This window comes from Thalassophryne amazonica, chromosome 16 (genome assembly GCF_902500255.1).
Source record: "Thalassophryne amazonica chromosome 16, fThaAma1.1, whole genome shotgun sequence".
Taxonomy (NCBI): domain Eukaryota; kingdom Metazoa; phylum Chordata; class Actinopteri; order Batrachoidiformes; family Batrachoididae; genus Thalassophryne; species Thalassophryne amazonica.
Window position 1 is genome coordinate 56,326,514 of NC_047118.1, and position 72,089 is coordinate 56,398,602.

Here is a 72,089-nt window from a genome sequence, read left to right on the forward strand (position 1 = left end):
GATTTACAAATATCCCTTGAATTGTACACATGATTTGTGATCCACAAACACAAATTTCTGATTTGTAACTTGTGTGTTGGGTTTTACAAATAAACATCTATTTGTAAATATATCATTTTTCATTTGTAAAAATAAAAAAGGCATTTGCAAAACTGAATATTATGTTTAAGTGTGGTTCAGCATTTGTAGATCACAGAACACACGCATTCATTGTGTTGCTCACTTACGCAATATTGAGACATTCTCAGCGCAAAACTGCACAAATCCACAAACAGACAGTTGCGATTCACAAAAAGCAACACTGTCATACCCACAAATGCACAGAGGGCAAGTTACAAATATTCCAAATTTACAAATATTCCTTGTACACATGTTTTGTGACTGTTGCCTTAAACTCACATTTAACTGCACAGATACGAGGTCTGTCCAAAAAGTATCGTACCTTTTTATTTTTTGCAAAAACCATATGGATTTGAATCACGTGTGATTGCATCAGCCAAGCTTGAACCTTCATGCGCATGCGTGAGTTTTTTCACGCCTGTCGGTTGCGTCATTCGCCTGTGAGCAGGCTTTGAGTGAGCAGTGGTCCACCCCTCTCGTCGGATTTTTATTGCGAATAAATGTCTGAACGATTTGGAGCTTTGCTGCATCAAATTTTTCCAGAAACTGTGAGAGACCTCCAGGTGGACACCATTTGGAAAATTTAGATGGCTTTCAGCAACGATTTTATGGGGATTACACAGATTAAGGAGTGCTCCAGCCGGTTTAAAGACCGCCCACAGCGTCTGAGAGCGCAGCGCGCTCCGAGCGACGATCGACAGACTCAAACCCCACTCAAACAACCAGATCATTTCCAACATGAAGGCTTTGTTGATCCGGGATGTCATCTAACTTTCACAAAAAAGGCAGAAGGCGTGGACATCAGCACTTTTTCGGCACAGGTTTTTTCATGGAAAGAGAAGCGGAGGATTGCGCCACAGAACCGTTCATGACGCGGGACAAAACCACCTCCGTGTTGGTCTCACAGGACGGCTTTCAGGTGGCTCAGACGGCTTCCGGTTGCTTTTCAGTCGTGTGAGTATCCGAGAAATTGTGCATGAGCTGGACATGCCCCAACATGTCCTGTGAGGCTTCATCACGGCGTTGCTTTGCGCCATGCGGCTCCGCCGCGACACGCAGAGTTTCTCCGCTCCTCTTTCCATGACAAAAACTCCTGTAACAGTGGAATGTGCCGTTCATTTCTAAACTGGACGCTGTCTTGATCCGGTATGTCGTCTGACTAGCACAGGAATTGCAGAAGACGTGGACATCAGCAATTTCTCAGCACATTGAGACAGACGTGCGGAGGAATTCTGCACGTCGCGGCGGTGCCGCATGGCGCAAAGCAACGCCGTGATGAAGCCTCACAGGACATGTTCTGGCATGTCCAGCTCATCCACAATTTCTCGGATAGTCACACGAAAAAAACTCCTGTAACAGTGGAATGTGCCGAAAAAGTACTGATGTCCACGTCTCCTGCCATTTTTGTGTAAGTCAGACGATGTCCCGGATCAACAAAACCTTCACGTTGGAAATGATCTGGTTGATTCAGCCTGTCGATCGGCGCTCGGAGGCGGCGCGCTCTCAGCCGCTGTGGGCGGTCTTTAAACCGGCTGGAGCACTCCTTAATCTGTGTAATCCTCATAAAATCGTCCCTGAAAGCCATCTGAATTTTCCGAATGGTGTCCACCTGGAGGTCTCTCACAGTTTCTGGAAAAAATTGATGCAGCAAAGCTCCAAATCATTCAGACATTTATTTGCAATAAAAATCCGATGAGAGGGGTGGACCACTGCTCACACAAAGCCTGCTCACAGGCGAATGACGCAACCGACAGGCATGAAAAAACTCACGCATGCGCACGAAGGTTCAAGCTTGGCTGATGCAATCACACGTGATTAAAATCCATATGGTTTTTGAAAAAAATTAAAAGGTCTGATACTTTTCTAACACACCTCCTATGTTTTGGAAATTTACCAATTATATTTACATTCTAAATCTTATTTTGGCATCTGATTGTTTTCTAAATAGTTTAGCATTAGCATTTCCTGCACTATATAAATTCTAAATCTTATTGTGAAATCTGACTGTACAAAAAATGACTGAAGCATTTCCTCTATTTATGTAAATAGTTGTACATTTGTACATGTTTTTGAAAGTTACAATTTATATTTACATTTGAAGTTATGAAAAATGATTCATTATACAAGTTTGTGGTTTTCACAGTAAAAAAAATAAACAAGGCTTTTTAAAAGTAAATTATAAAGTTAAAACCAAAAAGAGTCAAAAACAGCAAATTATACCCTGGACTCCAGAGGGTTATAGAACAATTAAATCTTTTACCCAAAAAATGTATAAAAGATTGAGGTTAAGCCCTCTTGAGCCAGTCACGAGCTTCAGTTTGAAGGTTTGGTTAGAGTTTATTCACAGTCTGAAACAGGCTCAAAGGAGAACTCAAAAACTGTGAATGCAAAATTCAGTAATGAGGAACAAAGCAAACATCAACACAGGGGCCACACAAGCAGGGTCCAAGTAGACTGAGAGGTGATAACGTCAGAGGACAGGTGCACCCAAATCAACAAACCAAAATGACAAGAACAATTTAAAACCAAAGGACACCAGAGGGAGCCAGAGGACAAGGAGAGATCATGATATCAAGTTCAGAGTCAAGCTTCATTTATTTTATTGCTAAAAATAAATGGTAAATAAATGGTAAATGGACAGCATTTATATAGCGCATTTCCATCTGCATCAGACGCTCAAAGTTCTTTACAATTATGCCTCACATTCACCCCGATGTCAGGGTGCTGTCATGCAAGGCGCTCGCTACACACTGGGAGCAATAGGGGATTAATGGCCTTGCCCAAGGGCCCTTAGTGATTTTCCCAGTCAGGCGGGGATTTTAACCCATGATCTTCTGGACTCAACCCCAACACCTTAACCACTAGACCATCACCTCCCCCCAAAAATAAAAAAAATAAAGACATTTGTGCAACTATTTACATTACTTTGGTTTAACAAAAACAATATACTGGGAGTTTGTCAAGAGGCTGGGCATCTTTTGGTCAGATGAACCTGATGGGAAAAAAAAACACAGAAGAAGTTAAGAATCACAGAAAGTGAAGTCTGGTCATGTGACTGAAACATGCTGGCTGCCTTCACTTTTACATTGTATTAACCATCTACCTCACAAGACTCTGATGCAGAGACAGGCAATGTGCCGACATCAGTCAAACTGTCTCCTGAGCCAGATGAGACTGCCGGTACTCAAATGCTGCTACGAGACAGACAGCAAATTAAAAAACCACCGCGTTATAGAAGTGAATCGTTTCCTCAAATCCAGGTCCCTAATCCGATCCAGGGGAGGACCGTGAAACCATTATGTATGTTTTCCGACCATGGAATTTAAAAGAGGTGGCAGATGCGGTCTCAGGTGTAGCTGACGTTCAAGAGGAACCAGAGGAGTGGATGGAGGACATAATGGGGATAATACAGTCGTATCGCTTGAATGACCAGGAGGCCGGCGAAGCGATGCAATGTTCATTGGGAAAAAAATTGGGCCAGGGTTAGGGGAAACTACACCGGTAGAAGGGACAACGGTACTGTTTTCCCCTATCCTGCCGATGGCGAATTGGAAGACCGTTATAAAGGGCAATTGAAAGACATTTTCACAAGGGTCCGCGAGACCTTCCAATGACGTGCTGACTACGCACACCTAGCAGGTGTCAAACAAAAGACCGACAAAACACCAGACGACTTTTTGGTTCTTTTCCAAAAGGAGTTCCGTGTCCATAGCGTGATTCCATTTGAGGAAGAAGCAAAAAGTCCGTATCAACAGCAATTAAAACAGGCGTTGATGAATGGGTTCCAACCAGGTTTAAGTGCCTGGATAAGGAAACATATGGTTGAGCTTGATAGGGCGTCTGTTGTCTCAGTTATGCAATGGGCCAGACACGCTACTAAAGTGATTGACTCAAAGAAAAACGTCAAAAACAAATCTGGCACTAACGTGTTCTGGACCGGACCAACGATGCTCCAGTTGCAGGCGGAGAAGCATTTTTCCAGCGAGGGAACCATCCCCAAGGTCACTACCGCGGCCGAGGGCGTGACTGGGGAGGTTTCCATGGTGGAAGAACAGAGGCAGACTGAATCCAGATGCGTGTTGGATTTGCGGCAAAGTAGGACATTATGCTAGAGACTGTCCTTATAATGATGGAGAACAACAATACGGAGGATACCGTGGCCCCAAACCCTCTGCACCACCATGTCACGATGATTACATCAGACCAAAGTGACTAGATGCTAAGTCCAAGGAGCAGGGACATTGTGTGGACCTTTGTGCTGCTTGGACTGTGTTAGCCTTATTGGAGGAAAAGCCAAACATCTTTTTAAAAGTGAACGGGAAAATTGTTGAGTTTCTCTGTGATTCAGGTGCATGTAGAACCGTCCTCAAAACAGCAGTGCCTCATGTCCAAGTGTCAAATGGAACAATTTGGGTTAAATCAGCCAATGGTTCTACTGAACAACGAAGAACATCTAAACCAATATGTGTTGCTGATCCCGAGAGTGGTGATAATGTCCGAGCTTCAGAGGTTCTCTCACCAGACTGTCCTGTTAACTTGCTGGGGAGAGATCTAATGAAGCTCCTCCATATTGCTGTTTTTCCCACATCAAAGGGCATGAGGGCAGTCAGGATTAAACCAGATGACATTCTGCATGCCCATGTAGAAACCGATAACCATAGAGTTTATTATTCACTTGATCTGACACAAAACCCGTTTTCTGAGGTCACCAACAAATTGCTAATAATGGCTCAAGCCACACTGCAACAACTAGAAGACATTATGTTGGCTGAAAGGTTACATGTTACCATGTGCATCACAAAACAACCTGATTGTGCTTGTCAAGAAAAACTGATGTCACATGACCCAGCTGCCCTCCGCATCCCGTATCTATACACAGATAGGAGGTCTACAGCAGGCGATGACGCTGTTTTAGCTTCTGACGTTAACTCGTTGTTTTTCATGTCGGGGAGCCCTCACGTGTCATTGTGTAAGCCTCAGAGTCTGCAGTGGAAAGATGTAGGTCAGTTTGTGACCGAGCTGTGTGTGCTTCTGATTATCAGGCCCAAGATGAGGAAGGCTGGGAGTTTAGCCCTTCAACACAAAGTTACCGTAAACCTTCAGGGCTGCTCACCAGTGCACACCCTGCTGTTCATGACCTTGACCCATCCTGACCAGAGATGGCCGGTGCTCTGCTAACAGAGGAGGAGGCTGATCTTGCAGACCTCCCTGAAATACTTTGGGTCAAAGATCCCACTGATGTGGGTCTTATCAAATCTATAGCTCCAGTGCAGTTGAAACCTAAATCCAACTGGAGACCAAGAGCTCGCCAATATCAGCTTAAAGCAGATGCACAAGAAGGTATTAAACCTGTGATTGACGGATTGTTGAAAGCAGGAATTCTCAGAGAATGTCCTGATTTGCCATGTAACACTCCTATATTTCCTATTAAAAAGGCAAATGGTGTCGACTGGCGCATGGTGCAAGATCTCAGGCTCGTTAATGCAGCTGTTGAAACAAGAGCTCCGTTGATACCAGACCCACACACGCTTTTGAACTCTTTGAGACCAGATAGTGCGTTTTTTACAGTGATCGATCTGAGCAATGCTTTTTTCTCAGTTCCAATACACCCAGATTCCCAATTTTGGTTTGCGTTCACACATGCAGGTAAACAATATACATACACCAGATTGCCAGAGGGTTTCACAGACAGCCCAACCATCTTCACACAGGCCATTCCTAGTTGTTTGTCCATGTTTACACCCCCACAAGGAAGTCAAATTCTCGTGTACGTTGATGACATTTTGATTGCGTCTGACACTGCTGAGAGCTGTAAAGTTGACTCTTTAGTCCTTTTAGCTCACTGGGCAGAAACAGGGAATAAAGTGAACAAGCAGAAGCTGCAATGGGTGCAACCACGTGTTGATTATTTGGGTCACACACTTACGGCCGAAGGGAGACAAATTCAGCAGCAGAGAAAGTTGGCTATCTTAAACACTCCCAAACCTGTGACTAAGAAACAGATGATGGCTTTTTTGGGTCTCTGTAATTATTGCAGAGCTTGGGTCCCATCTTATGCTGCTAAAACACAATTGCTACTAAATTTGATCTATGACACACCCATGGGACTATCAGATAAAATTACATGGACCGCAGAGGCAGAAAAACAGTTTTGTGATTTGAAAGTAGAATTGGTGTCTTCTACTGTGCTATCACTACCTGATTATTCAAAACCATTCACACAGACGGTTGACTGCAGGTCTGGTTTCATGCAATCAGTGCTTCTACAACCTCATGGAGGAAAATTGAAACCGATTGCATTCTATTCGAAAAGACTGGATCCTGTAGCACAGGCACTGCCCCCGTGTGTTCAAGCTGTTTGTGCTGCAGCCATGGCCATTGAATTATCAGCTGATGTTGTATTGTTTCATCCAATTACACTGTTAGTTCCACATGCTGTAGATGTGTTGTTGCTACAGGCTAAAATGAATTTTCTATCGCCAGCCAGACATTTATCCTATACTGCTACACTGTTGTCACAACCCCACGTGGTCATACAACGATGCACCACACTAAATCCAGCTACTCTCTTCCCCACCGAGGAGGATGGAGACCCACACAGCTGTGTTGCTGTTACTGAAAGGCTCCAGCTCCCTAGAGCCAATCTGACAGATTCCCCTCTGCCTGAGGGAGAAGTCTGGTTTGTTGACGGTTCTTGCTCCAAGACTGATAAGGGAGAGACGCGGACAGGATATGCTGTAGTGACATCACAGAATGGTGTTGCTGAAGCAAAACAAATAACACCCACACATTCTGCACAAGCTGCTGAACTTATTGCCCTGACTAGAGCTTGTATCTTGGCCAAAGATAAAAAGGTGACTATTTATACAGACAGCCAGTACGCATTCTCAACAGTTTTTTTCTTCGCTAAACAATGGGAAAGAAGAGGAATGGTGACATCGACTGGCAAAACCCGTAACACATGCTGCTCTTCTAAAAGACCTTTTATCTGCTATTTGTTTACCCACTTCATTGGCTTTGTGCAAATGTGCAGCACACACTAAAGGCACAGATATGGTGTCTAATGGTAATAGATTCGCTGATGAAATTCCTAAAACCACTGCATCAGGTACATTTGGAGTGTCTGATATTTACTCAGCCAAAACCAACACGTCCTTGATTGATGTTGAGGTACTGAGAAGCTGCCAACAGGAGGCTCCACTTACAGAGAAAAGACTCTGGACAGACAAAGGCGCTACACTCGATAATAAACAACTCTATTGTCTACATGACATGCCGATTTTACCTCGAAGGTTATTTAAAGCGGCAGCCATTTTATCGCACGGGCCATGCCACGTGTCCACAGGAGGGATGGTAACCCTCATTAATAAACATTTTGCAACATTTGGATTCAGTTCCTACTCAAAAAATTTCTGCAGAATGTGCCCAACATGCATTCGATACAACCCACAAGGAAATGTGAGACTAAAACGTGGCCAGTTTCCACATCCACAATATCCGTTTCAAAGTCGTCACATGGATTTCATTAAACTCAACCAGAGTGGACCATATAAATACTGCCTGGCCCTTATTGATGCATTTTCCAAATGGGTTGAAATTGTTCCATCCAAAACTGCAGATGCATTATCTGTAGCAAAGGCCATTTGCAAAACCGTCGTACCAAATTACTGCATTCCAGAGATTGTTTACAGTGATAATGGCCCTCATTTTGTGAATAAAGTGGTTTCACGAATGGCAGAAAATTTACAAATGGTTTTAAAAAATCATTGTGCCTACCACCACAAAGTGCAGGGTTGGTGGAAAGAACTAATGGTACAGTTAAAGGCAGGTTTAAGAAATACATGGAAGAGACAAGGAGACCATGGCCAGAATGTTTAGAACTGGTTAAACTCTATATGCGTATCACACCTGCAGGAACAGGCCTCATACCCTTTGAGGTTTTATATGGGAGACCTTATAGGTTGCCAATGTTCCCAAAAGACTTAGAAACTGCTGATGAGGAGATCACATTAGCAGACTATATGAGGAGATTGTTGCAAGAAAGAGATGTGACAAAAGCAAACTTACTGCCATCTGATTCTTTTCCCCTACAGGTCAGTCCACTGGTTCAGCCCGGTGATTGGGTGTTCGTGAAGGTCACCAAAAGGAAGTGCTGGTCCAGTCCACGTTGGGAAGGGCCATACCAAGTGTTGTTAACGACACCCACTGCTGTGAGAATCGCCGAGCGACCCAGTTGGATCCACCTAAGCCACTGTAAGCTACAGCGTGTGCCAGACCCTCCAACGAGAAGTGGGGAAGTCTGACTACAAAGCGGTTTCACCATATAGAGGTGATTCTTCTCAACGTCAGTGAAGTAACCACCAGATCCCTACTCATTTAGTCTGAGGCGTTTTGGTGACACTGTAAGCTGAGCAACAATGCTACCGGAGGATGCTCTGGTGGGGCGCCATGTTCCGGCTGGACATCGGCAGCGGGAACAGCACTGTCACCGGCGTTGCAAAGGTAGCTGTTGTGTTGTGGTCTTAGTGTGTGGGATACTGATTGGACTTCTTATGTGGTGGCTGACCCCAGAATGGGAGAAAAGAAGTGAGCTTCAAGACAGACACCGTCACTCTGAAGCACTTTTCAATGGTACATTAATGCATCATTACCAAGGTAATATGTGTGTTGTGTGGGCCGCCCGAAGAGGAGGTACTGCTGGCCAACGCCAGAGGACGCCCTGCCTGTTGTCGGGTTTCAGGCACCAGAGGGCGCAGTCACCACCCAGGAGCCAGGACTAACAACTGTCAGAAATCATCTCATCACCATCCCATTTCATAAAAGACTGGAGGAGACACCACATCTCTGCCGAGATATCAGTTTACCACTCAGGTAAAACTCTCAGCCGTGTCTGTGCTCTACGCACTTCTCATTGTCTTTCTTTGAACGTTTGAAGAGTGACGGACTTCACTCCTCTTTCCAAAACCAGAGAAGTAACAGTCGGTCTCTGCACGTTTCTGTGTTTTTGTGTCGGAGGTGGAGATTCTCCCACAAAAGGAATTGAACTGAGTTGCTGATTGTTCTGCTGGGTGTGCACACACCCACCATTAACCTGTTTTCTGTTCCTTCCAGCAGTACCGGATCTGACAGCTGAAGTAGAGGCCACCTGAGGACTCGGAACTTGGCGGCTTCAGTATACTGCAGGTCTTCGTTGGCGGCGGAACCTTGTGGGCCCCGGCTCTTCTCTGGTTAGGCGTCTCCTACCCTCGGACCTGCCCACACGTCACCTGTTGTATTTTGTAATTGACTGTTAAAAAGCAGTATTCGACCGGTTGTGCACATTTGCCACAATAAATTGTATTTATTTGACTATCTATTGACCGTTCATTTGCGCCCCCTGTTGTGGGTCCATGTCATTACACTTTCCCAACAATGTGGTGGCGCTTCATCAACTACACTGCCAGCTCCAACAACATCAATCAATCAATCAATCAATTTATTAATTTATATAGCGCCAACTCACGACAAAGTCGTCCCAAGGCACTTCACACAATTCACAACAACACAAATTAATCTAAAATCAAAATTTAAAGCAAGAAAAGCACAATACGTGGGCTGTCCGTAAAGTATCGGTCCTTTTTATTTTTTTTAAAAACTATATGGATTTCATTCATATGAACGTCAGGCAAGTTTGAACCCTCGTGCGCATGCGTGAGTTTTTCCACGCCTGTCGGTGACGTCATTTGCCTGTGAGCATGCCTTGGGAAGGAGTGGTCCCACCCCCTCGTCGGAATTTCATTGTCTGGAAATGGCGGAATGAAAAGGACTTTTTTTCCATCAGATTTTTTTCAGAAGCTGTTAGAAACTGGCACCTGGAAACCATTCGAAAAATTTATCTGGCTTTCGGTGAAAATTTTGCGGGCTTCACAGAGAATAAGGACTGTTAACTGTAGCTTTAAGGACCCCTTTAAGGATGCATGGCGCACCACGCTCCGAGCTGCGACAACGCGGCACAAAACACCGTATCATTTCTAAACGGATAGCTCTGTGGATACGAGACGTCATGTGCTCTTTCTCTGGTAATCACAAGAGCTGGACATCAGCCATTTTCTGGCAGATTTCACTTTTAACAAGAGATTTTGTCATGGAACGCCACGCGGAGGCTTCGCGCATCACGACCGATTCGCTTGATGAGCGAGACAAAGAACACCTCCGTTTCGGCGTGTCAGAGGACAAGTTAGGACATGCCTATCTCGGCTTTCAATGCTTACCAGTCCAGTAAGTATCAGAGAAATTGTGGAGAGCTAGACATGTCCAAACTTGTCCAGTGACACATGCACGGTGTGCATGTGTGTGTGTGTGTATGAGTGCGATCCTCACTTTGTTCCATGGGCCGCGTGCAGTTGTCGTGGTCATGCCTGACAGCTGTGTGCCGCATTTGACAGGTTCTGGCCCTTGCAATCGGAGTTAGAGTTGCCATGGATTCATTGTATTTATGTTCTGGGATTGGTTTTACTGTTGCAATGTTTTCTGTTAGATGTTAGATCGGGCCTGCTTCATGCGGTTCATTTTATTATTCGTATTAGTTCCACGTTTGCATTTAGATCATCTGTTTGCTTTTGTCACCCTCTGGGGATGTGTTTGCTGCTTTATTTTTTCTACTCACCCTTAGATGTCCGTGTTAATCACTTCATAATCATTCAGTCCTCACGTGTTGTGTTCGCTCTGCTCCTGATGTGTTTCACCTGTTGCTCATCAGCTAGTTTGGTATTTAAGTCACACCCATTCTGTTCCTCACTGCCAGTCAATTACTTACTTACATTACTTTTTGTCATGATTATATTACCACTGTCACTTTGGATCATTAAACACTGTTTTTGCACTTAACCTTTTGTGTCCTGCCGCCTGCATCCTGGGGTCCAATCCTCATTCCTCTGTGGTTCCAACCATAACAAGAACAATTTGAATGGGCTTATCAGACGACAAAAACCACACTGAAAGCTTACATCGTGAAGTTTCCTGGTTATTGGGATGTTGCCCTTCCATCTTTGCTCTTTGCTATGACAGACCCTGCATGTGAGTCTGTTGAGACTGTAGGGCTATGAGTACGAAGAATTCTGAGGCTTTGAAGTCGCTTGATGTCCAGTTTATGCATTTACAAGCTGAATGGCAGAGCAAGGTAAAAGCTCTAATCATTGAATTTCCTTCTTTTTCCAAGATGTTCCAAGGTTTACATTGCTTGCTGTCCATGATGTGAATATAGGCACTGCACCTCAAATCAAGCAGCACCTCTATAGGTTGGCACTCTCCAAATTGCAGTGTTTAAAGAAAGATGTTGGATATATGAGTGATAAAACATGAGCATGGTGAATATAGCTCACCAGTGGTTCTTGTCCTAAAACACAATAATATAATCAGACATTGTACTGACTACAAAAAAGACGAATCAGGTGACTAAGGCTGATGCCTTCCCCGTTCCCAGATTGGAAGACTGCATAGACAGGATTTGCAGAGCAGAGGTTCTCTCAAATTTGGATTCACTGGAGGGTTATTGGCAGATTCCCCTGACCACACCGGGCCAAGGAAATTTCTGCTTTTGTGAAGTCTGATGGTCTACATGTGTGTCTAATATTCTTCCATTTGACATAAAAAATGCTTCCGCTACTTTTCAGCAGATGATGAACACTACAACAACTAAGCTGAACTTATTTGATGTAGTGTAGTCACCAACACTGATGATATGGTTGTGCACAATGAATTTTGAGAAGAGTGCATTGAAAATACAGTCTGTGTCATCTCCTTGGGAGGTTACGAAGGACAGGTCTGTTTGTGAATTTGCCAAAGTGTGAAATTTTAAAAGGGCAAGTGACACATCTCAGACATGAGGTTGGGCAAAGAAAGGTGATGCCTTGTCATGCAAATGCCAGTACCAATGAATACACAAGAACATATGACAGTGTTAGGTATGTGCAGATTTTATTGAAGGTTTGTCCCTTTTGTGATGGTTAAACTAACTCTTGAAGAAAGTTAAGTTTGTATGGTTGGAAATGTCCATAGCGTGTGAACTTGTACTATATACCCTTGAGACTGATGTACCTTTCAAGCTTGCTGTGGATACGTGTGACATCGGCATGGGAGCAGTACTCCTGCAGGACGATGAACCTGCACAAGACAGAACAGTGGAATATTTCTAAAAAAAAACTAGATAATCATCACAAAGCTTATTCAACTATTGAGAAGGAAGCTTTGGGACTTGTCTCTGTGATAAAGCATTTCGAGGTGTGTGTGTGTCTCATTCTGGTAGAGAAGTTGTGGTATATAGTCATTGCAATTTTTGATTATTTTTGCCTAAGTTGCAAACATCAAACCAAAGAGTGTTCAGGTGTATACTGGTCCTCCAGATGTACAGTCTGGTTGTGCAGCATGTGGCTGTAAAAAAAAATAAATAAATAAATAAAAATCTTTTCAAATACATTATCTCGTATGCCAGATGGGGAGCCTTCATGAGAATCTTGCTAATCCATTCCCTGTTCAGTTTGCACACTTGTAGTGATTTCATTTAGACTAAGAACAAATATTCTATTTTACTAGCAGGCGCTATCATATTAAATTAAAATACATGAGTATACATGTAAATAGATGGAGTAAAAGAAGGAAAAACTAAAAAGGTGGGATTTCATGTTTTCTTTGTGAAAGAGGGATTTTATGTATGTGTTTAAGAGACTTAATCGGGCATTGAAGGGAAGCAGTAGGCAGGGATTAGCTCAGGACAGCACTGACAGAATACCTAGTGGGGGGTGTGACAGGCTGACCCATCAGAGAGATACAGATTCTTTATTGTCATTCTAACAAGTACAATGACAGATAAGGTGCAAGCCTTTCAGTGCAAATTTAAACCTAAGTAAACCATGCGCACACTTGAAAGGTCTGGAGAAGAAAAGAAAAATAAACATAAAATTTAGGTATGTCCAAAGCACAAATTAAAAAAGAAAAAACTACAAGAACATAGTAGCAAAAAAGAAATTGCATATGAAAAAGAGAAAGGTATGTACAAAACTGTGGACATTTCAGTGGCAGTGGATATTGCACATAAACAAATATTGCAGAGTCATTTCAAGTGGAGCATTGGGCTATTTGCTTCCAGTGGCATTCTAACAGCAGTTGGAAAGAAACTGTTTTTCAGTCTATTTGTATTTGTTTTAATGGCCCTGTATCGTCTGCCTGACGGCAGTAGCTCAAACAGACAATGGTGGGACAAGTCCTTTGGAATGGTGTTGGCTCTCCTGAGACAGTAAGAGCCATGAAGGTCCTCTAGTGTGTGTAGAGGGCACCCATTGATCTTCTCTGCCATTTTGTTAACCCTCTGGAGCTCTTTCCTGTTTGCCATCATGCAGCTGCCAAACCACATAGAGAGGCAATATGTGATGATGCTCTCCATGGTAGAGCGACAAAAAGACACAAGCAATCTTATTTTTCCTGAGGATTCTCAGAAAGTGGAGTATTTGCTGTGCCTTCTTTACCAAGTGTGTGGTGTTCCCGTCCCAGGTCAGTTTCTCCCCTATGTGGACTCCCAGGAAGCTGAAGTCCCTGACTATTTCCAAACAGGTCTCCCCAGTGATAATGGGCTGAATGTTTGTTTTGTTTCTCCTGAAGTCTATGATTAGCTTCTTGGTTATGTGTTCATCCACCCATCCATCCATCCATCCATTTTCTTCTGCTTTATCCGGAGTTGGGTCGCGGGGGCAGCAGCTCAAGCAATGCCGCCCAGACCTCCCTATCCACACACACCTCCCCCAGCTCCTCCAGGGGAACCCCGAGGCGTTCCCGGACCAGCCAAGAGACGTATTCCCTCTAACGTGTCCTGTGTCTTCCCCGGGGCCTCCTCCCAATGGGATGTGCCTGGAACACCTCTCCAGCGAAGTGTCCAGGGGGCATTTGGAAAAGATGCCCGAGCCACCTCAGCTGACTCCTTTCGACATGGAGGAGCAGCGGCTCGACTCCAAGCTCCTCCCGAGTGACCAAGCTCCTCGCCCTCTCTCTAAGGGAGCACCCAGCCACCCTGCGGAGGAAACTCATCTCAGCCGCTTGTACTCGCGATCTTGTTCTTTCGGTCATGAGCCAAATCTCATGAACATAGGTGAGGGTCAGAACGATCGGTAAATCGAGAGCTTTGCCCCCCTGCTCAGCTCTCTCTTCACCACAGCGGTCCGATACAGCGACAGTATCATTGCAGACGCTCCATCTATCCCTCGCTCGTGAACAAGACCACGAGATACTTAAACTCCTCCACTTGAGGCAAGGACACTCCACCGACCTTAAAAGGGCAAGGCACCTTTTTCCGGTCGAGAACTATGGCCTCGGATTTGGAGGTGCTGATTTTCATCCTGGACGCTTCACACTCGGCTGCAAACTGCCCCAGTGCACACTGAAGGTCCTGATTTGACAAAGCCAACAGAACCACATCGTCCGCAAATAGGAGAGATGAGATTCTGTGGTTCCCAAACTGGACCCCTTCTACACCCTGGCTGCACCTAGAAACTCCATAAAGGTAATGAACAGAACCGGTGACAAAGGGCAGCCCTGGCGGAGGCCAACGTTACTACTGGCACTGCGCCAAGCTCCTGCTGCGGTCGTACAGGGACCGGATAGCCCTTAGCAAAGGACCCCGGACCCCGTACTCCCGGAGCACCACCCACAGGGTGCCCCGAGGGACACGGTCGAACGCCTTCTCCAGATCCACAAAGCACATGTGGACTGGTTGGGTGAACTCCCATGAACCCTGGATCACCCGATGGAGGGTGTAGAGCTCTCCTCTCCAATACTCTGGAATAGACCTTACCGGGGAGGCTGGGGAGTGTGATCCCCCTATAGTTGGCACACACCCTCCGGTCCTTCTTCTTAAACAGAGGGACCACCACCCCGGTCTGCCAATGCATAGGCACTGTCCCTGACCCCCACGTAATGTTGCAGAGGCATGTCAACCAAGACAGTCCCACAACATCCAGAGACTTAAGGTACTCAGGACAGATTTCATCCACCCCAGGAGCCTTGCCACTGAGGAGCTTTCTGACCACCTTGGTGACTTCGGCCTGGGTGATGGATGAGTCCTCTCTGAGTCTCCAGTCTCTGCTTCCTCTTCGGAAGACTTGACGATGGCATTAAGGAGATCCTCGAAGTACGTGGTGTGTCCATAAATTAACGGTCCTTTTTATTTTTTTAAAAACTATATGGATTTCATTCATATGTTTTTACGTCAGACATGCTTGAACCCTCGTGCGCATGCGTGAGTTTTTCCACGCCTGTCAGTGACGTCATTCGCCTGTGAGCACGCCTTGGGAAGGAGTGGTCCCGCCCCCTCGTCGGATTTTCATTGTCTGGAAATGGCGGAATGAAAAGGACTTTTTTTCCATCAGAATTTTTTCAGAAGCTGTTAGAGACTGGCACCTGGAAACCATTCGAAAAATTTATCTGGCTTTCAGTGAAAATTTTACGACCTTCACAGAGAATAAGGACTTTAACTACAGCTTTAAGGACAGCTTTAAGGACAGTCGGTGCGCCGTGCTCCAAGCTGCGACGACGAGGCACAAACCACTGGATCATTTCTAAGCTGATGGCTCTGTGGATACGAGACCATCGTGTGCTCTTTCTCTGGTTATCACAAGAGCTGGACATCAGCCATTTTCCGGCAGATTTCACTTTTAACAAGAGATTTTGTCATGGAAAGCCGCACGGAGGCTTCGCGCGTCACAACCGATTTGCTGATGAAGCGAGACAAAGGAACACCTCCGTTTCGGAGTGTCAGAGGACATGTTGGGACATGTCCAACTCCCCACAAGTTCTCTTATACTCACTTGACTGCCGAGATAGGCATGTCCCAATTTGTCCTCTAACACTCCGAAACGGAGGTGTTCCTTTGTCTCGCTTCATCAGCGAATCGGTCGTGACGCGCGAAGCCTCCGCACGGCTTTCCATGACAAAATCTCTTGTTAAAAGTGAAATCTGCCGGAAAATGGCTGATGTCCAGCTCTTGTGATAACCAGGGAAAGAGCACACGACGGTGTCGTATCAACAGAGCCATCAGCTTAGGACGGTCTCGTATCCACAGAGCCATCAGCTTAGAAATGATCCAGTGGTTTGTGCCACATCGTCGCAGCTCGGAGCGCGGCGCACCGACCGTCCTTAAAGGGGTCCTTAAAACTGTAGTTAAATTCCTTATTCTCTGTGAAGCCCGTAAAATTTTCACTGAAAGCCAGATACATTTTTCGAATGCGCACGAGGGTTCAAGCATGTCTGACGTAAAAACATATAAATGAAATCCATATAGTTTTTGAAAAAAATAAAAAGGTATGATACTTTATGGACAGACCTCATATTCCTTCCACCGCCCGATAACATCCCCAGTCAGGGTCAACAGCTCCCCACCCGCACCATAGACAGTGCCGGTGGAGAGCTGATTCCGCCTCCTGAGGCGACGGACGGTTTGCCAGAATTTCTTCAAGGCTGACCAATAGTCCTCCTCCATGGCCTCCCCGAACTCCTCCCAGACCCGACTTTTTGCCTCTGCGATTGCACGGGCTGCAGCACGCTTGGCCTGCCGGTACCTGTCAGCTGCCTCCGGGGTCCCACTTACCAACAAAAACAAGTAGGACTCCTTCAACTTGACGGCATCCCTTACTTCCGGTGTCCACCACCAGGTTCGGGGATTGCCTCCGCGACAGGCACCAGAGACCTTGCGACCATAGCTACGAGCGGCCGCATCACAACATGGTCCACTTGGACTCCATGTCTCCAACCTCCCCTGGGATCTGGGAGAAGCTCTCCCGGAGGTGGGAGTTGAAGACCTCGCTGACACAGGGTTCCGCCAGTCATTCCCAGCAGACCCTCACGATGCATTTGGGCCTGCCAGGTCTGACCGGTTTCCTCCACTCCCAGCGGATCCAACTCATCACCAGGTGGTGATCAGTCAACAGCTCAGCCCCTGTCTTCACCTGAGTGTCTGAGACATGTGGCCGAAGATCAGATGACACAACTACAAAGTCGATCATTGACCTCCGGCTCAGGGTGTCCTGGTGCCATGTGCACTTATGGACACGCTTGTGCTCGAACATGGTGTTCATGATGGACAAACTGTGACTAGCACAGAAGTCCAACAACTGAACACCACTCAGGTTCAAATCGTGGAGACCCTCCAGGTCTCACTGTCGCCACCCACGTGGGTGTTGAAATCCCCCAGGAGAACAATGGAGTCCCCAGTCATAGCAGTATCTAGTACCCCTCCCAGGGACTCCAAGAAAGTCGGGTACTCTGCAGTGCCGCTTGGCCCGTAGGCCGAGACAACAGTGAGAGACCTGTCCCCGACCCGAAGGCATAGGGATGCGACCCTCTCATTCACTGGGGTGAACTCCAACACATGGCAACTGAGCTGTGGAGCAATAAGCAATGCTACCCCAGCTCTCCCCGTGGGCAATGCCAGAAAAGTGGAGCATCCAGACCCTCTCCAGGTGTTGGGTACCAGAGCCCAAGCTGTACATGGAGGTGAGCCCGACTATCTCTAGTCGGTATCTCTCAACCTGCCACACAAGCGCAGGCTCCTTCCCCCCAGCGAGGTGACATTCCATGTCCCAACAGCCAGGGGCTGTGAGCACGGAAGAGGCCACCGGGCCACCCGCCCTCGACTGCCACCCAATCCTCTCTGCACCCAACCCCCATGGCCCCCTCTGCAGTTGATAAACCCACAGGAGGGCGGGCCCATGTCGCTCTTTCGGGCTGAGCCCGGCCAGGCCCTGTGGGTTATGTGTTCAAGAGCAGCTTATTTTGTATGAAGAAAAGTGGCAATAAAACAGATTATTTATAGAAATAATACTAATGTGTTCCATTACTCATGCAACCCATTACCTTGGATTTGAATTTTGTAATTAATTTATATCAAGTTGTAGAGTTTTGTTTTCAGTTTGAGTTTAAGCAACATCATTTTAGATTTTTTTTTTTTTTTTTTTTTGTATTTGAAATCACTCAGTCACTCATCTTAATAATTTAATAATAATAATTTAATTTATGGTGCAAACTCAAGTCACTTTACCTACTATATTTTACACTGTCCATATTGTAAATATCAGAGTAACTTAGCGTACATTTCACGCTGAAGTCACTTTATCTGATCACTTTTACATCCCGACAGTGTATATCATCCCGACATTGCAGCATTGAACTGAACAATGGTAGCCTTAGCTTTACCCGGCACTCAGTGCTTTTTTAGTTCTTGTTTTTTAAGAGATACTTGTTTTATTGCATACCCTTCTGTCTATTCCTACTGTTCTATGCTGCGATGTGACACTGAAATTTCCCCATTGAGGGATGAATAAAGGCTTTTCTTATCTTATCTTCTTATCTTCAACTGCTTATCCTGAATTGGGTCGTGGGGGCAACAGCTTCAGTAGGGAACCCCAGACATCCTTTTCCCGGACCACAATGAAAACCTCCGACAGGGGAATACCGAGGCGTTCCAAGGCCAGTGGGTCTCCTCCCAGATGGACATGCCTAGAACACCTCACTAGGGAGGGAGGGGCTTTCCTTACCAGATGCCACCTCAGCTGCCTCCTTTCAATGAGAAGGAGCAGTGGCTCAACTCTGAGTTCCCCACAGATGACCAATGTTCTCACCTTATCTCTAAGGGAGACACCAGCCACCCTCCTAAGGAAGCCTATTTCAGCTGCTTATACTTGTGAGCTAGTTCTTTCGGTCATGACCCAACCCTCATGACCATAGGTGAGAGTAGGAATGAAGACTGACCAGTAGATCGAGAGTTTCACCTTTTGGCTCAACTCTCTTTTCATCACAAACAGTTGGCAGTTTCCTCGCTTGCGAGAGCAAATACAATACCGCCCCTGCTGCGCTAATTCTCCAGCCAATCTCACACTCCATTGTCCCCTCACTCGTAAACACCACTCCAAGGTACTTGAACTCCTTCACTTGGGGTAAGACCGCATTCCCTACTCAAAGGAGGCAATCCATGGGTTTCCTGCTAAGAACCATGGCCTCAGATTTCAAGGTGCTGATCATCATCCCGACCGCTTCACACTCGGCTGCGAACCGATCCAGTGAGTGTAGAAGGTCACAAGCTGATGAAGCCAATGGGACCACAGCATCTGCAAAAAACAGCGATGAGACGCTGAGCCCACCAAACTGGAAACCCTTCTCCCTCCGAGTATGCCTCCATATCCTGTCCATGAATATCACAAACAGGATTAGTGACAAGGTGCACCCCTGTATTTGAAATGGCATAAACAAATTAAAATGTTTGAAATACCAAGTGTTGCAATACTTTTGAAGGCCACTGCATAATGTAGTTTCACACCACAAATATCAGTTAAATGCTTCTGTTCCTTATCACTGTGTATTTTGATATTGTATGATAAAAAATCCTCTGACATATTTTTAATGAGTTTGATTTGGTGCAGGTGTGATGTCACATTCCTATTTATATTTCTGACGTACTGATCCACCTATAAATAATCAAATACTCCTCCTGGAATCTGTTTGTACCAGCCTGCTCCACTATCAGTCACAGTTCCCAGGTTACAGTCCATGACAGCACGTCACTTATTATGCAAACACCTGACCTTTGACCTCAGAATTTACATTTCAGCTATAAATAAGCAGACAAGGCTTGCAGGTGCATCCTGGGATGGAAGAGAAAAAGATGAGAGGTGATGCTTCACTGATAGAGGATGAACACTCATTTTCAGTTGTGACTGAATTTTCTAACATCTTATTTATTGCAGGCAACTGAAATTCAAAATGTAAAAAAAAAATCAATATGTTATTGTTCTCTGACTTTATTGCTCATGAATCAGTTTTCACATTATGTTCATTTATTCATGATATAAGTTTTGCCTCCATCAAAGTGTCTCATTAAGAAAATTATTATATTTGCAATATCAAGTTTTTGCAAAAACACAACAAATGAAAATACACTTAAAATGACTGATTATTGTATTATTCATTTCAACTACATTTAATAAAATACAAACTTTTTTAATTATGTCTTTTTATTGAAGGATTTTTTTTTCAATGATACACAACTGTAAAAATGATACACGATCGCCACCTATGAGCAAGAACATGTATTACAAACGTGCGACACAAATCTTTCAACATGACTTTCCAATGTTCAACATTCTGATCACCTTCATGTGTAACACGTAAACATTGTAAGCAGTGAAGAAGCAGATTTGAAATGGTCATTGTGTCTCCTGCTGTTCTTCAGTGGGACATTCTGACTTCTGGATGTTTTTCTCTGAAGTCTGGGAGCCCAAAGACACTTTACACGTGTAAACCTGATCTCTGTTCCAGTCTGACGTCTCAATGGTCAGATAGCTGCTGATCTGGAAAGTCTTGTCTGGTTGTTGAACAGCAGTGCTGGTAAAGATCCCACTACTCACTGGACTCCCACCAGACAACCAGGTGACATCAGACAAACCTTTAGACCCAGAGGACAGAACAGCCAGACAGAGCAGAGAGACTTTGTTGGACTGAAGCTCAGCAGTGGACGGAGGGAAGACAGTCAGGACAGGAGGAGGGAGGCTGGAGCCTGAAGACATATAGAGGACACATGTTGCCAAAATATGATAAAGTACAATCAGCTACTGGAGTCTGTAACTGTGGAAGATGATACAATTTTATTTAGGATTTAAAAAAAACATTAATGAAACTGAAGTAATTCAATCTCAATCAGCCAAAATACAAAAAAAAAAAAAAAAAAAAAAACTTGAACAACACTCTGATTCATGATTCAGTTTCTCATTTACATCAGAAAAATCCAGATTATTGCATCATGTTGTCAGTTTATGAACACTGTCATTTAAAAAGAGACATTTGCAAAATGTAATCATATAATTAATTTACTTCTTGGGTGTGAGGTGATGGGGGGCTTATATTGAGATCAATATTTTAATTTTGATCAAGTAGTTGTTCAGTTTTTCAGTCTGAGATTTGTCAAAACACAACATTGGAAACAATGTAAGATTTCAATTAAAAACCTTTTTAATGGCAAAAAAAAATTAGTAATTTGTTGAAGATAAATGTACCCTGCAAAAGTTATAAAAAGAGCATTTTAAATCTCAAGATCATAAACTGATTAATTTGTAAGAGACTGACTTTAAAAAAAAAAAAGATAATATTCCAAGATATTCACATCATGTAAAATTTTGGTAAAAGGGATGCTTCAAGGTCATATGGAATTTTTAATATAAATTCTAATTTAAGTGTTAATAGATTTTGACAAATGATTGAATAAGGAAAATTTTGAGTTTTCAAAACAGGTACTTTGTGAATTTGAAGGACAAATCCAAAAAAAAAAAAGAATTCTCATTAAATGTTAAAGATGAAAAAGATTCAAAAAAGAAAAACTCAAACTCAGCTCTGAAAAGAGCACTGAGGTCCATCTGTTTAACTTCAAATAATGATTCATATAAAAGGTTTTTAAAAAGTGTACTCAATCATATTATAAACAACTTCAGTCACAGGACCATGAACTGATTAATTTCTAAGAGAATTTCTTATAAAAACATAAATTATTCTATGATATGATGAGTAGAAAAGTACTTACTTGTGACAGTCAGCTTGGTTCCTTGTCCGAATACCACAGTGATGGTTACCTTTTGTAGCCATACAAGCCAGTTTGTGTCAACTTGTGTACGTTTTATCAGGCCAAAATCACCAGGGTATGTAAACTTTATCAGGGTCATTTGGTTAGTTTCCAGTGTTATGATTTAAAGAGTAAACAGTTGTTTGACAATGAATGGCTTCACACAACCACTAACCATGAGAGGAAAAAAGATTGTTATTCATATTTTCTGAAAAATTGCCCAAAAAAAATTCTGCCAGGGAACGTAAACGTATGAGCACATCTGTTTGCAGAGACAATGACAGTTATCACAACACATTCTTGCGCTGATGTTACAACTTTAAATAAGACAAGTTAAGATCAACTTTATCCTGAAGGAAACAGCTGAAGCTGAAAAGCTAATCTGCTAACAAAAAAGTTAGTGTTGCTAATTAGCGGAACTGTGCCCACCACTGCCAGTGACGTAGGACCCTTACTGATGAACTAATGTGGCTTTAGTGTTACAGTCGGAAGGGGGTGAAAGCATTAAAGCACAGGTTTATTAGAGAAAACAGGACTAGGTAAAGTCACAATGTGTCAACAATACTCTTCTAAAACCAGGTGAGGGCCATGGGGGAACACTTGTTCCACAACAGGTGGGAGCTCCAGAGGAATACTTGTCAGAACTGGGGACTCCTTCCTTTGCCACAGATGAGGTTCAACAAAGACAGGGTGACAGGTGGAATATCCTTTCTTCCTAGAAGGGGAGTCAAAACACAAAGGGTGGCAGAAAAAAACTGAGGAATATCTTCTTCTTGAATGTGATATCAATAGGAGGACTCCTTCCTCTAAAGGGGAGTGCACTGAAAGCTCTCTTAATAGAAGGTGAGTAACAAACAAAGATTAGGCAGAGCCAAGGAACATCTTTGCTGCTTGGAGTGCATTTCAAAATGAAATACCAAATTCAACCAATAGTCTTTCTTCTTATTCCAAACAGGGTTCAAACAAAAGTCTTTCTTCTTAAAGAGTGAGTCCAACTCCAGAGTGCATAAGCCAACTTATACTCACGATCTAACATGGCCACAGGAAACACAGAAGCCAGTCAAGCTGTAAAGTGCAAACCAACCATGTATAAACAGACACCCAAGCAGAGACAATGGACCTGCACAGAAGATAAACTGAAGTCACTATAAATAACCTTTGTCATCAGATACCGGTGCAGACAAACCAAGGTGGAAGTGATCATGTCTAATATGTAGGGAAAGGGGCGGAGCATTTCGCCGGCCTTTTGGCCGCCATACTATCCACAAATACGCGGATAAAACGCAGCTAAATCCGTCGAATAAAGCGGTGTTTTGACGCCGTAGCATCCGGCACACGTCAGGCAACAGGGGTTAATACCAAGTTCTATCCTTTACAATCGCAGGTTAAGACGCGTGTGAGAACGGCGGTGTTCTGCTGCTGCCGATAATGCCCTGTGTACCGCTGGATTTATCCAGGCAAATCCTGCGTTACTCCAGGAACTTTTGCATATAGGCCCCCAGAGTATAATAGGCTGAAGCAGCAGGAATACATGCCTCTGTCACTGCAGGGGGAGGGAGATCATCCTCAGCCTTTTATTCTCCTTCCTTTTCCACCTCCTCAACGTGTTGCTCCGTCTCCACCTCCCCTCTGCTTCTGAACCAGACCTCTTGGTAAGTCCTTGCCACTGCCAATTTTCTTTTAGGAGGCATACTGGAGCTTCTCTGCAAAAATATCTGGAGCTGGCCGCGAGTGAGAGGCCTGCATGCAGCGCGCTAGCGTTTTTATATTGACCGCCGCCTATCGGCTGTTTGGAATGCCGTTAACCGGGAGGTGGCGCTTAGAACGGCATACTGTCTGCTAGCGCCGCCGTTTTGTCTGCCTCTGTCGCCGGTTAAAACGTCCTTGAGGACACCGATGTGGGTTCTATCACCATTTTACACGATTAGGGATACAACGCCGGCCGCCAATTACGGCGGTGTAAACTGCAGCACTACAGGAAGGGGCAGAATGAAACGGCAATTAAAAAGTATCAAACGCCGTTGTTCGCGTTGTCTCCGTCGTCACGGGAATTATTCGACATGTTGAATAATTTTTTCGACGATTCCCAGGAAAGCCGGAACTAAGTCACACCCCCTAGTGCCGGCGTTAACAACAGCGTGTGATCCTTAAGACGGCCAAAAACTCTTCCGGGACGCTTCCGGAAGCTCTTACCGTCTATGTGTAAATGGGGCTTAAGACCTGTGAGGACATAAAGGATCACCAGAATGAGGCAGAGAGTGTGAAATACTGAAAGGTGAACACAGAGAAAATTTGACAAGAAAAGGGTGACATTGACAAGATGTGATACCAGAGCAGGAAGCTGTAAGTGACTGTGAGAAGGAAATGACGAGGACGACTGAGGCAGATAGAAAATAGAGGAATGAGAGAAAAGAAATGACAAAGAAAAAAGCTGGGATGAAATGTGAAAAATAGGCACAGAAGACAAAACCAGCTAAGACAGGACCCTAACCGGAGAGGACCACAACATTTACAGTTAGAACTGTCTGAGGAAAATCCTGTTTCCAAAGATGGCTGAGCTGTCTGTACTGTAACATGTGAGAATACTGAGGAACTTCTCCAGGAACCTGTTCATACCAGTGGACAGAATTTCCATCATTTCTATGAATGCTGCAGTTCAGAACCAGCTTTTGTCCTGCAGAATCTGTGTGGGCAGCAGGCAACTGGGGCATCAACATCTGTCAACACACAGAGACATTTCCATGAGTGACAGCTTGTGGTTCCAGTGATGGGAATCAAATCAAACACAAATATAACATGTTCGAGCAGTGATATGATTGCAGACACTCCCCAACATGTCACTTTGTGATGTCATCATCCTTTACTGTTAAGCAAAGCGAGAGTGGTGATGAGAATTGAATCTTATGTAGCACCCTTACCACCACTCTATTAATCCTCATTCTTCAGAATGGGAGGGTGCTTTGGGTCCAATCTCCAGTTCAGGGTTTTTGGCCCTTTCCCAACATGCAGTATGGAATTCAGCTGTGGTGAGTGAATTAGGATTCCGTGACGAAGAGTCATCAGGCTTGTTTTCTTTATTCTTTTTTTTTCTTGTTTTCTTTTTTTTTTTCCATTCTCCTGTCTAGCTTCCGCGTAAAATCGACCGAGTACTCTGTCAAGCATCCATCTGTCATAGGTTTCAAAGTAGGGCGCATGTCCCTTTTCAGTGACGACTTGCGAAACAGGTTGGCTGCTGACTGTGTATTTCTGCGGGTGTTCTTTGCATCTTTTTCGTGTAAAATTTGTTTTAAGTCAGCATCGCTAACAGACGCAAACCTGTCTTCTGCCATCTTGTCAACAAACTGACAGCCAAAGTAGGTGTTGTATCGCGTTATCTGATTGGTCATTATCGATAGAAGGCATCGCTCGATTAGCTAGCGCTACGCTGCACGCGAGGTGTACTCGTTTCTCACATGCAGACAACTCAGCATGTGGTACAGCTCAGAAAGTGGCAAATGGGCCAATCAGAAGTTGGCAAAATCCCATACCATACAATAATTCAAATTATTGTTCATTACTTCCCATTTCAATCATATTCACAGGCAGCGGTGGGCACAGCTAACCAAAAAATTTGCTTCGATAACAGATAATGAGCTAACTGAAAAGTTACCTTTTATAAAGCTAAACCGATAAACCACCCAAACATTTATCAGAATCTACAGATAACCAATAACTTCCAGTATTGTCTCCAGTATACTTGCAACAAGCTGATTTTGAGTTTTAACACCACAATCACTTCTGGTAGCAGCAAAGGCCGCTACAAACCCAAACAATGAATCAGCACTCCTGTCTTTGAAGCTCCTGTTTATTACATGGCTTCCATGTAATAAACAGGAGCTTCAAACAGCAAAGCTGTTGAGAGGAGCAGCAAAGCTCAACTCTCTACTCAATAACAGCGTTGCCGTGAGGCAGAGGTCTCAATAAAGCAGTGCTGACTTATGGTTTTGAGTTATAAATAAAATTAATACTGATAGAATAACTCCATTAATGTCAATTCTGTCATTTGTACAAAGTTAAAATATAACCTATATCTTTTAATGTTGAATAATGCACTAATTCTGAAGTTTTGTAACAAACACAGACAGACGGCAAAGGATTATGGGTAAAATGTGCCTCCGCTAACACTGATTGGTTGACTCATTCATGCTATGTAAACCAACACGTTAATGTGAGGTGTGTCGTGTGTTGGTGTTTACAGATAAATGTGCTCTTGTAAAATATGCCATTTTTTTATTTTAAAAAAAGCGAAGTTGTAATTAGATAACCGTCTGATAAAACCGGTGTCAAAATAAACAGAACACTGCCATCTACTGGACGCTCAGTGCTAGGGCAAATACTGCCATGAACACTACTGGCCAATAGATGGCAGTAGAGACTGTGAAAACTTGCCAAAATAAAATTCCAGATAATCCGTCTCTGCTACGTTTAAGATACATGGAATTTAATAAACGCAAACTGAATTTTAGATATCTTATATATATTACTCTGGAACAAAGATGACAGACAGTGTTTGACATAAGTAGGACTCTAATAGCAAACAGGAATTGATTGCAATGATTCCAATTGAAAATAATGGAGCAACCTGAGCTTCTTCTGGCATTTTTACAAAACACAAACACAATAACAACATCTATAAACCCAGAGAATATATTCACAAGAGTTTTAGGCACAATGTACAAAGAGTTTAATGCTGTTGTCCATGTGGAGCCTGATCAGAGCGTCTCAAATGCATTTCTTCTGTTATGAATGTTCTACTGAGGTACCCATAATGCACTGGGCACAGCATGTCCACACTAAAACTTTCAAAATTAGTGCATTACTTTAAAACTAAAATATATATCTGATATTTTCACTTTATAAAACTTCAGATGTGACGTTAATTTAAATAACTTGACCGAAAATAGTTTGGTTAAAATTTTAACCATAAGTTAAAAATGTATGCCTCTGGATGACTTGGGTGATATTGCCAGTGTATCAGTATGGGGTTCAAAGAAATGAACTTTTTGTAACCAGTTCTCCTTTGCTTGCAGAGGGTAAAGCAGTTTTTTCTAGAACCAGCTCTCTTCTGTTTACATGCATCTATTACAAAACATTTAACAGGTAGGTACTTAACCGATTTTAGGGCTCATAGATGTTTGTAACTATTCAGCTTTGTTTGTCATGTATGTTAGCGGTCTAAAAATGATTGGATCAAAACTTATGAGGATAATCAGTCCGATGATGGTTTTCAAAGTTATCTGAAAAGCTTATCCGATAATGAAAACATTTTCTTCGATAATTACCGGTTAGTGGATTAGCAGAACTGTGCCCACCACTGTACATGAGCTATCTTATTAGCACCTATAACAGAATGGGTACCTAACAGTCCCATATTGGTAATGGTACTGACAACATTGTTATCACTATGACACAACTTATCAATAAATTTAATACATTGCTTTGCCAGCAAGAGATCAATGCTCACAGTATATGCAAGATAAGGTAAAATATTACAATGAGTATGGCACACGCCAGACCTTCCAAATAGCTTTCCTCCATGCACAATAAATGGTTTCTAATTAATTTTAGTACAAAGGGAGAATTTGGCTACCATAAAATGAAGTACAATACTTGTAAAATAATAATTTCTAATGAAAGCATTAACATTTTTGAAATCAGCAAAAAAAACATGTTACACTGACAATTGAAATCAGCAACACATTTCTCAGTAGGTAATTTAAAGATATCCTCGTACAAATCATGGCCCAGATAAGTGACTTTATCTTTTCTCGGTATCCTGACATTATTCACAAAAATAACAGGTTCTGAAGGTCTAGCCTTTGTACATTTGTAAATAATGAGCTCACTCTTTTTTCCACTAAACATAATGTCAAATTCTCTGGCATAGTTTTCACATGCAGTAATTATGTCCTGCAAGGCACTTACACTTGGTGCCATAATTTTACATCATCTGCATACCTAAAAGCACCAGCACAAACACTTCCCATGTGACAACCAACTCCTAAATTTTTCAGTTTGTTCAGCAAACCATCAACATAACTACAAAATAATACTGGGGAAATGATCCCACCTTGTTTGACACCATTTGAGATAGAAAAATGGGGAGAGTGTGTATTCTCACATCTTACCGTCAGTTTTTGACTAATGTACATATTTAACAAAAAGCTCTTCTCTTCACACTCCAACTCTGCTCACCTCTCAGTTAAATCATAAAAAATAAAATTCTCATCATCTCATGGGTCAGGGGATTAGATTTTTAATTTTTATATTTTTATTTATTTAGTTATTTTGGTTTGAGTAGATTAAAAAGTCTTGTGAATAAACATGCTAATAAGATTGAGGGAAAAGTTTTGAGTCAAAGTGTAATTCAACAAGAAAAAGCAAAAGTTTCATCCCGTTCCTTTACTTGTTTAATTTGTGTTGTGGGCAAAGATGTATCTATTTTTCACTGCCCTCCAAGTGGTAAAAACCTTTGTGTTTTTCTATGCAGAGCAAAAGACAGATTTTAAAGACACTTTCATGTGGAGGCAGCAGTACATTTCATGAAAACTAGTAGAAAAATATTCATTAATGTGATGCGTGAAAATGGAAAAGAAGCCCAACATCAAAATCCAATTAATTAAATTTGTACTCAGTCCAAGTCACTCAGGGTGTAGGTGCACCCACTTTTTTTTTCTTCAAAGACATCCTGGTTAAGTATGTCCACACAAATGGAGGCCAGGGCTAATGTGGCCTGCAGGGTGCCAGTTAGCGACCTTGCTTCAGGCACATCACACGAGTCATACAACATCATCATGTTTATTCTTCTTTTTTTTTTCTTTTTTAAGGGGGGCAGTATGCTTCATTTTCACTGATTACATTTTTTGCTCACAATGGTCAGATACACCTTAAATAGGCAGGTCCATAACACCTAACACTGTGGGCATCAACAACCTACAACAAAACTGAAAACAAAAGAACAAATAAAGTAGAAACTATTGGAAAAAGTCAAAAATTCTTGAACTAAGGTTTGTACTATAGATTTATGTTTGTATTCTTCTTCTCTGAGTTTGCAAATGTTGAGCACCAAAGCGGCACTGTGCATGGGACGGTGCATTCGGGGTGGCTGTCTGCACCTCAGGGCAGATGCAGGAGATCAGGTGGGTGGAGATGGAGGATGAGGAGGTGCTGCAGGAATGAAACACTCAGTTGTTTGATTTGAGGGAGCTTTCATGGCTGCTAGCACTCATGATCTACTCACACTCTTTGGTGCTTTGCTTGCCAGGAACCCCCCCCCCCCCCCCCCCACCCCCCTACACACACACACACACACACACACACACACACACACACTTGCCAGCCAAGGGCCAAAATCAACCTCAAACAGCTCAAAGGAATTGACAGAGGACAATGTGATTGATTTATTCACGGTGTTCCTGAAACACAGCTACAATTAATTCACTAAATAGAGGCACTTTTCTCGTTCCATCTTATTAGGTGCTCAGGTTTTCTGCCAACGAAATAGCAAAATGAAGTTGGACTCACCCTGAATTTAATTGCAACATGTGGTTGAGAATGTTTGCTGTAGACTGTGAAGAAAGGGTCCCATATCCATAATGTGTTTTGGCCAAACTAACCAAACTTGCCACGTGGTGGAGACATTTTTGTCACAGTGTGAATCACTGTGATACGTGCTCTTTAAGAGGCGCCCCATGTATTACAATAATACGCAGCAGAGTCTGACTGTGCTGCGATACAATGCTGCTGGAACCTTAATTTCCCTGAGGGAGTCTTCCCAAAGGATCAATAAAGATCTATCTAATCTAATCTAATCGAGAGGCTGTGGACGATGACCAGAGGAGGTGCAGGAAGAGTAATTTAATACCACACTCAACGTCACTGTGATTGACAGGAGGAGGAGGAAGCACGTCACTTTGATGATACAAACATGTGACATTTGACTTCATTTTTATTTTAGCTATAAATAAGCAGTGGAGGCCTGTAGGTGCATCCTGGGAAGGAAGAGAAAGAGCCATCATGTGTTGCTTCATTGATGAAGCATGAAAAATTATTTTCTCAAAAACTCATTTTCAGTTATGTCTGAATTTTCTAGCATTTTATATAATGCAGGTGACTCAAATTCACAATGCAATATTTTTTGAGTTTCTTGCTCATGAATCACTTTTTTTATTTCTGGTTAATTGTTCGTTCTGTCATTTTTGTGTCCATCAAAGTGTCTCATTATTAAAATATAAACATATGTTCAGTATGGACAATATAAGCAGATGTAAATATTTTTTTCGACATCAGTTTATAGAAAAAGTAGAAAAAGGAAATACACTTCAAATAACTGATTATATTACTTACTTCAACTCAATTTAAACTCAGTAAAATGCAGAATAATTCTTTTTATTGAAGCATTTTTAATGAAAAAGAACAAAGATGATGCAATAGCGCCACCTAACAGCAACAACTTGTATTACAAGCATGCCGACAAAAAAAAAAACGTTTTTACAATGTTCAACATTCTGATTACCTTCATGTGTAACATGTAAACATTGTAAGCAGTGAAGAAGCAGATTTGAAATGGTCATTGTGTCTCCTGCTATTCTTCAGCGGGACATTCTGACTTCTTGATGTTTTTCTCTGAGGTCTGGGAGCCCAAAGACACTTTACACGTGTAAACCTGATCCCTGTTCCAGTCTGACGTCTCAATGGTCAGATAGCTGCTGATCTGGAAATTCTGGTCTGGTTGTTGGACAGCGGTGCTGGTAAAGATCCCACTGCTCACTGGACTCCCACCAGATAACCAGGTGACATCAGAAAAAGGTCCAGACTGACTGGACAGACAGAGCAGAGAGACTTTGTTGGACTGAAGCTCAGCAGTGGACGGAGGCAAGACAGTCAGGACAGGAAGACACATGGAGGACAATCAGAAGACAATATGAGGACACATGGACAAAATATGAGTGAACAAAATGATAAAATACAATCAGGGACTGGAGTCAGTAACTGGAAAATGATACGATTTAGAATCGTTTTAAAAAAAAATTGATGCAACTGAAGTAATTCAGTTTCAACAGTACAAAGTACAAAAAGAAACTCAATCAGATTCATCATTCAGTTCCTCATTTACATCAGAAAAATTGTAGATTATTGTATAATGTTGGAAATTTATGAACAGTTGTTCAGTAAGAGAGATATATTTGTAAAATCTAATCGCATATAAATTGTGAATTTTCCTGAAGTCAATTTTCCTCAAGAAACATGAAACAATGTCATCATCACAAAAAATATCTCAAAGAACTAAATAATAAAATAAAATTAGAAATTGCAACATATAAGAGATAAATGTCCAATGCTTATTGTTGTTTTGTTTTTACATTGCAAACAGAAACACAGTTTCATTTGGGAGGTGGGGGCATAATATTGGGACTTAATTAAGACCAATATTTTAATCTTGATGAAGCAGTTTTTGGTTGTTGGTCTGAGATTTGTCAAAACAGAACATTCAATAATGAATGTAAGATTATATTTTAAAACATTTTTGTATGACAAAATAGTAATAATTTGCTGAACACAACAAAACTTGACAATGTCTAAAAAAAGAAAATGGGAATTATCATTAAAATTCTAAAAGATGAAAAATGATTTTAAAAAATGAAAAAACTATAACTCAGCAGTGTAAAGAGTACTGAGGTCATTCTGTTAAACCCTAAGCACTACTTCATATGAAAGGTTTAAATATTCTAATCAATCATTTAATAAACCATTTAAATCACAAAGACCATAAACATTAATTTCTCATAGAATTAATCATAAAAACACAAATTATTCTGTGATATTATGAGTAGAAAAGTACTTACTTGTGACAATCAGCTTGGTTCCTTGTCCGAATACCACAGTGATTGAGTTTGTACACACGACCGTACAAAAACCTCCTGACTCTCACTGATGAGGGCAGTGAAGCTGAAACATGTTCAGACCAACTTTCACTGTCAACATCTCATTTTCTTCATCACTGTGATCACAGACAAAAATACTGCAGCACTTTATTCTGTCTACATTTTCTGTTACATTCTCTTTTTTTTTTGTAACGCTGTTACAAGTGATTTTGAGATTTAATTGATGAAACAAGATTAATGTAATCTGATTACTGTCAGGTGTCAGAAAGTGTAACAATCATCACCACTTGAACTGCAGATGATTTCACAACTTTATCACATTCTGTAGGAATAAGAAGAAAAACTGAAAAATAAAAATGTTTCTGAACTTTCAGTTATTTTAAACATTTCAGCTGTGCTTAAAAATTGTGTAAAATCTTTATGGAACTGTTCATGTGGACTTGACGATTTACATTTGTTTATTTTTTCATCATCATAATAATAATAATAAACAACAACAACAACAATCATAATAAAAGCATAGAACTACTCCACAGAGGGAGAAAAAACAGGAACAAGAAGTGTGGACATTCACCGACTTGCAGAATATTGTCCCTGCTGGATTCACTGTCCACTCCTCCATGACTAAATGATCTCCCACTAATACAATCCTTTTGTTCTTGGCTCTGAGGTCTGTGTGCAGCTCTCATCCACATCTCTTCTCCAGGATGCAGCAATGCCCAACAGCGCTTTGGGGCTGTGCATCGTTTGACCTGATTTGATTTGATTTATTCCACAGTAACCTATTAAATCCCTTCAGCTATTCCCTTGTTTTTTCACCACAGCAGATCCGAGGCGGATATTCATGTTGATTTGGCACAAATGATGCACAGCATCCTCCTGCTCCGTCCTCCTGTGTGCACGGTTGGTTGGAGCGGGGAGTTTGTGTATAAGGCTGATAGAGCAAGAGAACTAGTTTGTCAGTCTCCCATAGATTTTTGGGTCTGATAGACAGATGACATCACATTTTCCTGGCAGGACGGAGAGCTGCATTTAGCAGAAGGATTATCCCGGTTTAAAGACACATACCACTGAGCACAAGATATAATTTCAACATTGATTTTTGGTTGAAAACTGCGTGATATTCATCTGAACGTCTTGTCACCCACTTTTAAACCAACAAAACTGCAGCTACGTTATCAACGAGCAAAAACTCAAATTTGTTTCATCAAATGGGTGATTCATTCAAATCAAGCATAAAACAGAGTTGATGTGGATTACTGTGGTCAAATTTCTCTAAATTCAGTTTTCACTGGTCAGTGAGTGAAATCTGTTTAACAAAAAGATGTCTATAAAATGCCATAAATACAGAGCTGTGTCAGCTGTGTGCTGTCAAAAAGAAGCCTCCAGAACACTGTAAATGTGAACAGATTTAGTTATTATTTCCAAATAAGAATTTACGTTAATCATTATAATGTACATGCAGGAACACTTAGAGGTTTTTCTGGAATTTGTGTTTTTGCTGAGTGCTCAGTTGCTGTAGGATCATAGCTTGGAACACCGTAACAAAGAGACCTGAAATGTGAGATTTTATGATAACGACACACTCGGTAAGTACTTTTACCGTAGGAAAAGTACTTACCGAGTGTATCCTGCATGTGTCCTGCATACAAAGCAAAATTCACATACAATAAGGAAAATAAGTATTTGAACACCCTGCGATTTTGCAAGTTCTCCCACTAAGAAATCATGGAGGAGTCTGGAATTTTCATCTTAGGTGCATGTCCACTGTGAGAGACATAATCTAAAAAAATAAATAAATAAATCCGGAAATCACAATGTATGACTTTTTAAATAACTTATTTGTATGTTACTGCTGCAAATAAGTATTTGATCCCCTACCAACCATCAAGAATTCTGGCTCACACAGACCTGTTAATTTTTCTTTAAGAAGCCCTCTTATTCTGCACTCTTTACCTGTATTAACTGCACCTGTTTGAACTTGTTACCTGTATAAAAGACACCTGTTCACACACTCAATCAATCACACTCCAACCTGTCCACCATAGCCAAGACCAAAGAGCTAAGGACACCAGGGACAAAACTGTAGACCTGCACAAGGCTGGGATGGACTACAGGACAACAGGCAAGCAGCTTGGTAGAAGACAACAACTGTTATGATTATTTATTAGACAGTGGAAGAAACACAAGATGACTGTCAGTCTCCCTCGGTCTGGGATTCCATGCAAGATCTCACTTTGTGGGGTAAGCTGGCTCGGACTGGTAATCTGTGATTTTGGGCATTTGCCCGGTGGGCTGCTGCACGTTTAGAAGTGCGTGGGTCGGCCCTCCCAAGTTCACACCGGCCCCGTTCTCTACTTTGTAACTGCAAGTAGGTAGTGACGACTCAAAAAAACCATTATTGAGGTTTAACTTTTACTATTAATTGATAGGGAGGTACATGCAGTTTATATACCCTTTACTTGTAGTAAACGTCTTTGTGATGGTTGGAATATGGTATAATTTTCTTTTTCTTTTTTTAAACTGTAAAATCCTTGCAACAAACTAAATTATAATAAATATTACTTTGTTTAAGCAAAACTATGTTGTTCCTCTTGTATTTGGCGGATTTATGTCTGAAGATTTTGCAAAAAATGTGTTGCGGTACATGGGGGTATGCATCTAAAGGCTGTCGTTTTCCGTCTGATGTGCAGTGTTGCCAGATTGGGCATTTTCCCAATTGGGCTGTTTAGGATGGCCGTCTGCTGGTAAAAAAAAGTTTTTCTGTAGATTTATGGCCATAGAGATCAATAGACTTTTGTTCAAATTGGGCGAGATTTAGTGCATCCAGGCGGTTTTTGAGCATTTTTTTTGGGCTGGAAATCATCAGTCAGTCACATCTGGCAACCCTGCTGATGTGATGAGTGGCGCAGGTCCATGGGAACACGGATGCATGTCGCGCATATATTTTCACTAGATAAATCATGGAAAGAGGTGGCAAAAAGAGGAAGGGGGGAGCGGAGAAGATTCGGGACAAAAAGCAGAAAGCTCTACAAGCTGAGGCTTCCAGGTGTTTTAAAATAGATAATTTGTTTGCTGTGGCCAATACTACTTCTAGCGTTGCTGCTAGTGCTCCCGACGTCCCTACTACAACGGGCGAAAATGAGGACAACTTTACTGGAGAGGTTAGCCCAGGCTCAAAGCCAATTGATGTCTATGTTGGGTTGTTGACATGGTGGCAGAAAAGAGCAGCCTAATGAAATGCCTTCTCATCGCCTAACATGCATGGCCATCCCCGAGACTGTCTGTCTGCTGTAAGGTAAGATAAACTAAACACACACACATTACCTTTCTCTCTCTCTCACACACACACACACACACACACACATTATCTCTCTCTCTCACACACACTTTGGAGGCACAAAAGCTTTTTTCCGCTTGTATGCTTTTGCTTCCATTTTGTACTATGATCAAGGTGAAATGACAGTGAAAGTGTGTGTTTAGGTGTATAGTATTTGTTCACTGGGCGTTCGGTATGGACAGGTGGGTGTGCGTGTTTGGGGGTGGATTCATCAGGCCAATAGTGGGCTGGTCCATAGGAAAAAATGCCAGGGCCAAAATTTGTTCCCAGTCCGACCCTGGGGGTAAGGATGATTCTGAGAAAGCTCAGAACTACACAGGAGGACCTGGTCAATGACCTGAAGAGAGCTGGGACCACAGTCACAAAGATTATATTCGTAACACATGATGTTGTCATGGTTTCAAATCCTGCAGGGCAGCAAAGTCCCCCTGCTCAAGCCAGCACATGTCCAGGCCCGTTTGAAGTTCACCAGTGACCATCTGGATGATCCAGCGGAAGCATGGGAGAAGGTCATGTGGTCATATGAGACCAGAATAGAGCTTTTTGGAATCAACTCCACTTACCATGTTTAGAGGATGAGAACAACCCCAAGAAAACCATCCCAACTGTGAAGCATGGGGGTGGAAACATCATGGGTGCTCTTCTGCAAAGGGGACAGGACGACTGCACCGTATTGAAGGGAGGATGGATGGGGTCATGTATTGCGAGATTTTGGCAAACAACCTCCTTCCCTCAGTAAGAGCATTGAAGATGGGTTATGGCTGGGTCTTCACGCATGACAATGACCCCAAACACACAGGGACCGGAGCCACGAGGGGGCATTTGTGGGCGACGCCCTCTCACGTCATCAACCCCGCCCCCTCGGATGTGAGCGTTATCAAAAAATAAAAAGAAAAAAGAAAGAAAAACAAATAGTGGAAAATATAGCAAAATATTAGTTATTCAATATTATTATCACTTTACCGGGGCATTGCTGGGCCGGTATCGTAGATTTACGTCGATGGTACCTGGCTATACCCACCCGCTATGCATAAACAAATGACTTCATAGCGCGCAGCTCAAGAAATGTCCGCAGAGGGGGAAAAAAAAAAACTGTCCGCAGAGGAAAAGATGAAAATGCGAGAAGTGTGTTTTGGTCCCAATATGGATATTCCGGATGATTTTCTCATGGATAGTACGACAATGAACAGCAGCCAAAGCAGCCAGCTTGATGAGGACGCACTGCCGAATTTGGAGAGCAGCGCGGGACAGCCGACACGACAAAAGTGACCCAACTTTTTATGTACGCGTTACGTGTTGTGTATCTCAGTAAAAAGTGATAATAATGCAAATAACATGCTGTTGTCGTGCGGTATGCATTTTCTTAGTCCCTCCGTTCACGGCCAGTCGCCCGCAATGACAGATATTAAAATGATGTATTGTTGTAAATATATCTACATGAAAGGTTTATCTTTGACCCGTTGTGTGACTGTCATGCCCAATTGCACTGTGTTTGCACTTGTGATGGAGGGCTGTATGTGGGGTTTATCTACTGTCTCGTGTCTTTTCTCAGATCATTTGTTTGTTTGATTTGTGGTATGCGGGAGATCACTTGATCGAGGGTCTATACCAGGGGTAGACAACCTGTTCCAGAAAGAGCCATGAGGGTGCAGGTTTTCTTTGCAGCCACTGACTCCACCAGGTGATTTCACTGATTAACTGATTCCATCTGCTCAAAGTGATATTAATCAGTAAAATCACCTGGTGGAGTCAGTGGCTGCAAAGAAAACCTGCACCCTCATGGCTCTTTCTGGAACAGGTTGCCTACCCCTGGTCTATACGTTCAAATAATTTAAAAAATACTGTCATCACTCTTTACTCTTACTCAGTCAGTCTCTTACAATGGTGTAGCCTAAATACACGAGCTTTCCAGGACAGGAGCGCACCCAATTCATAGAGGCACATCCCCTCCGGTGCGCACTTTTTTTTGGTGGTGGTGGTGGTGGGGGGGGGGGGGGCGCGACCCATCGGGGGACGGGGAACCATCCAAGCTGTTTACAGTAAGAATGGGACTCTGTTGACCCCAACTGAGGATGTAATCTGGCACTGGAAGGAACACTTTGAGGAACTCCTGCATCAGACCGGGGCACCCTCTATAGTAGGGGTTGAGGTGGAAGCTGATGGAGGACTTTCATCAATTTCCCTGGTGGAAGTCACTGAGGTAGTCAAACAACTCCGCAGAGGCAAGGTCCCGCGGGGTGATGAGATCCGTCCAGAAATGATGAAGGCTCGGGGTGTGGAGGGATTGTCTTGGATGAGACGTCTCTTCAACACGTTGAGGTCTGGGACAGAGCCTAAGAAGTGGCAAACTGGGGAGGTGGTCCCCATATTTAAAAAGGGGGATCAGAGAGTATGTGCCAACTACAGGGGCATCACACTACTCAGCCTCCTTGATAAAGTCTACTCCAGGGTGCTGGAAAGGAGGGTTCGGCCGATAGTCGAATCTCGGATTGAAGAGGAACAATGCAGGTTCCGTCCTGGTCATGGAACAACCGACCAGCTGAGATCCTGGACCAGGATCCTTATGAGAGGATCCTGGAGGATGCCTGGGAGTATGCCCACCCAGTCTACATGTGTTTTGTGGACTTGAAGAAGGTGTACGATCGGGTACCCCGGGAAATACTGTGGGAGGTGCTGCGAAAGTATGGAGTGAGGGGGTCCCTTCTCAGGGCCATCCAATCTCTGTACTCGCAAAGCGAGAGCTGTGTTCGGGTGCTCAGCAGTAAGTCGGACTCGTTTCCGGTGGAGGTTGGCCTCCGCCAGGGCTGCGCCTTGTCACTAATCCTGTTTGTGATATTCATGGACAGGATATCGAGGCGTAGTTGAGGGGAGGAGAGTTTCCAGTTTGGTGGGCTCATGGTCTCATCACTGCTTTTTGCAGATGATGTGGTCCTGTTGGTTTCATCGGCCAGTGACCAACACTCACTGGATCAGTTCGCAGCCGAGTGTGAAGTGGCTGGGATGAGGATCAGCACCTCTAAATCTGAGGCCATGGTTCTCAGCAGGAAACCGATGGATTGCCTACTCCGGGTAGGAAATATGGCCTCCCCCCAAGTGAAAGAGTTCAAGTACCTCGGGGTCTTGTTCACAAGTGAGGGGACAATGGAGCGTGAGATTGTCTGGAGAATCAGCGCAGCAGGGGCGGTATTGCATTCGCTCTACCATACTGTTATGACGAAAAAGGAGCTGACCCAAAAGGTGAAGCTCTCAATCTACTGGCCAATCTTCGTTCCTACTCTCACCTATGGTCATGAGTGTTGGGTCATGACCAAAAGAACTAGATCGCGGGTACAAGCAGTCGAAATGGGCTTCCTCAGGAGGGTGGCTGGTGTCTCCCTTAGAGATAGGGTGAGAAGTTCGGTCATCCGTGGGGAGCTCAGAGTAGAGTCGCTGCTCCTTCGCATTGAAAGGAGCCAGCTGAGGTGGTTTGGGCATCTGGTAAGGATGCCTCCTGGGCACCTCCCAAGGGAGGTGTTCCAGGCACATCCATCTGGGAGGAGACCCCGGGGAAGACCCAGGACTAGGTGGAGAGATTATATCTCTACACTGGCCTGGGAACGCCTCGGGATCCTCCAGTCAGAGGTGGTCAATGTGGCATGGGAAAGGGAAGTCTGGGGTCCCCTGCTGGAGCTGTTGCCCCCACGACCCGAACCCAGAAAAGCGGTTGAAGATGAGTGAATAAGTGATGAGTGAGAAACTAATACCTTGAGGTGAAACTTTTTTAAGTTGGGCAAATATTCAGTTTTGTGTATTGAAGACATGTTTTTAACAGTATTTTCAGGAACATCATCTTGACTCATTGAAAATGTTTAGTGTGATTACTGAGTACCAAAGACTTTCTGACACTATATTTATTGCAGTTGTAAATTTTAATAAGGACATATTTCAGTTGAATGGTAATGTACAATAAATATTTCAATTGTATTCCATATAACACTGTCAAAGATTAAAATCTGATGTGTTGTTCATGTGAATTTATTGGTGAATATTTAAATTATGTTTTACTGTCAAAAAAGTGAAGCAATCATCAAGTCAGGTATTGGAGCATGCACTTGTTCCATGTGACTCTGCATCTGCCACAGAACCGTCAGTGGATGTGGATGGCAATCACCCAGTCAGGCAATGGCTCCATCTCCAAAAGTGGCATCTACCTGCAACAGCAAGGTGACCCAGTGACCTTCTCCAGCCGCTGGGTTCCTTAACCCTGAGACACCTGTGTGCTGGACCATAAGCAGTGAAATGTGCCACATGGCTAAAATATAAGCTGATGCTCTCTCATAATGCAAGTGACATTTGTCCAGTAAATGTATAAAAAAGTATTTGAAAAAAATATTGCAAGGATTTGGGAAAGTAAATAAGAAATCTGAAATAAGCTACAGAAATAACTTCAAAATTTCAGCATCGGTGAAAATGTGAAAGAATGAATAGACATGATAAAAAAAATAGCTGCATTTGTCATGAAGTCACAGAAATAAAGTGGTTTATTTTTCAGCATCAGTGAAAATATGTGAAAAAGCAGAAGTATTTAGTGAGGAGGTTTTTGTCACAATGTGAATCAATCAATCAATCAATCAACTTTTTTCTTATATAGCGCCAAATCACAACAAACAGTTGCCCCAAGGCGCTCCACACTGTAAGGCAAGGCCATACAATAATTATGAAAAACCCCAACGGTCAAAACGACCCCCTATGAGCAAGCACTTGGCCACAGTGGGAAGGAAAAACTCCCTTTTAACAGGAAGAAACCTCCAGCAGAACCAGGCTCAGGGAGGGGCAGTCTTCTGCTGAGACTGGTTGGGGCTGAGGGAAAGAACCAGGAAAAAGACATGCCGAGAAGGGGGGCAGAGATCGATCACTAATGATTAAATGCAGAGTGATGCATACAGAGCAAAAAGAGAAAGAAACAGTGCATCATGGGAACCCCCCCACAGTCTACGTCTAAAGCAACATAACGAAGGGATGGTCCAGGGTCACCCGATCCAGCCCTAACTATAAGCCTTAGCGAAAAGGAAAGTTTTAAGCCTAATCTTAAAAGTAGAGAGGGTATCTGTCTCCCTGATCTGAATTGGGAGCTGGTTCCACAGGAGAGGAGCCTGAAAGCTGAAGGCTCTGCCTCCCATTCTACTCTTACAAACCCTAGGAACCACAAGTAAGCCCGCAGTCTGAGAGCGAAGCGCTCTAATGGGGTAATATGGTACTACGAGGTCCCTAAGATAAGATGGGACCTGATTATTCAAAACCTTATAAGTAAGAAGAAGAATTTTAAATTCTATTCTAGAATTAACAGGAAGCCAATGAAGAGAGGCCAACACGGGTGAGATATGCTCTCTCCTGCTAGTCCCCGTCAGTACTCTAGCTGCAGGCTAGAGGCTTTTTAGGGAACTTTTAGGACAACCTGATAATAATGAATTACAATAGTCCAGCCTAGAGGAAATAAATGCATGAATTAGTTTTTCAGCATCACTCTGAGACAAGACCTTTCTGATTTTAGAGATATTGCGTAAATGCAAAAAGGCAGTCCTACATATTTGTTTAATATGCGCTTTGAATGACATATCCTGATCAAAAATGACTCCAAGATTTCTCACAGTATTACTAGAGATCAGGGAAATGCCATCCAGAGTAACGATCTGGTTAGACACCATGCTTCTAGGATTTGTGGGGCCAAGTACAATAACTTCAGTTTTATCTGAGTTTAAAAGCAGGAAATTAGAGGTCATCCATGTCTTTATGTCTGTAAGACAATCCTGCAGTTTAGCTAATTGGTGTGTATCCTCTGGCTTCATGGATAGATAAAGCTGGGTATCATCTGTGTAACAATGAAAATTTAAGCAATACCGTCTAATAATACTGCCTAAGGGAAGCATGTATAAAGTGAATAAAATTGGTCCTAGCACAGAACCTTGTGGAACTCCATAATTAACTTTAGTCTGTGAAGAAGATTCCCCATTTACATGAACAAACTGTAATCTATTAGACAAATATGATTCAAACCACCGCAGCGCAGTGCCCTTAATACCTATGACATGCTCTAATCTCTGTAATAAAATTTTATGGTCAACAGTATCAAAAGCAGCACTGAGGTCCAACAGAACAAGCACAGAGATAAGTCCACTGTCCGAAGCCATAAGAAGATCATTTGTAACCTTCACTAATGTTGTTTCTGTACTATGATGAATTCTAAAACCTGACTGAAACTCTTCAAATAGACCATTCCTCTGCAGGTGATCAGTTAGCTGTTTTACAACTACCCTCTCAAGAATCTTTGAGAGAAAAGGAAGGTTGGAGATTGGCCTATAATTAGCTAAGATAGCTGGGTCAAGTGATGGCTTTTTAAGTAATGGTTTAATTACTGCCACCTTAAAAGCCTGTGGTACATAGCCAACTAACAAAGATAGATTGATCATATTTAAGATTGAAGCATTAAATAATGGTAGGACTTCCTTGAGCAGCCTGGCAGGAATGGGGTCTAATAAACATGTTGATGGTTTGGATGAAGTAACTAATGAAAATAACTCAGACAGAACAATCGGAGAGAAAGAGTCTAACCAAATACCGGCATCACTGTGATACGAACTCATTAACAGAGCTGTCCCACGTTTTACAGTAATACACAGCTGAGTCTGACTGCTCCACATTCTTGATGATAAAACGATAATCTATCTGTGACTGATGAGTCGATGTGAATTTTGAAGATGAGAAACCAGAACCATAACTTGGAGAGCTCCAACTGTGATAATTCACCAACACAAACTGAGGAACTCCTCCTGGAATCTGTTTGTACCAGCGAGCTGTACTATCAGTAACAGTTCCCAGGTTACAGTCCATGATGGCTGTGTTTCCTGTGGTCACCGTGACAACAGCAGGCTTCTGTGTCACCACGGTCACACCACTGACACCTGGAAAGAAGAAGATGAGATGAAGAGAAAGCCACAGACTGAGCTGAAAGCTGCAGTAAGTCAGCCTCCTTACATGTTAGAGCAGTGATGAGAGTGCAGAGGCTCCCCAGCATGTTGTCACTGTGTGCTCACAATGGACTTGGAACGTGGAAACTTACTGCTGACACATTAGAGGCTGTGGAGGATGACCAGAGGAGGTGCAGGAGGAGCAATTTAATACCACACTCAACATCACAGTGATTGACAGGAGGAGGAGGAAGCACGTCACTTATTATGCAAACACCTGACCTTTGACCTCAGCATTTACATTTCAGCTAAAAATAATCAGTGGAGGCCTGCAGGTGCATCCTGGGAAGGAAGAGAAAGAGTCAAGAGGTGATGCTTCACTGATGGAGGATGAAAACTCATTTTCAGTTATGACTCTTTGGAAATCATTTAGTTTTATATATTAACTGTTGCCAGCATTCAACCATGGTGACACAAAACAAAATTAGTCAAGTTATATTTTCGGATATGTATTTTTTTTACAAATGCCGACTTAATTATATATGTTGTTGTCCATTTGGCTGCTCCCATTTTGTTTGGGGTCGCCACAACGGATATAGCCAGATCCGCATAGGCATTTGGCACAAGTTTTACGCTGGATTCCCTTCCTGACGCAACTCCAGTATAACCTGGAGAAACACACACCGCCGCTGGTGTTCCAAAGTGGTCTCCCATCCAAGTACTAACCAGGCCCCGCACTGCTTAGCTTCTGAGATCCGACGGGATCAGGCTTACACAAATTATATATATATATATATATATATATATATATATATATATATATATATATATATATATATATATATATATATATATATATATATATATACACACACACACACACACAGTGAGGAAACTAAGTATTTGAACACCCTGCGTTTTTGCAAGTTCTCCCACTTAGAAATCATGGAGGGGTCTGAAATTTTCATCTTAGGTGCATGTCCACTGTGAGAGACATAATCTAAAAAAAAACAAAATCTGGAAATCACAATGTATGACTTTTTTTTTTTTAATAATTTGTTTGTATGTTACTGCTGCAAATAAGTATTTGAACACCTGTGAAAATCAATGTTAATATTTGGTACAGTAGCCTTTGTTTGCAATTACAGAGGTCAAACATTTCCTGTAGGTTGTTTGCCAAAATCTCGCAATACATGACCCCATCCATCCTCCCTTCAATACGGTGCAGTCGTCCTGTCCCCTTTGCAGAAGAGCACCCCCAGAGTATGATGTTTCCACCCCCATGCTTCACAGTTGGGATGGTTTTCTTGGGGTTGTTCTCATCTTCTAAACATGGTAAGTGGAGTTGATTCCAAAAAGCTCTATTCTGGTCTCATCTGACCACATGACCTTCTCCCATGCCTCCTCTGGATCATCCAGATGGTCACTGGTGAACTTCAAACAGGCCTGGACATGTGCTGGCTTGAGCAGGGGGACCTTACTGCCCTGCAGGATTTTAAACCATGACAGCATCATGTGTTACTAATGTAATCTTTCTGACTGTGGTCCCAGCTCTCTTCAGGTCATTGACCAGGTCCTCCTGTGTAGTTCTGAGCTTTCTCAGAATCATCCTTACCCCACACAGTGAGATCTTGCATGGAATCCCAGACCAAGGGAGATTGACAGTCATCTTGTGTTTCTTCCACTTTCTAATAAATAACCATAACAGTTGTTGTCTTCTACCAAGCTGCTTGCCTGTTGTCCTATAGTCCATCCCAGCTTTGTGCAGGTCTACAGTTTTGTCCCTGGTGTCCTTGGAGTGTGATTGATTGAGTGTGTGAACAGGTGTCTTTTATACAGGTAACAAGTTCAAACAGGTGCAATTAATACAGATAAAGAGTGCAGAATAAGAGGGCTTCTTAAAGAAAAATGAACAGGTCTGTGTGAGCCTGAATTCTTGCTGGTTAGTCAGGAGTCAAATACTTATTTGCAGCAGTAACATACAAATAAATTTAAAAAAAAATCATACATTGTGATTTCCAGATTTTTTTTTTTTTTTTTTTTTTTTTTTTTTTTTTTTTTAGATTATGTCTCTCACAGTGGACATGCACCTAAGATGGAAATTTCAGACCCCTCCATGATTTCTAAGTGGGAGAACTTACAAAATTGTAGGGTGTTCAAATACTTATGTTCCTCACTGTGTATATATATATATATATATATATATATATATATATATATATATATATATATATATATATATATAAATAATATAACAACAACAACATAGGTTTGATATGTAAAAGTCTACATATTCATCCATTTTTTAACATATTAGGTACTTTCTCCTTATATACTGTGCTGCCAACAAATGTGTGGACCATAGAGCATTTACACATTTGAATTATTTAATTTCATTAATTTTTAAAAACAATCAGTATTTTTTATGTTAAAATGTTTAAAATTATGCCCTTTCAACTCACAGTGAAAACTAATCTCTAGAATATGGTATAAATGAAATGGAAAAAAGACAAATTGTGCATCATGCAACTTTAAAATAAAAATAATAATACTAATAATATCAATCCATAATCCATGTGTGTAAAACCTCAAGAGTGCATCACAGCATCAGTATTTGCATCCCGTGTAAAACTTTTGCTCAATGAAGATGTGAAGCTGCAAATATAACTGCTATTAAACTGTGTAATTGTCTCTGCATGAACACATTCATGTGCTTATGTTACATATTTAAATGACAAACACATTTGGACAAAACTATTTCTCGTCTGGCATACTGAGTGTAATTCATTACAGCAGCATTAATCAATAAGTTGAAAATGTTTCTTTTCATTCTGCAGGAAATTGACATGTGCTTTTTAGGATGCACAAATCATTTCTTAAGCAGAGGTGCTGTACAGGTGGTTTCTTTGTTAAAAGGTAGAGAGGAGCTGAAACATTAAACTTCAGTTTTAAATGCATTCTGGAGTTGACAGTTACTGTCCACATGAGGCTCCATCAAATTCAAACCACCTCTGCTCTCACATAAAACAGACTGGTACTGCCATCTAGTGTGCTTTCAATGGCAATAAACATTGATTTGTTGAATTATTTCTTGATTCACTGTCTTCAGATTACACTGATTATCTCACATGAATCTAAGATCTGAGCTTGTATCTCATTTCCTCCTGCACCCTGTGAAAGATAAGGCCCAGTGGCTGACTACAGGACAGTGACAATAAAGGCAATCTGTTCAATCAATATCACAACAATTTATGAAAGTTCATGTAACAGCACTCTAACAAATGTACTGCGCATTAAAAAACAAAATAAGTTTACAAATTGCACGCATCTTTTTTCAGTAATTCCAACTCAGCTATGCGGACTAAATCTTATGAGATGTTTGTTGTCTGACTAACTCAGGTTTAGCATCTAGTGTGTGTGTGTGTGTGTGTGTGTAAGAGGTGGGATGAAGTCACTCTCAAGTCCCGAATCAGCAAGCCCCAAGTCAAGTCTCAAGTCATAATGACCACCAATTGTTTGCAAGCTGACTTGAGACTTGGAGACTGATGACTTGAGAATGACTTGACAGTGACTTCATCCCACCTCTGGTGTGTATTATAAAATATGGGTGTGTGGGGGTGTATTGGAAGATGTGTGTGCATTATATGATGTGTGGGTGCATTATAAAGTGTGTCGGTGTATGTGCATAACAAAGTAAGTTTTTTGTAGAGAATCCTGCCTTGTCTTTCCTCAGAGCTTTGAATGACTGAATGACTGAATGACTTTTTATAATGTAGATGTAAATTAATATCCAACGTTTTCAGCTAGTTGACAGTAGGGCTGTAAAATATGGCCAAATATCGTATCTCAATATTGTCATATAAATTGTCATGTAAATGTCACTTATATACATGCTGTCCATATTCTTGAGCCGTTTAGGTTGGTAGGGAGAGTTCCCATGGGATAAAAAAGCTTTTCTACCTACCATCCCTGGTTCTCAATACCAGGCACCTAAGTGGCTCTACTCTCTCTCTCTTTTTTTCTTTAAAGATATTTATGTGTACTTTAGTAAACACTAGTAGAGTTCCACTTTAGATGTGGAATGTATAACAAAAGATATACCTTACTGAATTTTCATATCAATATGATATACGATATGACTATGATTTGACGCAGCAACAGTGAAAATTAAACATTCTTAAACAAAACTGTAGTAATACCACACTCATCATAAGGTTAGGATACTGTGCCCTCCAAAAGTATTGGAAAAATTTCACACATTTTAATTTGTTTATGCCATTTTAAATACAAGAAAAACAAAAAATAAAGAATAAAATTTTTTAAAATTATCTTCCTCAAACTCAGACTGAAAGCAAATATCTAAAACTTGATAAAACCTGTAAATAATAATCAGTTTTATTATTATTAGACAAGTCAGGGGATGGTAACATGATAAGTGATAAGAATGGTGACAAAGGTCAGTTTCAGTTTATACAGGGGTCAAAAGTTAAAGTTGCTCCATTAATTTTGCTCCAGCTGTATTTGTGTTGAATTTGATGCTTGTATCACCATTTGAAGGATTGTTTCAGTTATCTGCTGCACTAATAAGCCAACAGAGCATGAACCAGCTGTTGTCTGTTAGCTTAAACATGTTTGCACACTTAAACAGCTAACAGACAGACATGGCAAACTGAATTAAAGGAGAAATGCTGCTTTTAACAACCTGGACCTCATTTCTGACATAAAATACAGTTGTTTACTCACCAATATAAGGTTGGTGTGATTAGAAGTCCATAGTTCAAATGACGTGTTCAGTTCAAATCTGAAGCAAACATTTTTCTTTTTCTACTAAAGGTGGATTAGAACTTTTTGTGGTACACAGCACAAACTCCTGGACAGGAAGAACCTCGCAGTCAGTGTGACTCACTAATTTGAAAATGCAGGTCTTTCAAACAGACGTGTGGTGTTGTGACATGTCAATCATCTGTGTCCAATCAGATTTCAGGGGAGTCCAGTGAAACCCCCAGCCTCCCCTCTAGCTCCACCCATGCCATGAAGTGTTCAACATTTCCTGTTTCAGTGTGAGTGAGAATTCGGCACTTCCTGTTTGAGTGTGAGCTTGCCACTGAGTTCCCGCAAGATTCCATGGGATCTCGTCTGTCCAGGTAGTGTTTGACATTTGAACAGTTCCTTGAACACTTACTGTGGACCTGAATTTTGGCACTTCCTGTTTAGGACACCCTGTGCCATGATTGAGCTTCACGCCGCTGCGCGACACTTCGCTCATATAATAAATTAGATAGATAGATAGATATTTTTAATGTCCCCATGGGGAAATTTGTCTTGGACTTCTCAAAAATCATGACCCATACAAAGATACAGCACAAGACATAAACAGTTCATAACAATAAATGAAAATAAAGAAATAAAGAATAAAAATAAATAACATACAAATACTAAAACCTCCTAATGTGCCTGATTGTTAGCAGTGTTTATTATGATATTTATTAAGGGCTATGATTGATATAGGAACAAAAGAGTTCCTATATCTATTCAGTCTCCAATGGGGGACTCTGAAACGCCGGCCCGATGGTAGCAACTCGTATTGCGTGTGTAGAACATGGGAGGAATCAGAAAGAATTCTGTCCACTTGCTTCATCACACACTGATCAAAAATTGACTGAGGATTGTTATACTGTTTCAGACCAATGATTTTCATTGCTGTAAGAACAAGGTAGTTTAATTTTGATTTTAGGGACACAGGAAGATTCCCAAACCAAGTGGTTATGCCATATCTTAAAATGCTTTCAAGAACTGCCTGATAAAACAATAACATAATTTTTTGGTCGACTCCATGAAAATGCAAACGCTGTAGAAAATAGAGTCGTTGATTCAAGCGGGAACATAACCAGTCAACATGAATATTCCATGTAAGGGAGCTGTCTATACAGACACCAAAATATTTGTACGATTGCACCTGTGTGATTGGTTGCTGGTGTACTTTGGATCAAAAATGACTTCCTCTGTCTTTTTAACATTTAAAGTAAGGTAACTGGAATCACACCACTCAACAAACTGCCTTACGTCTGAATGATAGATATTCAAATCATCATTCTGTTGAAGCAAGCACAGAAGTGCTGAGTCGTCTGAATATTTAAAAATATAGTTCCCAGGGTGCTTGGCTGAACACTCATTAATATATAAAGTAAAAAGGACAGGTGAGCTCACACATCCCTGCGGTGCTCCAGTACTGATGTCTTTGATTTGGGACAGGCTAGAATTTACCTTAACCTGCTGTGTTCTGTTTGTCAGAAAAGAGTGAAACCACCGTATAAGTGATGGGTTGACATCCAACGCTTTAAGTTTCTGAATTAATAAGTATGGCTGAAGCGTATTAAAGGCAGAGCTGAAGTCAATAAAAAGTAAATGCCAAGCTAATATTTTCCTCTACAGTCTAATTAATCTCACGTGTAGAATGTAAGTGTTCACTGAGGTACCGCATTCACAGAAATACCAGTTGCAAGCATGTCAGATATCATTATCAATGGGAACGAGTGGGCCATTTAGCAGACAGTTACTCAAAGTAATCGTCACACTCAACATTGCTACTGCTTGACCATATTTCTACTCACCATTTAATATTTCCAGAAGTAAATTGTCCAGGACAGTGCAGGGCAGCAATCAGGTACCAATCAGATTGTGAGAACCAGGAACTCTCAAAATTCAGTGATGTACTGCATTTTGAATGCAGGGCATTCCCTTTTTGATAGCTAGCTTTTCCAAAAAATAACAAATAAATAAATACTCTAGGCTAATTTTAAAAAGTGCTTTGAATTTAGGGAAAACATGATAACACAACATTACACAAACTGCTGAGCCAATTAATGAAAAACCTACTGAATTTCTTTCCAGCTGTACATATGGTGTGGGAGTAACATAAAGTAGGTTAACTTTGCATAATTTCTTGACTGAATGTCGATTGAAATTGAATTGAAATCAAATTGATCTATAGTTTTGTGGAAATTTCATTATTGCTTCAATATTCCTCACACCAGTGATGGACACAGCTAACCAAAAACTTAGCTTCGATAACCATTAATCTGATAACTGAAAAGTTATCTTTTATGGCACTAAACCGATAAACTGCTAAAAAAATTTATCTTTATTACAGATAACCGATAACTTTTAGTATTGATTCGGACGTGGCCACATCAGATTACACTATCGGCTTCTGATAAACCAGTTTCACTTTAAGCGCCGCAGGGGCTGCTGGGTAAATTCAAGGATCACAAACACACAAGAACACATGAAAAATGAATGAACAAAAAATAAAACCCCAAACACTGTCATCATGTATCAAAAGCAGCAAAACACAGTATTACAAGTCACAGTTGGTGTATCATATACACCATCATTTATGAACTACAACCCCTGGCAAAAATTATGGAATCACCGGCCTTGGAGGATGTTCATTCAGTTGTTTAATTTTGTAGAAAAAAAGCAGATCACAGACATGACACAAAACTAAAGCCATTTCAAATGGCAACTTTCTGGCTTTAAGAAACACTATAAGAAATCAGGAAAAAAATTGTGGCAGTCAGTAACAGTTAATTTTTTAGACCAAGCAGAGGGAAAAAATATGGAATCACTCAATTCTGAGGAAAAAATTATGGGATCATGAAAAACAAAAGAACGCTCCAACACATCACTAGTATTTTGTTGCACCAGCTCTGGCTTTTATAACAGCTTGCAGTCTCTGAGGCATGGACTTAATGAGTGACAAACTTCATCAATCTGGCTCCAACTTTCTCTGATTGCTGTTACCAGATCAGCTTTGCAGGTTGGAGCCTTGTCATGGACCATTTTCTTCAACTTCCACCAAAGATTTTCAATTGGATTAAGATCCGGACTATTTGCAGGCCATGACATTGACCCTATGTGTCTTTTTGCAAGGAATGTTTTCACAGTTTTTGCTCTATGGCAAGATGCATTATCATCTTGAAAAATGATTTCATCATCCCCAAACATCCTTTCAATTGATGGGATAAGAAAAGTGTCCAAAATATCAACATAGACTTGTGCATTTATTGATGATGTAATGACAGCCATCTCCTCAGTGCCTTTACCTGACATGTAGCTCCATATCATCAATGACTGTGGAAATTTACATGTTCTCTTCAGGCAGTCATCTTTATAAATCTCATTGGAACGGCACCAAACAAAAGTTCCAGCATCATCACCTTGCCCAATGCAGATTCGAGATTCATCACTGAATATGACTTTCATCCAGTCATCCACAGTCCACGATTGCTTTTCCTTAGCCCATTGTAACCTCGTTTTTTTCTGTTTAGGTGTTAATGATGGCTTTCGTTTAGCTTTTCTGTATGTAAATCCCATTTCCTTTAGGCGGTTTCTTACAGTTCGGTCACAGACATTGACTCCAGTTTCCTCCCATTCGTTCCTCATTTGTTTTGTTGTGCATTTTCGATTTTTGAGACATATTGCTTCCTTGGTCTACCAGTATGTTTGCCTTTAACAACCTTCCCATGTTGTTTGTATTTGGTCCAGAGTTTAAACACAGCTGACTGTGAACAACTAACATCTTTTGCAACATTGCGTGATGATTTACGCTCTTTTAAGAGTTTGATAATCCTCTCCTTTGTTTCAATTGACATCTCTCGTGTTGGAGCCATGATTCATATCAGTCCACTTGGTGCAACAGCTCTCCAAGGTGTGATCACTCCTTTTTAGATGCAGAGTAACGAGCAGATCCGATTTGATGCAGGTGTTAGTTTTGGGGATGAAAATTTACAGGGTGATTCCATAATTTATTCCTCAGAATTGAGTGAGTCCATATTTTCTTCCCTCTGCTTGATCTAAAAATGTAAGCGTTACTGACTGCCACAGTTTTCTCTCTTGATTTCTTCTAGTGTTTCTTAAAGCCAGAAAGTTGCCATTTGAAATTACTTTAGTTTTGTGTCATGCCTGTGATCTGCTTTTTTTCTACAAAATTAAACAACTGAATGAACATCCTCCGAGGCCAGTGATTCCATAATTTTTGCCAGGGGTTGTAAAAGCTTCTGCTTTTTTCACACACTCTGAACCCTGCAGCTTAAACAACCAAAATACGTTCATTTATGCATTGATTGGCAGAGTAAAAGACACATAGTAAATACAATATAAATATATATACCATCATCAGCCACAAAGAAATAAAATAAAATAATGTTAAAATTAGTCCGTTGTGTTTTTGTGTCTAGCGGACGATAACACTGTAATGTCCAAAGTGTACCTGAACTACACTACCCACAATGCTCCCTGCGTCACCCGGCCAATCACATTTTATGCTTAATGATGATGTCATCAGCAAGCGACAGCCACTCTGCCATAAACACACAACAGGGGGACTAAAATGTTTGATTTTAGGGTTTACAAACATTTTTGACCATTAAACTTTGCTCACTTTACCAGCAAAAAAATGTTATCAGACTGAAAGTTATCTGAACTAAATTTATCGGAACATAATTGGTCCGATGATGGTTTTAAAACTTATCTGAAAAGCTAATCTGCTAGCAAAAACATTAGCTTTGATAATTATCTGCTATCGGATTAGCTGAACTGTGCCCACCACTGCCACACACACTTACACTCATCTTCAACCACTTAGTCCTATTATGGGTTGCGGGGGGCTGGAGCCTATTCCAGCAGCCATAGAGTGTGAGGTGGGGTACACCCTGGACACTCATCGTCAGTTCCCAAGTAGTTCCCTGCCCTTGCCGGTGTTCTGTCGAGATGAGGTGCGTCGTCGAGATGAGGTTCCTCACGTAACTGCACGTGTGCACTGAAAAAATTACTTGACAAAGTTCGCTTATTTTGATGGGCAAGTAAATGTATAAATTGTTCATCTGAACGTAGTAATGTATAAAATCTACTCACTATAAAACGATAAGTATTTTAACCTGGAGTTAGCTTATTTCGACATGCAAAATATACATATACATACATTTATGCTCCTAACGTAAAATACAGAAAATGTTTACTTACTAGGCTATAAATAAATAAATAAATAAATAAATAAAACTTATGTGAATTCTTCTCGGTGGTGGGTAGAGGAAAAAACTAAATGCGCATGCGCAGTTGCACATCGAGTGAGTTACATCATCTCTACATGTGTAGTTGCGCGAGGCACCTCATCTCAACGGGTGACGTCTTCAAGTCCGGGGTAGAGCGATGTGAGCAGTAGCACAACGCACCTCATCTCTAAGTTCACCTCATCTCAACAGGACACTGGCACCAAGTTGGAGGTGATGTGCTCATCGCATAGGACCGGCGCGCAGCGGCAGAGGCTCTTCCACGTTGATCTGCAAGATGTTACAGTACACCGACTGAGACCAGATACTAAAGATTTCCAGAGGCTCCCGGATCGAGGTTGATGGCAGAGAAATCCATTTCATGGCTGACTACAGAAACCACACCATTAAACAGTGTCACTCATTTTACAGCACAATGGAGTCAGCAAGGAAATAGCTTCACTCCGTTCCTGATCTACTCAACCAGACTAAAGCTGTCCTGTGGATCAGAGGTGCACCTGTTTGGCGCTCACCGTGATGCGGAAGATTTCCTTAACTCTCAGAATTCTCTGTCCAACGGAAGAATATGATAAATTTATCCAGCTGTTTGTAATAGGACGGGACCTTACTACACAGGATGCAATGCTCTTTTTCTTATTTCTGCAGTTATAAATCCTTATAAAGTCCTGTTTCCTTTTTCAAACCCGGTCCCATCACGGGTGTCATTTATTAATGTGACATTTCAATGTGGTACACATCAGATGGGGTTGTTATTTTGTAGTGTGATGCCACTAATTTCTTTAATTTTCAATACATTTTTAAATTATTATTTCAATAAGTGGACTGTTACACTGAGTATGTTGGGGGATGTTGGCTGGCACGGTGGTGATAGCCAGCTTTCTCAGTTCAGGTGTCCACTTAGGTGGTGTTTTGTTTAGTGTCTGTGGCCATCTAGTGTTGCAATGGTGAAGTGTTTCTTGTATTTCATTTCTTTTCTTTTCTTGTCTCCATTTTTTTTTTTTTTTTTTTTTTTTTTTTGTACTATTCTGTGTGGCAAATTGGTGTGGGAATATTTTGGTCTCCAGATTTCTGGTTACATTACAGCGGCGTGGAATACAGTACATTGAACAGTGTTGCTTAGGGTAAATGTTTCTAGTTGGAATTTAAATGGCTTAAATGTTCCCATTAAGTACTCAATGTGTTTAGATTGGCTTAAGGAGTGCAAGGTAGGTAGAAAAACACATATTAGCAAGCTGACAGTACTTCAGTAAATCTTACAAAATCCCTTGTAAATGCCTGCCGCAAACTGTTCCATCCCAGTGAGATACTACCCTTCGATTAGATGGTTCAGACACAAAGACAGGGGCATATTCAAGCTTCTTTTGTCACACACTAAGCCACCCATGCTCCACCCCTTATCGTAAATGAGGGTTGCCGCAGTTGCCAATATGGCGACGCCCAGATATAGGCTTCATATGGACTCTTCTGGGTGATGTCACACAGGCTTCATCCACTATACATATACATAGTCTATGGTTTGGGGGCTGTGTTCAGGTTTTGAGGGGTATTCGCCCTATTGAGGTTTCAAATCCTGCAAAATCTCACAAAACTTCAAAGAAGTCACCGCACTGCGAAATTTCAATAACATTGAGAAATGCATTGAGATGCTCTGATCAGGCTGCAATTTAACCGCTGCACACAGACAACAGCATTAACATCGCAACATGACACTCTTTACATATTGTGCCTAAGACTCTCGTGAATATATTCACTGGGTTTTTAGACGTTGTTATTGTGTTTGTTTGATGTAAACATGCCAGAAGCGCATGTTGTTTCTCTGTTATTTTCAATGGGAGTTGCTGTGACCTGCGATCGCTTCCTGTTCACGTCGTTCTGGGGGAAAGTGAAGTTTGTGTTGTATGGCTGGGGGGGCCTGGCTGCCGGTTTGTTTGTCATTTGGTTTCCTCCCAGGTGGCGTGCATTTGGGACTGAGTGGCTGTGTTGCTGAGGCTGTTAGGACTTCACCCTGATCACCTGCGACTCGTCAGGACTCACAGCTGAGGTGCATCTGGAGGGATTGGAGTATGTTGGCATTTAAGACTGAAGTGCACAGTGTGCATTTGCCAGAGACTCGACCTTGTGACCAGACGGGTGAGATCGTCGTCTTGGGAGCCATCTCATCAGCAGCGGACGCTGAGAAACGTCCAGGTTTGATGCACGGTCTGTGAAAGAGGAGAGGGTGAGGTCTCACGCTCGTCAGCACACTTCCTGAGGTACGTTGGATTTTGTGACTAACAGTTATACAGTCAGTAAATGTGGTGTCCCTCACACCTTATTGTATTGAGCTGTATGTTAGTCATGTATCAGCTTCCACTGCTGTGGTGATTTGTGAACGAGATGTTCCATGCCTGCAGGTTGGAAGCTGATCAGTAATCAAGCCAGGAAGTGTTTGCTGTTTGTACACCTTTAAGTGTTCTGTGTGTAGAGTGTGGACTCACATAATGGTTCCTTCTTTCACAGACTCGGTTGTTGCGGCCACCTGGGGGGTGTCGGCGGGGTCCTTGGGTCCGAAACAGCTTCTGGCTCCGGACCATTAGCGCTGCTGGGAGCGCACCACGCCAGACCGCACCTTTTTGTTATATTATGATCACTGTTATGTATTAAATTCAGTTAGCCTTTGTACCGTGCTCTGCTTCTTTCATACTGGGTCCTTCAAACGCTGGTCGGTTCTCCGAGCTGCGTCCGACACATAACAGTAGTCTCTGGCCAAACATCACGGACCCAGCGGTAGCAGAGACGGTAACGCGCCGGGAAGGCGGCAGCAGACGTTCAGTGGTTATCCGGATCAGTTGCGGGGCTCTCCGCCCGGAAGGTGCGTGTTTGAGAACCCATTACTAGATACTAATTTGTGCTCTCTTGCAGCCGTGTCCTGTGTTTGTGCCTTATCCGTGGGTCGTGGTGGAGTGTGACTGGCGACAGCTTCGCGTCACACTCCGACCGGATAAGAGGCTTAAACGGGAGCTGCAAGAGTGCGTTTGTAATGGGTTCACGCGCACGGCGGAGCTCTGTTAGCACGGGTCGCTGGGCTTCCTGTGCTACAGTCGTAGCCCCGTTTCCCCGGATAAAAGGTAACTACTGCGTCTGTTGTTTCAGCTCCGGCGTTATTTAGTTGAGCACATTTTGGTTGTGTTGCACACAGCTGCGCACGAGGATGCAGCTCGTTTGTTTTTTGTCACCAAAGGGGGTTTTTCATTTTTTAGCACTCTGGTTCCCCCTTGTGGTGCCTGAATCACGGTACCGTCAAGCTCTTGAGTAGGAACAGGTGTGTTCCATGTGGTTGAGCTTGACGGTATACCTCACTGATTTGTTTTGTGTTGGTTCATTTTGTGTGGGTGTTTTTTGAGTGGGTTTTTGTTTTTTGTTGTCCACTGTTTGTCTGGGGGTGTGATCCTGCAGCCTTTGCTACACAAAAAAAAGAAAAAGAAAAGGAAAGACGGGGACCCAAATAACTGTGTGTTGGTCTGTTTTTTTTTTTTCTTTGTTTCTTTTTGTTTCCCCCCTCCCCGGGGTTAGATGGAACGGTCCCCTGGGGGGTGATGGGGTGGTATTTGGGTTGTCTTTCTCTGTTTTTTGTTATGCCCTCTCTTCTCCTCTGACTCCAGCCGGGGGTGCCGTAGTGTCGGCATTGCTGGAGGGGTGCAGTTAAGTTGTGCTGGGCGTTTCCCAGGTGGCCTCTGCACCCGGGAGGGGAGGGGGGGGGGGTTTTGGGGTTTTTGTTTTGTTTTTCCTCCCCCAGTTTCCACCCTCAGGGTTTGACTGTGGTGTCCTCTGGGGGGGAAAAGGCGTTGGGTCCATCTAGCCGTGGGCGGCCGGGGCTGGGTCCATTGGTCGTGTGGGGAGGCGTCTCCTGGGGTTGACGAGTGGTCCTCTGGGGGGCGCTGGTAGTCCCGTGGGTGACGGTGGATCCCAGAGGGACCTCGGCCGTGGTTATTACTCCTGGAGCTGGCGGGTGGCCCTCTGGGGGGTGTTGGTCCCTGCGTGTCGTTTGGGGGGGAGGAGGGGGGGGTCTTTTGGCATTTTTGTTTGTGTGTTTACATGTGGGTTGTTTTTCTTTTCTCCCCTTCCCTGGGGTTTGATGGGACGGTCCCCTGGGGAGGGGGGGGGATGTTTTGGTTGTTTTGTTTTTGACTAATCACACGTTTGGTTAAAGGCTGACCGCACAGGTGTAGGAACTCCTGGCCACACCTGTGCTAAGACTGTTGGAACCAAGGGCAAATATGCAGCCAGTTCGGGCAGTCTGTTGGAGGACGAGCGCGGACGTGGTTTCCAGCCATGGTCCCTGGAGGGGGGTGTTTCTCCTGGGCCAGGTGTGTGTGGTCGCCGGGAGGCTTCCCGTGAGGGTGGGGTACTGTTGTATGGCTGGGGGGGCCTGGCTGCCGGTTTGTTTGTCATTTGGTTTCCTCCCAGGTGGCATGCATTTGGGACTGAGTGGCTGTGTTGCTGAGGCTGTTAGGACTTCACCCTGATCACCTGCGACTCGTCAGGACTCACAGCTGAGGTGCATCTGGAGGGATTGGAGTATGTTGGCATTTAAGACTGAAGTGCACAGTGTGCATTTGCCAGAGACTCGACCTTGTGACCAGACGGGTGAGATCGTCGTCTTGGGAGCCATCTCATCAGCAGCGGACGCTGAGAAACGTCCAGGTTTGATGCACGGTCTGTGAAAGAGGAGAGGGTGAGGTCTCACGCTCGTCAGCACACTTCCTGAGGTACGTTGGATTTTGTGACTAACAGTTATACAGTCAGTAAATGTGGTGTCCCTCACACCTTATTGTATTGAGCTGTATGTTAGTCATGTATCAGCTTCCACTGCTGTGGTGATTTGTGAACGAGATGTTCCATGCCTGCAGGTTGGAAGCTGATCAGTAATCAAGCCAGGAAGTGTTTGCTGTTTGTACACCTTTAAGTGTTCTGTGTGTAGAGTGTGGACTCACATAATGGTTCCTTCTTTCACAGACTCGGTTGTTGCGGCCACCTGGGGGGTGTCGGCGGGGTCCTTGGGTCCGAAACAGCTTCTGGCTCCGGACCATTAGCGCTGCTGGGAGCGCACCACGCCAGACCGCACCTTTTTGTTATATTATGATCACTGTTATGTATTAAATTCAGTTAGCCTTTGTACCGTGCTCTGCTTCTTTCATACTGGGTCCTTCAAACGCTGGTCGGTTCTCCGAGCTGCGTCCGACACATAACAGTTTGCTCTTTAACGTCCTGCTTATTGTCCTTTACAGCACTGTTTGTCCTCTTTGTACCAGAGTAATATATAAAATGTTTGAAATTCAGTTTGCATTTATTAAATTCCACACAGATTAACCGTAGCAGACACGGAATATTTGGAATATTTGTTTTAGCAAATTTTCAGGGTCTCATGCAGCAGTCTCTTATTAATGTGGGGGAAAGCAAAAAAATTTACATTTTGGTAGTATGTTCATTTGCAATTGTTGTCATGTGGATTCTCTATGTTGTTTAGATGACAGTGACTGTCTGGCACACAAAGGATTATGGGATATCTCAATAGGGCGAATGCGGCTTTAGTGTGGTGCTCAAAAGACATTATCACAGATTTGTTTTCTTTTAACTCTTTACACTCTGCACATGTACACATATACCTTTGTATAACTCACGCCTTAACACTTGATATTACCATGATTACCTTAACAGTCATTTTATTTGTCCTCTTCTCCTTCAATTTTATTTTAAAATGACAATAAAATGAACAAAAAATAAAAACAAATAAAAAGTTTTCACATGTTCACATTTTAGTAAGTTCATAACTTATAAGATGTTGGTACAACATTGTTCACGGTTTAAAACAACAGTTGGATTTATTAGGTTGGCAATGGTTTTAAAATAGTTTGATCATAAAACTGGAGCAGGTCATTTATTCTGGTTTAGTGGCATAAGTTTAAAAAGCATAAAATTAAGGTAACAATTTGAATGGAGATTTCTGAGTGAGATGGAAGTAAAATAAAAAAAGTTAGGATAACTTAAATGAAATATGTTGGCTTCCTAATAATACCGAAACCTTCTCATTAAGTTGGTTAAGCTTAATTATGTCCATCAATAACTGAATAAAATTATCTGCTTTTATTTATTTATTTGTCCGTCTGTCTGTCTGTCTGTTAGCAGGATTATGTCAAAACTACTGCACGGATTTTGATGAAATTTTCACCACAGACAGATAATAGGCCATGGAAGACTCCATTAAATTTTGGAGGTGATCCGGATCCGGATTCTGGATCAAGATTTCACTTTATATAGGCTTTGAAGGATTAAATCAAAACTACTTCACGGATTCTCACCAAATTTGCACCACAGATAGAGATTAGGCCATAGAAGATTCCACAGAATTTGAGAGGTGATCCAGATCTGGATTCTGGATCAACATTTTGATTTGTATGCTTCACTTTGTCGGAATTTGAGGATTACATCAAAAATACTTAACAGATTTTCACTAACTTGTCACCACACAATGGTGTTAGGCCTTGGAAGACTCCATTAAATTTTGGAGGTGATCTGAATCCGGATTCTGATCAGGATTTTACTTTGTAGACTTTTAAGGATTACATCAAAATTACTTCATGGATACAACATCACGATGTAAAACCAAGATCAGGAAGACACTATTTTGTTTCAGCTTGTGAATTAAATATCAGGTTGTGACATTGTGATCAGTCAGACCATTCAGGATCTGCGCGATTACTGCACTGTGCTGTGGAATCCAGATCCAGGTAAAGCCTGGGTCACGATGTGAATGACATATCTTTTGTTGTTGTTGTTGTTTGAGTCCTTGACAACCCTTGGCAAGACATCAGAAATCTGATTGCTTTGTTAATCTTGCAGAGCGTAAAACAAATCTAGTACACTGAACCACTTAACTAAATGCTTTGCTTAACTTTTTTTTTTAACACATTTTCTGTAAATATCACTTTAGTATGAGTCACAGCCAGAATATGTACAATTTTTACTATGGTAGCAGCAATTTACTGTCGCTTTCTTTTTCAGAAATTCATGGGATGACACACAGAACCACCATTAAAACAACAGTCACAATGACAATGATTGTGAAAAGGGCAACCCATAACCGTGCTAAAGACAACAACAAAGATGCTAAAAAGGACAGGAGAGAGACAGGACAGACACAAAAGACAGACTATATTGATCAGGCTGGCAGGGATGATTAAAATTATGGAAAGCTCTTCTGATGATCTAATATGTAAAGCTGACCGTGTGTGCCTGTGTGTGTTTGCTATGCACAGCCACAGTAATTAAGCAGTCAACACCAAACTTGCTATGGTGACTGAGGGCACCAAAGGGGAGGTCACTGGGGCCCTTAGGTTGAAAGCGTACATGCACATATACAGTAGTGTTCAGAATAATAGTAGTGCTATGTGACTAAAAAGATTAATCCATGTTTTGAGTATATTTCTTATTGTTACATGGGAAACAAGGTACCAGTAGATTCAGTAGATTCTCACAAATCCAACAAGACCAAGCGTTCATGATATGCACACTCTTAAGGCTATGAAATTGGGCTATTAGTAAAAAAAAAGTAGGAAAGAGGGTGTTCACAATAACAGTAGCATCTTCTGTTGACGCTACAAACTCAAAACTATTATGTTCAAACTGCTTTTTTAGCAATCCTGTGACTCACTAAACTAGCATTTAGTTGTATAACCACAGTTTTTCATGAGTTCTTCACATCTGCGAGGCATTAATTTTGTTGGTTTGGAACCATGATTTTGCTCATTTACTAGTGTGCTTGGGGTCATTGTCTTGTTGAAATACTCATTTCAAGGGCATGTCCTCTTCAGCATAAGGAAACATGACCTCTTCAAGTATTTTGACATATCCAAACTGATCCATGATACCTGGTATGCAATATACGAGGTCTGTTAGAAAAGTATCCGACCTTTTTATTTTTTGCAAAAACCATATGGATTTGAATCACGTGTGATTGCATCAGCCAAGCTTGAACCTTCGTGCGCATGCGTGAGTTTTTTCACGCCTGTCGGTTGCGTCATTCGCCTGTGAGCAGGCTTTGTGTGAGCAGTGGTCCACCCCTCTCGTCAGATTTTTATTGCGAATAAATGTCTGAACGATTTGGAGCTTTGCTGCATCAAATTTTTCCAGAAACTGTGAGAGACCTCCAGGTGGACACCATTCAGAAAATTCAGATGGCTTTCAGGGACGATTTTATGGGGATTACACAGATTAAGGAGTGCTCCAGCCAGTTTAAAGACCGCCCACAGCGTCTGAGAGCGCGACGCACTCCGAGCGCCGACACCCCCTGAAACAACCAGTTCATTTCCAACGTGAAGGCTTTGTTGATCCGGGATGTCGTCTGACTTCCACAAAAATCAATCAATCAATCAATCAATTTTTTTTATATAGCGCCAAATCACAACAAACAGTTGCCCCAAGGCGCTTTATATTGTAAGGCAAGGCCATACAATAATTATGTAAAACCCCAACGGTCAAAACGACCCCCTGTGAGCAAGCACTTGGCTACAGTGGGAAGGAAAAACTCCCTTTTAACAGGAAGAAACCTCCAGCAGAACCAGGCTCAGGGAGGGGCAGTCTTCTGCTGGGACTGGTTGGGGCTGAGGGAGAGAACCAGGAAAAAGACATGCTGTGGAGGGGAGCAGAGATCGATCACTAATGATTAAATGCAGAGTGGTGCATACAGAGCAAAAAGAAAAAGAAACAGTGCATCATGGGAACCCCCCAGCAGTCTACGTCTATAGCAGCATAACTAAGGGATGGTTCAGGGTCACCTGATCCAGCCCTAACTATAAGCTTTAGCAAAAAGGAAAGTTTTAAGCCTAATCTTAAAAGTAGAGAGGGTGTCTGTCTCCCTGATCTGAATTGGGAGCTGGTTCCACAGGAGAGGAGCCTGAAAGCTGAAGGCTCTGCCTCCCATTCTACTCTTACAAACCCTAGGAACTACAAGTAAGCCTGCAGAAATGGCAGAAGACGTGGACATCAAGACTTTTTCGGCACATTCCACTGTTACAGGAGTTTTTTTCATGGAAAGAGAAGCGGAAGGATGCGCCACAGAGCCGCGAATGGCGCGGGAGAAAAGCACCTCCGTGTTGGTCTCACAGGACGCTTTCAGATGGCTTTCAGACGGCTTTCGGTGGCTTTTCAGTCGTGTGACTATCCGAGAAATTGTGAATGAGCTGGACATGCCAGGACATGTCCTGTGAGGCTTCATCACGGCGTGGCTTTGCGCCATGCAGCTCCACCACAAGTGCGGAATTCCTCCGCACGTCTGTCTCAATGTGCTGAAAAAGTGCAGATGTCCACGTCTTCCGCAATTCCTGTGGAAGTCAGACGACGTCCCGGATCAACAGAGCGTCCAGTGTGGAAATGAACAGCACATTTCACTGTTACAGGAGTTTTTGTCATGGAAAGAGGAGCGGAGGAATTCTGCGCGTTGCGGTGGAGCCGCATGGCGCAAAGCAACGCAGTGATGAAGCCTCACAGGACATGTCCTGGCATGTCCAGCTCATGCACAATTTCTCGGATAGTCACACAACTGAAAAGCCACCAAAAGCCATCTGAAAGCCGTCCTGTGAGACCAACATGGAGGTGATTTTGTTGCGCGCCATTCGCAGCTCCGTGGCGCATCCCTCTGCTTCTCTTTCCATGAAAAAAACTCCTGTAACAGTGGAATGTGCCGAAAAAGTCTTGATGTCCACGTCTTCTGCCATTTTTGTGGAAGTCAGACGATGTCCCGGATCAACAAAGCCTTCACGTTGGAAATGATCTGGTTGTTTCAGCGGGGTGTCAGCCTGTCGATCGGCGCTCGGAGTGCACCGCGCTCTCAGACGCTGTGGGCGGTCTTTAAACCAGCTGGAGCACTCCTTAATCTGTGTAATCCCCATAAAATCATCCCTGAAAGCCATCTGAATTTTCCGAATGGTGTCCACCTGGAGGTCTATCACAGTTTCTGGAAAAATTTGATGCAGCAAAGCTCCAAATCATTCAGACATTTATTCGCAATAAAAATCCGACAAGAGGGGTGGACACAAGGCTCACACAAGGCCTGCTCACAGGCGAATGACGCAACCGACAGGCGTGAAAAAACTCACGCATGCGCACGAAGGATCAAGCTTGGCTGATGCAATCACACGTGATTTATATCCATATGGTTTTTGCAAAAAATAAAAAGGTCAGATACTTTTCTAACAGACCTCGTATAGGCCCAACACCATAGTAGGAGAAACATGCCCATATCATGATGCTTGCACCACCATGCTTCACTGTCTTCACTGTGAACTGTGGCTTGAATTCAGAGTTTGGGGGTCGTCTCACAAACTGTCTGCGGCCCTTGGACCCAAAAAGAACAATTTTACTCTCATCAGTCCACAAAATATTCCTCCATTTCTCTTTAGGCCAGTTGATGTGTTCTTTGGCAAATTGTAACCTCTTCTGCACATGTCTTTTATTTAACAGAGAGACTTTGTGGGGGATTCTTGCAAATAAATTAGCTTCACACAGGTGTCTTCTAACTGTCACAGCACTTACAGGTAACTCCAGACTGTCTTTGATCATCCTGGAGATGATCAATGGGTGAGCCTTTGCCATTCTGGTTATTCCTCTATCCATTTTGATGGTTGTTTTCTGTTTTCTTCCACACGTCTCTGGTTTTTTTTTTGTGTCCATTTTAAAGCATTGGAGATCATTGTAGATGAACAGCCTATAATTTTTTGCACCTGCGTATAGGTTTTCCCCTCTCCAATCAACTTTTTAATCAAACTACGCTGTTCTTCTGAACAATGTCTTGAACGTCCCATTTTCCTCAGGCTTTCAAATAGAAAAGCATGTTCAACAGGTGCTGGCTTCATCCTTACACAGGGGACACCTGATTCACACCTGTTTGGTCCACAAAATTGACGAACTCACTGACTGAATGCCACACTACTATTATTGTGAACACCCACATTTCTGCTCTTTTTTTTTTTACTAATAGCCCAATTTCATAGCCTTAAGAGTGTGCATATCATGAATGCTTGGTCTTGTTGGATTTGTGAGAATCTACTGAATCTACTGGTACCTTGTTTCCCATGTAACGATAAGAAATATACTCAAAACCTGGATTAATCTTTTTAGTCACATAGAACTACTATTATTCTGAACACTACTGTACATACACACACACACACACACACACACACACATGGTCAGCCTTATATCATGACCCGCTCACTGGAGCCCTTATTTTCACAGTTCACGTGGTACTCAGGTCAGTTAAGCATCACACTTTACTTACTAAATAGTAGCGGTTTGCTAGGGTGCACTTTAATTATAATCCGAAGAGGCCAGCATGCACTGTGAGGGAATTAAAGCAAGCATTTTTTAAAGTGTACCAATTGTGTACGGCATGCCAAAGCATTGCCGTGATATGACATGTCATCACCTTTTTAGCATCATTCACTTGAGTCTCATAAATGTCACAAATTGCTCTATGAAAATTAATGACGCCATACACACAATACAATGCAACTTATTACACCTTAATTAAAGTGATATAAAATATAAAATGACATGGCTAAAATTCTTCTCTATTACCCATGTGTAGAATGGGTAATTTAGCTAGTATATATTATTTGTGATACTTTTTTAATAATTTTGGATTTGTGCTCATTAAAGGTCGTCATCACAAATAATAACAAAGTCTTTCTGTCTTTTCGACCCATTCAATCTTCACCTCAATTGTTTTATTTTGTTAATGTCCCCCTTGTTCAAGTGTTTACTGCATACTGCTGCTTGTTTTTTTTCTTTCTTTCTTACTATTTGTTTACAAATAGTAAGAAAGTTGACCCTGTTCCTCCTTGACTGTTCAAAGAAGTCTGGACAACTATTGGCCCTAATGTCCTTGACATTATAAATAGCAGTCTGCTGTCTGGTGTTGTTCCTCTGTTTTGTAAAGAGGCAGTTATTGAGCCCCTTTTGAAAAAACCTAGCCTTGATTCTGCAAATGTCTGCAATTTTAGGCCAATTTCTAAACTGCCTTTTTTAGCTAAAATTTTAGAGAAATGTGTTCTTATGCAGCTGCAGTTTTTCTTAGAGGCACATGGCATTTTTGATTTTTTTCAGTCAGGTTATAAAGCCCTTCATAGTACAGTCGGTACTTTTAAAGGTTTTTAATGATTTGTTTTTAGTGATTGATTCTGGTGATTCTGCCATTTTAGTCCTTTTGGACTTGTCAGCTGCGTTTGACACATTTGACCACACAACTCTTTTAAATCGCTTAGAAAACTGTGTGGGGATTAGGGGGACTGCCCTGGAGTGGTTCAGGTCTTATCTCAGTGGGAGGAGCTGCTCTGTCAAATTGGGGGATTTCACCTCTTCCTCTGCGTCTCTAAATTATGGAGTACCGCAGGGGTCAATTCTAGCGCCTGTTCTTTTTGCCCTCTACCTCTTCCCACTGAGTCAAATCTTTAAAAATCATGGCTTACAATATCATTTTTACGCAGATGACTGCCAGATTTACCTGCCACTCAAAAAACTTGCTTCTGCCCCTTTGGCGTCTCCTTTGAATTATTTGAGTGACGTCAAGGCTTGGTTGGCCAACAACTTTTTAAGTCTAAATGAGGATAAAACAGAGGTCATTTTATTTGGAAAGATTGACCCCCTCTTGGACCTGGGCCCTCTTAAACAGTACATGAAACAGTCTGTCACCAACCTCGGCGTCATTATTGCCAAAGATTTTAAATTTGACAAGCAGGTAAACGCCGTTGTCAAATCTGGATTTTATCATTTGCGTCTTTTGTCCAAAGTTAAACCTTTTTTTATCTTTCAATGCCTTTGAACAAGTCGTGCACACTTTTGTGTCCTCTCGTTTAGACTACTGTAATGCACTTTTTATCGGCATCAGCCAAAATGCACTTTCTCGCTTACAGTTGGTCCAGAATTCTGCTGCGCATCTTTTAACTGGGAGCAGAAGGCGAGAGCACATTACTCCAGTTCTGGCGTCTCTGCACTGGCTTCCAGTTCATTTTAGAGTTGATTTTAAGATTTTATTGTTTGTTTTTACAGCTTTGAATGGACTGGCCCCAACGTACATTTCGGACCTCATCCGAATTTATCAGCCTCCCCATGTTTTGCGGTCTGAGGGCCAGTTCCAGCTTGTGGTGCCTGTGACAAGACTTAAAACCAGGGGAGACAGGGCTTTTTCTGTGGTGGGCCCTCAGCTGTGGAATGATTTGCCCCTTAATATCCGAACAGCCACCACTGTAGAGTGTTTTAAGTCTCGTCTAAAGACCCATTTTTATGCTTTGGCTTTTAGCACCGCGTAAGTGTGTGGTCCTCTGTATGTTTTTTTTTGTGTGTGTGTGTGTGTGTGTACAGCACTTTGGAAACTGTGTCTGTGAAATGTGCTATATAAATAAAGGGTATGGTATGGTATGGTACATTGGTCTGGGTTAAATTTTTGCAACCAGGCCTTTGATTCCAAATGTTTAAAAAAAAATGATTTTCCTCATTTAATTCACCTCTTTTGTTGAATTGATACAACTGAGTATCATCTGCAAACACACACACATACACACACGTACTCAGTTGTATCAATTCAACAAAAGAGGTGAGTATTATATATATAAGACCAACTTCTAATTATAAATGGAAAAGAAATGAAAATGGCTCAAAGTTTGAAATAACTTTGCATCCATATTGGAGGGACCTGACATGGACCATTACCTCCATATATTATCTAATATTAAGATGGCCCATCAACATCTCTCTTTCCTCAGGAGACTGAGGCAGGCTGGCCTTGACTCCCCAGTGCTAGTAGGTTTTTAGAGGTGTGCGGTTGAGATCACACTGACCTTATCCATCACCACCTGGTATGGGAACTGCTGCTACTGCTCACAGGAAAGTGCTGCAGAGGGTGGTGGTGTCTGCCCAGAAGATTACTCGCTACAGCTTCCCTTCCATTGAGGACATTTACATCAGCAGATGCAGGGGCAGTGCAGCATGCATCATGGAGATACCACCCATGTGGCCCACAAACTGTTTGAACTGCTCCTCCTCAGGCACGAGGCTGCAGAGCATCAAGGCAAGAACAACCAGGCTGTAAGTCTAATCAACTCCAGGACTTATTGAGCATTTCACTTGAGCCCACTGTGTGGCCTTTTTATGACTTGCTGCTTCTTTGATTGCTGCGCTAGAGCGATGGTGGATCGTGTATTCATAACTTTTTAAACATATCATTCATACTTTTTAGTTCAGAAATGATTTATTTTTTATTTAATACTATAACATACGTAATGCCACTGGTCCTGAGGAGAAATTTCATCTACATGTGAAACATGTAAATGACAATAAAGGAACCTTGAACCTTGATATGATCGTGACTCCACAAATTCCAGCAGGTCGCTAATCAAAACTGCAAATAAGAGTAGACTGAGGACAGATGCTTGTGGTGCTCCACTGGTGATTTTCACCTTTTGAAGTCTTCTTTATTAACTAGTACATATTGAAATGTGTTGACTGGAAAGTCCTTAATCCAGTTTAAAATATTTGCTATGATACAATAATCTCTTAATTTATTCGCAAATTTTTTGTGGAGTACAGTGTCAAATACCTTATACATTTTTTTATACATTTCCTCATCCATTACTTGTGTTCATTAAACCAAGATTTTTTTTCGTTGAAGTGTACACAGTCTTTAAAATACATATTGTTTGTTTGAAAACATTTATGTTGTTTCATATATTTCATTACTTCATCCTTTATTATTGCATCCGGTTCCACTTACTGATAAAAACACCATACCACTAATCTAATCCAACCCAAGTCAACCCAAACCATTTTCCCTGCTTTTTACATACAGGCACATTTTACCTGCTTCTAAAGCAGGGGTAGGCAACCTGTTCCAGAAAGAGCCATGAGGGTGCAGGTTTTCTTTGCAGCCACTGACTCCACCAGGTGATTTCACTGATTAACGGCTGCAAAGAAAACCTGCACCCTCATGGCTCTTTCTGGAACAGGTTGCCTACCCCTGTTCTAAAGTATCATATTTTTATCAGATTAAAAGCGCACCTCCACGAATGCCTTGGTCAAGGTTTCCACGGGCCGCCAAATTAATACGGAAATTCCTACCGTTTAGGCTCTACAAAATTAAAAATGTAATAAACTCATGCTTTTGTGATGGGTTTTATTTTGAAGGTTAACAACGGGAAATACTTTATTGACTGTATCGGACTTGGCGCAGTGCTGCGGGTTGCCGCTCGGCTGACTGACGCGAATTTGTTCAAAACGAAACAGCAGCTCGAGGCAAAGCGGCGTTTCTGTGCAGAACGAGGATTTATTAGAGGGAGCGAGAGAGGAACACGTTTTAAAGGTTTCGAAACGGTGTGACAAAATCCGTCACGTGAAAGAAAGCACGACACGGGATGTTGTTAAGTAAAATGGAAATGACCGTCAACATCTGGCTCCAAACCTTCTCCAACTGAAGCTGGACAATTTCTGAACAGGCACGCCAAGGTGTGATGGACCAATAAAGAAAGAAAGAAAGAAAGAACCAACACTATTTGAATCTTAAATGCACCCAAGGCCATAATTTATTCTTGAATCTTTTCTCTAGGCTGTTGCCGTGTTCTGCAGGAGGAGAAGAAGGAGGAGGAGGATGGTCTTTGCTCTTCATGCTATTGCCATGTCTTCAGCGTTTTTCAATCCCAGTTTTGCCTTCAGCTCTCACTTTGATACCGGTAAGGGTCGCATGCACAATTGATTCAAGTGTTGGTTGATGTATTTTCTGCAAGTCTTCAAGTGATATTTTTCTTTTTTTTTTCTTCTTTTTTTAATCTGCTGTTTGATGTTAAAGTAAACACTCTGGATTGGTGTCATAACACTGTATGCAAAAGTACAGCAGTATTAGAATTGCTAAAGCATTAATATAATTACATCTGCAACATTACACCTTTCACATTATAGCATGAAGGGTTCAAAGAGGTTGCAACTGCAGTAAATTTGCATTTAATAATTCCTCCAGCTGAGGATGCACACACACACACACACACATACATATATATGCAAAGGTGCATGGTTGGTTTTCCTGAATGCAGTGTTAAATCATGGGATCAGGTTGTTTGGATCTTGGTGCAGGAGAATCCAGGTGCTGCTGCAGTATTGTGCGACCGCGCAGCAGTAAATGCATGGATGGCTGTGTAGAATTAGAGCGGAATAAATAAATGTCTCCAAGTGTAAACAGGACTGAGAGCGTCCCTGCACTGGTCGCAGTGTGCTGAGCATACAAATGACAACGCAACCTCAGGTTTCAGCCTGAACCTGTGCTCCCTCGTGAGCCATGCACCTTCTTTTCTTGTGCATCTGCAAATTCCACTTTTGGATAATATGCTTTATATTTATTGTTCGTCAGTCATAACATGCATCATAAAGGGATACCACCTAATGTTATGTATTTGCCGCAACCATTTTGTTGCTGTGCATCTGGAGATGTGTGGAACTTAAGCACCCGAGAAAGGCACGTGAGGATTTGAGTGTACATTTGCATCTTCAGGCCTGATGCGTTATCGGGTGTTGACATTTACATATTTTTTATGTAAATCTGCAAGTGTAGTGGTGATGCTGATATCTTGAAATGAGCAGCGTTTCTGCAACTCAACTCCAAGGATGGAGGGCTTTGTTCTTGTTTTTAATGCATAACTTTGACAGAAAACAGGTTGACCATTCCATTCAGAATTTTTAGGATATGTAGTTTTTTTTAATTAATTTTTGGACATTGTTGTGGGCATGTAGCATCTGGTGATTATTACCAGGATTGGTGTATTTGCTGGGTAGGTAGTCACAACGACCCTTTTGGTTTGGAGTAATATGGTCAAAGGTAAAGGTCAGTGGAAGAGCGGAAAGCTTTGATGGTCCCTCATGAGGCAAACCCTGAAGAAGAAAAAGTAGCAGTGCCTTTGAATGGCCAGTTGAAACTGGTTCCAGAAAGTAGCAGGTTCCCAGAGAAGCCCATGTTAAAATGTCCAACTTTAGAACATATTTAGAACCTGTTAGAAAAAATGTTGTTGGTCTCTATAGCTTGTTTTCCCATCCATGGCAACTGCACTGGGATGAATTTTCTTCTTTGTTCTTAGTTTAACATGTTTTAAACCATAAAGTTATGCATAATTAGCAGCATGGTCGCTTTGAGTGACAGTTCACTGAGCCGAGAGTTCAGACCCAGAGCGCTGCATTTGGTCAGAGCCGTTGGCTGTGGCTGCTAGCTGCTGTGGCGGACTGTCTGTCCTTTGAGAATTTTATTACAAATAACTGAGTAATGGCACAGTTTGTTGTGTAGTTAATTCTCCTGACAGGCCATCTAAGATGTCTGTGCTGTAGTATTCGCACTGAGTGAAATTTTCACGTTATTCAATGTTGTATGCTAACAGCATTAGCACTTAACAGCTATCGGTTGCCTGATCTGTTAAGACCAGTTAATTCACCATTACTGAAGAGATACGTCAGGCATAATTTTGATGCCCACACTAAAGTACTTGACAATAAAGCCCAGCCATATTGATGCTATTTTAGCAGATAAGAAAACTTTTATTTTACTGAATAAACAATGCTTAAAACATTTGATTTGTTGGAAATGATATCATTATGTAGTTTGTCCAGCAGAGGAGGCTCCAACAGCTTTGTTTACAATGCTGTCAAAGATGGCTCTGACCCCCCACCACCCCTTGGTCACATTAGCTACAAGAGGCAGAGGCAGAGTGACCAAAATGGATGAAAAAAGTCTACTTTATTCAAATGCTAAACAATTAACACAACTGCCAATCCAAATGAAGGCAGTGCGACAACAGTGTGAAATACATTGGTTGACTGTTGGTTACAGTTTTTGTAATTCATAACAAAGTTAACGTTTAAGCTGTAAAACATCAATCCTTAATTACATTTCTTTTTGATAGAAAAATGTTAAAAACCATTCCAGTTTTAGATATAAATTGTCAGCTGTATCGTATCACAAAATCTTTACTCCTTAAAATCAGTATTGATCCTCATATTCTCATAGATCCTCATAGTGTAGGATCATTTGTAATTTTGTGTATTTATTTATTTATTTTTGGTAAAAGCAAAAACTCACTTGATTTTGAAAGAAGATATAGCTTTCAAAAAAAATTAGGGTGCCATTTTTTTCTTCACATTCTAAGGGTCTGAAATCCAAGACGACATCCAAAATGGCTCCCGTTTAGCAGTAAGGCAATATCTTTGCTAATACACAAAGATATAATTACAAACAAAGTATCTAAATGTAGGTTTTCTGACACAAGGAAACCAATGGAATCATCAAATTACGTAATTACATTACGTAATTAACAGGATATAAAAGGGTTGAGTTCTTCTTAAAACTCTTGAGGTATAAGGTTCTTTAAACATTCTGGACTCACACGCCATTCCAACTCATTATAGAAACTGCATAATTTATTACCACCCTTACTCCTTAATGTCAGTATTGGCCCCGAAAAATCCATATTGTTCAGGCTGTATTTGTGAGCACCATAACTTTTATTGTTCATGCGTGTCCATTCAATTTCTATACCCACTTATCCCAGTTAATGGTCATGGGGAGGTGAGGCCTATCCCAGTAGACATTGGGTTAGAGGCGGGGTACACACTGGATAGACTGCCAGTCTGTCACAGGGTCACATATAGACAGACACATTCACACCTGCGGCCAAATTAAAGTTTCCAGTGCATCCAACCTGCATGTGTTTGGAAATGGGAGCAAGCCAGGGCACCCGGAGGGAAACCACACAAACATGGTTAGAACATGCTCCCACAGGAAGGACCAGGTGGGAAACGAGCATAGGACTTTCTTGCCGTGGGGCAACAGTGCTAACCACTAAGCCTGATCAGAATCAAACTCAACATGTATGTTGGTTGCCCAACTTTGGGGCGACCAGCCATTTCTGCACATATTCTAACAACATGTTGTTGTCCTGATGTGTCTGATATGTGTAACTTACCAATATTTAATGCGGTCTGAGCGTGATGTGAGCGCTCTTTGATGTTCACTTTTCTATTTTACAATTCGCCTTTTGAAGATTTCTTTTCATAATGCGAAAGTTATTTGCTCTCGTAGATCATGCTGTACTGTCGGCTGCACTCTGATTTGATAGTCTTATGACAAAATATTTTCTCTGTGGGAGCTGTGTAGTAGCTGCAGAGTAGGTTGGTTCTATGCAGTGTAGTGTGACAAAGAGATCAGAGGAGTTAAATCTTTTAATTTGAAGCAGCATAACTAAATAACAGGTGAATTATAGGTAAATGGTTGCTACCCGCAGGTCTTTAGTGGCCTCTCCTAATGTAATTTTCTAAGTATTTTCTTCCTGGATGAGATTGTGTTGCAAAATATCTTCTTATCTCAGGTACATTAAAGCTCATGGATAGACTCGGCAGGTGTATTGGTTTGCCTTGGTTGGAGTTTGAGCAGATAACTATTGTGCATGTACAATAGCTTGGATATACCTACATGGATGATTTCCTACAGAGTAATCATTCAGTTGTGCAGCTCATTTTTTTTTGGATGCTGGGATCTGGATCGAGTCTGGTGTCCTCTCCTCCTGTCGTAATGATAAACAATTTCCATAAGCGAGCACCTTGCTAGAAGTCCAATACCTTCCAAATAATTGGACTGAGAATCAGTGTTGCCTAGGCGACAGAAGGGGGAGTGTGAAGACGAGCCAATCGGGTGAGGATGGAGAACAGCTGCGAGTGCTGAAAGAAGAGGGACAAGCGCGGGGAGGAAGAGTGTGCTGGCTTTGTCAAATTTAAGACCTGCAGAGTCTTTCATCAGGAATGAAACTGAGGAATGCATTTGTGACGTAAACGGAATCTGTTCGACAGATCAGACAGCAGGTGAAGATATTAAAATGTGAAGGGAAGGCCAACATTTCCAGAATAGGAACCTTTTGCACGTGAGTGTTGATCAGGCTTCAAATGCATTCGTAAATATAATTTTATTTGCATTTTCTCCTTTTGCCAGTGCCTTCATTTAGAAGTGTTGTATCC

General features: G+C 42.1%; 2 protein-coding genes across 2 annotated transcripts in view; one reads left to right on the forward strand and one right to left on the reverse strand.

Annotated features, from left to right (window-relative positions):
- Positions 1-20,227: 20,227 nt before the first annotated feature.
- LOC117527802 (immunoglobulin lambda-1 light chain-like) lies at positions 20,228-42,290 on the reverse strand. Its single transcript, XM_034190299.1, has 4 exons — positions 42,020-42,290; positions 41,621-41,946; positions 31,630-31,663; positions 20,228-20,689 (listed from the first exon to the last, which is right to left on the reverse strand). The coding sequence occupies exons 1-4, from the start codon at positions 42,057-42,059 to the stop codon at positions 20,340-20,342; spliced, it is 750 nt and encodes a 249-aa protein (XP_034046190.1). The 5' UTR covers positions 42,060-42,290; the 3' UTR covers positions 20,228-20,339.
- Positions 42,291-67,382: 25,092 nt separating this feature from the next.
- The window catches only part of aatka (apoptosis-associated tyrosine kinase a), a 189,423-nt gene continuing 184,716 nt past the window's right edge, over positions 67,383-72,089 (forward strand). The window contains exons 1-2 of the mRNA XM_034190789.1: positions 67,383-67,553; positions 67,654-67,777. Of these exons, the coding sequence (XP_034046680.1) occupies positions 67,696-67,777 (82 nt within the window). The 5' untranslated portion in view covers positions 67,383-67,553; positions 67,654-67,695. The remainder of the gene's footprint in view (positions 67,554-67,653; positions 67,778-72,089) is intronic.

Bases quoted from the DNA above. Each gene is read 5' to 3' on its own strand.
- LOC117527802 (XM_034190299.1), bottom strand. From the start codon at position 42,059: ATGCTGGGGAGCCTCTGCACTCTCATCACTGCTCTAACAT. The intron at 31,664-41,620 runs GTATCACAGTGA...TCAATCACTGTG, and splicing joins ACAGCTCTGTTAATGAGTTC to GTATTCGGACAAGGAACCAA. The intron at 20,690-31,629 runs GTAAGTACTTTT...ATATGTCTTCAG, and splicing joins AACCAAGCTGATTGTCACAA to GCTCCAGCCTCCCTCCTCCT.